The sequence below is a fragment of the Mercurialis annua genome, linkage group LG4 (assembly GCF_937616625.2).
Source record: "Mercurialis annua linkage group LG4, ddMerAnnu1.2, whole genome shotgun sequence".
NCBI lineage: Eukaryota > Viridiplantae > Streptophyta > Magnoliopsida > Malpighiales > Euphorbiaceae > Mercurialis > Mercurialis annua.
The window spans coordinates 14,177,254-14,249,342 of record NC_065573.1 but is presented as its reverse complement, the minus strand read 5'-3'; the positions used below and the strand labels follow the sequence as shown (position 1 = coordinate 14,249,342).

General features: G+C 35.8%; 2 protein-coding genes across 2 annotated transcripts in view; both read right to left on the bottom strand.

The window, feature by feature from the left end:
• Positions 1–30,524: 30,524 nt before the first annotated feature.
• Positions 30,525–34,857, bottom strand: LOC126677475 (protein MANNAN SYNTHESIS-RELATED 2-like). Its single transcript, XM_050372114.1, has 6 exons — positions 34,616–34,857; positions 34,409–34,538; positions 34,265–34,335; positions 32,941–33,026; positions 31,685–32,264; positions 30,525–31,139 (listed from the first exon to the last, which is right to left on the bottom strand). The coding sequence occupies exons 1-6, from the start codon at positions 34,715–34,717 to the stop codon at positions 30,861–30,863; spliced, it is 1,248 nt and encodes a 415-aa protein (XP_050228071.1). The 5' UTR covers positions 34,718–34,857; the 3' UTR covers positions 30,525–30,860.
• Positions 34,858–72,025: 37,168 nt separating this feature from the next.
• LOC130015405 (uncharacterized) overlaps positions 72,026–72,089 on the bottom strand; it is a 4,495-nt gene continuing 4,431 nt past the window's right edge. The window contains exon 5 of the mRNA XM_056105491.1: positions 72,026–72,089. This exon is cut by the window's right edge and continues 785 nt beyond it. Within this exon, the coding sequence (XP_055961466.1) occupies positions 72,026–72,089 (64 nt within the window).

Below are 72,089 nucleotides of genomic sequence, written 5' to 3'. Positions count from 1 at the left end.
TTGACAACCCTCTTCTTGTTCTTGTACTGAGAAGGTGTCGATTGGTAGCTGCCACCACCACTCTGCTGTCCAGGGCCAAATGACTTCTTAGTCTGAGAAGGACAAGAAATCTCCCCAAACTGTAATAACGAACTATCCATACGCCGAGCACTGTCCACTACGTCTGTAAAGTCTCTTCATGTCTCAGTCAGCAAACTCACAAAATCCCGCCCTAAGCCCTTTACGTATTTGTCGTTCACCCTTTGCGGATCTGCCTGCAAATCTGGAGCGAATCATCCCTAGCAAGCGTAAGCAACCTGTCTCTGTGACCCTCTGTCACTGATAATGGTAAGAAGAAAGCTCTGAATCTCGCCACAAACTGAGCCCAAGAGATGGTAGCCATGTCAGCATGAACAGATCTACGAAACCAGTCCCCAGCTGAACCCTTCATAGACATCTCGACTAGGACGAAGGTCTGACGCTCAGTAGCCTGTAGTCGCCGAGCATTCTACTCAACCTCCTTGAGAAAATCCAGTGCGTCTCCAGAACCGTCAAACTCAGTTGGCTTCAGCCTCATGTAAGCCAAAACCAAATCCCTATAAATGGTTACGACACCACCAATTGCTGCACCACCAGCCCGTGGTTGCTGCTGCTGAACTATCTGACCCAAAACCGCATACTAATCTTGCATAGCGACCTGACCCGCTTGCAGCTGAACCTGGTTGAGTTGTAAAGCAGCGACTCCAGCCAAAAACGTGTTGAAGTCAAAATCGTCCAACTCAGGTTGTGCCGCACCTGGTGCTTGAGCACCCCCTGCAGCACCGCGTCCTACGCCTCTGCCAGCTTGGCCTCGGCCACCACGACCTTGACCAGCTCGACCCCGACCAGCTGGGCCTATGTCTGCTAGTCCTCTACCAGCTTGAACCTCCGGTTTATTCTGGTCCACCTCCATAGAGATCGCGTCATCAGCCTCAGCATTTTGCTGAGCCGCAGCACGAGTATTTATTCCTAAAAATGAAACAAAAATTTAACCATATAATCATAACATAGTGAATTAGCCAGTAAGTAATCACCCAAATGAAAACAATCATATAATAAGCAATAAAGCAAATAAATTCACACGACTGACTTACGACATACCTATAGGAGTAGGCAGAAAGTTTTGAAAATAAAAGATGATGTTTCAAAGACAAGACTCGAATCCTAATTCCGCAGTAGTTCCTAGGACAAGTTAACCATTTAATATGCCAAAACAATTAAACACTTAACATTTAAAAGGCCCTGGTTTGAAACCAAAGCTCTGATACCAAGTTTGTCACGACCCATTTTCATGAATCGTGACCGGCGCTAGGGTATGGGTATGGTGGTACCAAAACCCGTAGCTAGCCTTGCGGATAACCAACTTAAACAGTTAAAACAATGTAGCTGCACAAAACCACATGCTCGGGGGAAACCGAGACTTCAGCCTAGTCTAGCAGTACAATAAGCAACATATATTCAAAGTATGCTTATCTCAAATTATAACTCCAACAGTGTGGCAATATAATATAAATATCATAAACACTGTAATCATGCCAAAAGCGATAAAGTAATTACCAACAAACAACAGTCTAAAAATATAGTATAAGACTAAAACATAAATAATCTGATACTACTACTGCGGTCTAAGAGTTTAAAACAGTTCGACTCTTTTATTCTGAAATAAAATAAAGAACCTTCGAGAATGAAGAGCGGAGATCGACCAATGCTCAAATCATAAACCTGGAAAATTTGGAAAAACAATGGGGTCAGATTTACTTAGTAGAGTTTATATAACCATTTACATTTATTAAGTTAAAAACCTTTAAAAACGTTTAGTAAAACATTTTCATTATGGATTTTCAATGAAACCCTAATCCACAATTCTAAATTCATTGTCATGTCGGTGAGACGTATCTCAATAACCGATCCCCGACTATCACTTAATAAATAGTGAGCCCAGGAGACGTATCTTCCACCGGTGCCCTCACTAAGGTGAGACGTATCTCAAACCTACCTCAATACCATAATCATTACCGGTGCGCACGCAGTCCCGATGATGCCCATCGAGTAGCACATTCCAAATCAAATCCACAATGCCGAAAAACAGTTCGGAAGCTGTTTATACATATACATATACAAAATGTAATGTTTTCTTAATAAAGAGGTAAATAGAGATATAAACTCACCGCTTGCTAAATCCACGTGATCCTGACAAGCACCTAACTCTGGTTCGCCTCTGAAGTACGAACAGTCGACGGGTCTAAATAAAATATTAAAATCATAAATAAAATCAGACCCTAACTCTAAAGAGTACTAGACACCACATAGGACTAGCACAGCACAATACCAAGCCACATTTAATAAACACTTATACTAAATGCATTCCAAATATAACCCAAGTTATAGAGTACAAATCATATAAACCTATTTAGAATGATTCATAAAAATTATTTAAATTAACCCAAGTTAAAATCAATATCAGTGAGTCAGCCGAGTTATTAAAAACTACCAAGCTTCTTCCCACTTGCTGGGCGACCAAAGTCTAACCCGGTCCAAAATTGTATTAAATTTATAAACCTGAGTTTATAAATTAAAATACTTGATAAACTTCAATAACTTCAAATCCAAGTAACCCAAGTTACAACTAAAACTTAACAATTTTAAGTTTGTAAAAGTTTAGGGGCTAAACTGTATTTTAGTAAATTTGATTTTCGAAATCAAATTTAATTACTCGTTTTCAATATACTAAATTATAAATCAAACAAAAGTCCAAAAGTTATCTTATTGATAAAAAATTAACTTAAATAGGTCTTTTAGAAAGTTTAGGGATCGTAAATTAGCCAAATTGGCATATTATTCAAAATGTAATATAATTACCCGAGTAATTATAGCTTAAATTTTAAAATACTTATCGATTACACTTTACTAGTTCATAAATCCATTCCTAACTAAAAAGTTTAAATATAAAACAATAATAATAGATAACACAACTTGAGGGATTCAAAAGATTTAAGGTAAAACACTTAGTGACCATATTTGCCAATTGACCATCTTCCTCATTACATTGAACCCTTACCCGCCAACCACACCATTTGAATGAACCAAAAAAAATTACAAACAATGGTCTTATAAACAATCACACTTTGACATTAGATAATGCAAACTTCAAATCATAGAACCTAATTAGAAAAAACAAACTCCAACAAGCATTCAAGACATGAACAACCATTAAACCATTATCACAGTGCCAAGAAGAACGACGAAAGATGAAGAATGAATGGAGTTCAATCTCGGACATATCGATTCAGTTTATGATTAGAACGTAACTAAGACATTTATTAATAATCAAATAACAACGGCGTTGAAAACAAAAGGGACGGCAGTAAACCTAAAACATGAACACGGTGAAATCGTAACGGCGACAAACGGAGGAAAATTAACGTACCATTATTGATTTCAAGACGTGAGATTCGAAAAGATCATTGAGTCGATGTGAACCGTCAAAGAACAATCGAATTAAAGCCTAATAATGAGATACGAAATCAAGAACCGTATTTGACGATAATGAAACGATGAACAAGCTAAACGTGAACTTACCAAAACTTGGAATGGAGGAATGATGAAGATGAAGATAGGTGAAGTTCAGATTTGATAATGAGGAATGGCGGCTCAGTTTTTTGTTATAAGTTGAATGGAATTTTAGGTTTAAAAAAAAACAAAGAAGAAACGTGAAGGCAGTAAACTATATATAAAGGAAAGAAGATGAAATTTTGTTATTTGCTGCTATTTTATAATTATGATTAGCATGGCTTATTAAATTTTAACTAAATAGGCTTATTTATTCTTACAAATAGAATAGGCCTTATCACATTGATCCAAATTATAAGGCATGCATGGGTCTTCACTTTTCATGCATTCATATTATTTTCCTTTTCTTTTTTCTTCTTTCAAATTTAATAATACACACTAAACACGAATCGGACCACGATTGAATCAACGAGCGACTAAAATAAAATTAAATAAAAATATATAATAATAATAATAATAATAATAATAAATAAATTACTTAAAACTTGACGGAATGCAAAAATTTATAATTAAAGTTAAAAAAAATAATTTAAAAATACGGGATATTACACCCGCTTGCCCAGGACTTATGGTTGACTTTTCGATCTGGAAATTGTTTGAAAAATAGAGTCGCCACTTAGTTCAACTAGGAAATGCCTTTTAACCGACTAGATAGCCTTACTCGCCTCCGGTAAGATTATCGTGCATCGGACCAAAGACTAGCGTTCGTATACCTCCCTTAGACTCTTGTGCTTGGCTTATCGGTTACCGGCTTTATTTACTGGATATATTCGTTTTATATCTCATGTCAACAGTATATGCAGTTTATGGGATATGAAAGCTGTAAATAAACAAGTATGAAAGCAGTAAACACGTTTGACGCGCATATGACTCGATCTGGACTGGCATTTGAGGCAAGTAGCAGGTACTCATAAGCATACATCTAACTTTAGAGATTTCTACAAGTAGCATAAGTCTGGCTGGTCTGGATTGATTACATGCACAAAGCCTAAAACCGGATGTATACGTGTGATTGATTGATTTTATTAGGTGAGTCTTGAAAACATATACAGCCGTTACTACTTTTCCATATTAGTCCTACGATGTCTAAGTGATGGGCTAGAATTGCATAAATGGGAAAATTTTAGGAGATTAGTCCTTTAACTGGTTATTATTTGATTTGAAATGCTTTTGGAAAGCGGTAAACAGTGCTAGCATGCTCAGGGGCAATTTGATATACATACAAGGTTAGGAATACTTTTTAACCTCGTTTATTTTGAGTGCCTGGCACTCGGCTCGATTTGACTGTCGCTCCGGTCGGATCTGGCTCTCGGTCAAAACACAACACGGAAGTTGACCGGTTTGTCGATACAAAACCAGTGGTTCAAACCGGAATTGATTCGGAGTCCGGTTGAACCTGGAAATTAGTCTGGAAGTTGCTGGTTAGATCGGATCTGGTTCAATGGGCCCTGTTGACTGGGCAGATTACAATAGCGGACTTCGAGGGCCTAAAAATATTGGGTTAAGCCCATTTACTATTACAAATAGATTCTACAACTAAAACAATATTTTTGGAATCAAACCGAGCCTAATTCGGAGTCCGGATGAGCCCGGAAATGCGTCTAGAAATTTGGATCGAAGTTTGGATGATCTGGGAGCGAATCTGGGAAAGACTAAAGAACGACGAACACGGCTCCGGTGTGACTGTCGGCACCGGACGAATGAAGTGACGGCGCTGCCACCTAGTTCTGGCGGCACCACCGGTCTGATTGGCGGTGGCGGCACTGCAGGGGCAGGAAACAGCAACAATTTCCATCAACCTTTTTTGAGCGTTTTGGCTTGTTTCAGCTCGTTTTTTAGCCCGATTTTCATGCAAAAAGAGGCCGAAAGACATCATCACAACTATCAAATTGCAGCAGTTATTGAATTAAAACATATTTTGTCAAATAGGCTTGTAATTAATCTATACATGCATTCTAAGCAATTTTAGTGTCTGGATTTCTAGATTTAAGCGTACAAAACATATCAATTCATCTATTAACATGCTTCCTAGTCAATTTTCATGGAAATCATGACAACATTGTTAAAACCAGTAATTATGGCAAGAACATAATTTAAGCAATTTACAGTAAAATAGCCTAAACATGCAGTATAAAAACATGAAATCTAGCAATTCTAAATAACCATGGCAAAAAGTGATGATTAGAGTCCTTAGAGGTACCGGTCTGAGTCCTTGGCTCGTTTTCCAAGTGGATGCAAAAATCCGGCTTCGAATCTGGTGCTTGTGATGCGTTCTTGGAGAATTAACACGTACTAGGGTGTTTCAGGACTGGAATTGATGTGATTTGGTGTGTGTGTGTGGTGAAGAATTCAGATTTGACTATTCTAGGGTGGGGCCAAATTTTACTTAATATTTTATAGGGTTTGTGTGCCACCTTTGGCTAGGCTGATTAAGGGTTCTATTTATAGTGGTTAGGGGTGACCTAGGGTTAGCCAGAGGTTAAGTTTATTTTAAGTTATCTTAGTTAGAGTTTTAAATATACAACAATAGTCAAAGAGTGTTAAGTGATAGATTATTAGGATTAGAATTAGGTTTAAATTAATTACCTTAGGTTTTTACTTTTTAAATTTGTATTAATTAATTAATTAAGTGATAACTATGTCTAAAAGTATTATTTGGTGCCCGAAAGTATTAAAAACGACTCTTGTGACCCTGTGGGTTTGGATACGGTCAATTTCAGTCCATAAAACTTGCAAACTGGCCCATAAACTTCTAAGATATGGCAACTAGTCAAATTTCTAGACTTATAATATAATTTCTTTGGATTTTTATGGGCTATTTACGCCTAATTACATTTTAATTCTCCAAGTTTGCAACTGTGCACAGATTACGTCTGCTTAGATTCCAGCAAGGAAATCGAAAGCTCGTCACCCGGACGTATTTCTCTGAAAATCATCATTGGACGCTTCAGTTTCTTATCACTTTTTACCTGTTTGAAAAATAGGTGTCTACAGTTTGCCCCTTCTTTAACGAGAATTGACGAAGTAGGTCAATTTTTGTTAAAGAAGAGACTTGCTATTAGACGAGTGACAAGGATACTGTCCACCATCGGAGGTGCTCGCTCGCCCAATGGTGTGATAATGCCCTAGCCTGAGCATTTCCCGCTGTGGTGCATGACTCTGGCCTCATGCACCTATGGTTCTGGTCTACTCCGCATCTGGCTTGGAGTAGTTCTCAGCTGCCGTTCAGCTCGTGCTTCCTGAGTGTGTGCCCCGTGGAATGGAGCTATAAACTCTCGGCCGTCCCGAGAGTGGTCTGATGGTTCGAACCCTGGTAATTTTCCTGCCTAAGACTTTTTTTATAGAAAGACAGGATCCCTTGGCCGTCCCAAAGGCCACCTTATTGCATATGTGTCTGGATTCTGTTAATAATTCCACGCTTATCGGATGATGGTGTCTTTCTACCAGGCTTTGGTGTCTTTCTACCATATGATGATGTTTTCCATCAGGCTTTGTCGTCTTTCTTCCATTTATGGTATCTCTATACCATGTTTTGGTGTTTCTCTATCGTGTTCTGACGTTTCTACGCCATATGAGGAGTCTGGATCTGTCTTGAAAATCCCATCTTTAGGGCAGCTTTCTAGTCCTCTAGGTTATTCTGATTTCTACCTGGGGTAATTTCGGTCCTGTGTCTGGGGTTATTGTATTTCTTTCTTCTGTCTGTTCTTCCTGTCTCTGACTTCCGTTCTCTAGGCTTGATTGATCCTCTGTTACTTGTTTTGAAGGCTCTGCGACTTGTCTCGAAGGCTCTGAGGCTTATTTTGAAGGCTCTGGGACTTGTCTTGGAGGCTCTGGGACTTGTTCTAATGACTCTAGGCTTGTTCAGAGGCTCTGGGGCTTGTCTGGAGGCTCTGGACTTATTCTAAAAGTTCTGGGCCGTCTGTCCAACTTTTGGTGTGTCTTTATTTTTGGTTGTCCATCCTTCATAGATGACTGTATTTTTATCGATTTTGGGCTCTGGTCTGTCTGTATTCTTTTTTGTCCATTCTCCAGGTGTTTTGATCCTTTGGGGTCGTGACTCTTGTCATTGGCTGGTTCCGTGATGGCGACTATTGTCTTTGGGAAAGGTCCTTTGGGGATTTGTACTTTGTCTGGCCGGATCTAGTGGGGAGTTTTCTAATTCTGAATTTACTATGGAACTTTTTGGTCCTAGTTTTATTGGAAGAAAAATGGCTCTAAGTAGCCTGTCCATGGATGGCTTGCGCTTATAAATGCCTTGGGGGAAAGTGGATACATCCTTATTCACTTTTATCCGTATTTTCTCATATTTGGGTGATTCGGTCTGGCATTCTTTCAGGATTTTGGCCTTTTACCTGAGATAGGTTTTTTGCTGCTGAGATTTTGGGATATGTTTGTATTCTGACTCGAAGTCTGGGAGTTTCTTGTAAAGAGTAGTTGAATGAGCTGGCATGTATTAGGGTACAGAACATACAACAAAATGGTTAGTCTTTAAACTGTATTTCACTTGTATACTTACTTGGAGTATTTCGCGGATCCCTTCTTTGCGGAACATCCCTCCGAGGGAGATTTGACCTCGCTGGCTGCAGGGAGCTACTAAGAGATTTGGCATGCGATATCTGATGCATGGCCCGAATTATTAGTTCTGGCTTCTGGATGAGCGCGTCTTTCGCTTGTGGATCTGGCCTAGTTCTTCTATGATTTCAGTAGGACCGCCATTGTCTATGCTGCGCGGGGGTACGTCGTGCCCCCTGTTCTTTGTCTGAAGTACAAAGGTTATCCTATAGCTGAGTTTGTATCTACTCCCCGACGAAGCTACTTTGACGATCTGGTGTTACCCTATCTTCTAGGTAAGTCGCCTCTGGTTGGCGTGTCAGGGCTTCAGGTTTTGTACGGTGCTGATGCGCTCCCTTCTTGTATTCGTGGAACATTCTGGACGTTTTACTACCTTGATAGTGCTCTTTTATTTCTGTTTCTGTTTGCTGAAAATCTCTTGACTTCTAGCTGGTGAAGACCTGATGTCCCCCGTTCTCTGGCTAGTGGAAACCTGATGCCCCCGGTTCTAAGCTAGTGGAGAGACCTAATGCCCCCGGTTCTATGGCTGGTGGAGACCTGATGCCCCCGATACTCTTGCTGTTGGAGACCTGGTTCCTCTGGTTCTCTGGTTGATGGAGACCTGATGCCCCCTATCTTCTGATTGGTGGAGACCCGATGTCCTTGTCTTATGGCTGGTGGAGACCCGATGTCCTTGTCTTATGGCTGGTGGAGACCCGATGTCCTTGTCTTATGGCTGGTGGAGACCCGATGTCCCTGTCTTTTGGCTGGTGGAGACCTGATGCCTCCCCGTCTTCTGCTTCTGAAGGTGACATTTGATACTTGTTCTGGTTTTGGAGTAGGGTTGGCGCCTTGTCCTTATTTCGGGGTGAGATGGAGGTTCGAAGCCCGGTATTTCTAGGGAGTACTTCTATGCACAGTGGCCCGCTGTCTGGCTTGTAGGTTGTCTGCTCTGGGTGTTTTTGGATGGCGTAGGCTTGGCGCCTGCTGTTTTTGGTGGTGGCTTTTGAAGATAAAGGGTTGGCGCCTGCTGGTTCTCGAATGGGATGGAGGGTGTGACCCGTTGTTCCTGGAGATGTCAACTATGTACTGTATCTGCACATATGAGGGTAAAAATGTCAGAATGCAATATGATCTATTCTATATTTATGCATATATGCAATTTTTTGCTCTGACTGCTCTCTGGTTTCTTGCAGTACTGCATGGACGATCTGGGCCGTAGGTTGCAGTGGGCGGAGCTGGCTCCTGCTGATAGTGGAGCTGATATTCCCTTGGGTTTCCTGGCGGTAGTTGATGTGACTTCCATTTCGGTGTTCGTGGTCTTGGAGCCTGTGGTGGTCGTAGAGACCCTACTTCTTCTTCTTCTAACGGTGTGCAGCCTGGCGCGACGGCGATGCTGACGATGAGTTCTCCGGTGCCGATGATGGAGATTCTGAGACCCTGGTGTAGGACTGGGATTCTGACAAGTAGAATTTTTTCATTTGTGGTGCCTTCTTGTATGTCAATACATCGTTTCCTATGCGCAGATACTTTGCTTGCTGAACTTCATCGTTACTTCGCGTTCTGGATGTCTTTTAAATTTGTGGTTTCCAAAAAGTGATTTGATTCTTCGTCTTCTGTTGTGTTTAGGAGCCCGTAGTCCCGTGATGATCGAATTGTGGGAAGCCTCAGTCCCGAGATGTTGCCATGATTGAGAACCCGTAGTCCCGTGATGATTGAATTGTGAGAAGTCTTGATCTAGAGATGTTTCCATGATTGGAAACCCGTATTCCTGTGACGATTGTGAGAAGTCTTAGTCTCGAGATGTTTTCATAATTAGGAGCCCGTAGTCCCGTGATGACCGAATATTGGGAAGCCTCGGTCCCGCGATATTGCCATGATTGGGAACCCGTTGTCCCTGGGTATATGAACAGTGGGAACTCGTAGTCCCATGATGTGTTGGATGGTGGGTGGCCGTACGTAGTCCCACACTATTTGACTGAGGAAATCTTCTGCCCCTTGCTATTTTCTTACTGGTGGGAAGTGGTACTCCCATGATCTTTTGGTTTGTGGGAAGTCGTAGTCCCAGAGTTCTTAAATTATGGGAACCCGTTGTCCCTGAGTACTTGAATAATGGGAATCCGTAGTCCCAAGATTTTTAACTAATGGAAAGCTATAGTATTGTGATGTTGCTGTAGTTGGGAGCTCGTAGTCCTGTAAGTGTTTGAGTCCTGGGAGGCCTTAGTCCCATGACTGATGCCCCTTGATGTATAGTAGTAGAGGTTTGTTAATTTTCATAAAGAGGGGTCTAATGCCCCCTGCTATCCGGATTTCTGTCTCAGGATAGTAGAGGCATCGCGCCTGTGTTTAGATACTCTTGTCTTGATTCTAGGGAAGAGGCCCAACGCCTGTCTCGGGTACTTTTGGAGGTAAGAGGTTGGCAACCCGTTTTGTCTCTTAGAGGAAGGCCCAACGCCTTCTCTGCATGCTTATGTGGTAAGGGGGATGAAAGCATGTCTTGATTTCTCCTGGGATAGGAGGCCCGACGCCTTTCTTGAGGTCTTTGATGCCCCATGCTATCCGGATGTTCTCTGTAGGACGGTAGAGGCATAATGCTTTTAGATGAGTAGAAGGCCTAACACTTGCGACGAGGGTTTCAATGCCCTTACCTATCCGGATTTCCACCTCGGGATAGTAATGGCATGGAGCATATTTCGAGTTGTAAAGGCTTGTAACCCGTGGTTCTTGAGGATCTTCTTGGAGTAATGGGGTGAATCCTCCTACTATCTGGGATGAGGGATTTGATGCCCCCTGTCATCTGGGATTTCATCTCAGGATAACAATGGCATGGCTATTCTGCCTCTGCAAGTGGCCTATTAAGAGGACTCTGACTTTTGTTGTCATCCGGATTTTCGTCTCCAGGTAGTAGAGGCATGTTGCATGTGGTTTTCGAGGCGTGTCTTGCTTGTGGAGTTTTTAGGCCTATGCTGATTTTGTAGGAGGTCGGAGGCTTGTGCTTGATTATGTAAGAGGCCAGAAGCCTGTTGTAAGGATTCTGATGGTCCCTTGCTATCCAGATTTTTGTCTCTAGATTGTGGCGGCATGGTGCATGTCCTGCTGTACTTGTAGAGTGGTGGGGACCTTAAGACTCTAAAATTCGGATAGAAAGGAGTTTGTCCGCCCTTTGTTGTTATCTGTCTAAGGAAGTCGTTTTGTCCCATACTGTCTGGCTGAGGAAGTATTTTACCCCCTATTGTCTGACCGAGGAAGTCTTCTGCCCCCCTGCTGTCTGACTGAGGAAGTTTTCTGCCCCCTATTGTATGGCCAAGGAAGTCTTCTGCCCCCTGCTGTCTGGTTGAGGAAGTTTTCTGCCCCTACTGTCTGGCTGAGGAAGTCTTTTGCCTCCTGCTGTCTAGCTGAGGAAGTCTTTGGCCTCTTGATTATCCTGCTGAGGAAGTCTTCTGCCCTTTGCTGTCTGTTAATGAAGGAGTTTGATGCCCCCCACTATTTAGGTTCTTTTGAAGTGGAGGCTTGTTGCCCATCAAGTTTCTGGTACACTCTGATTATGAAGATTTATGAGCCTTTTCGAGGTGTTCAATTTTGCAAAAACTGGCCCCATTTTCTATGCATGTCCATTCTGGACTCGGTATTCTGGGCCTTAACGGGCGCCCAAATTTGCGAAAATTGGCTCCATTTTTCATTTTTCCCAAGCTTATCTATTGTAGACTCGGTATTGCCCCCTCATTGAAGCATTCAGTTTTCAGGTGAGGGACTGGATGGTTCAATAAAGAGTCTTGCTCTTACTTTGCTCAATCTGGCTCTTGTAGTCCGGCCTTGAACAGATTGATATGTAATTTCCATGATAGTTTATGCGCATTCAACTATTAACAGCGCTTCTAGAAAACATATTGAAAAACCATATTGTTCCAGTGGTTTACAATTTTCAAAGTTCCGCTCGGCTGTTTCGGAAAGCAGCCTTTTCTGATTTTGAACTCTATGATGCTCAATTTGATTGCTATGGATGACTAAAAACCATATTGTTCTGTTTTTATTGTTCTAGATGTCGGGAACTCGTCGTCTCGTGAAATCCCATGGTGGTCTTGATGCCCCCAGATTCAGCGCTGTGAATTTCTAAGCTTTGCATTTTATAAAGATCGGTAATGCTTTTCATTAACCTTCCATTCCAAACTCTGATTTGCTCCCTCATTGGAGTATTTTGTTTTTCTGATGGGGGACTGGATGGTCCGACAAAGAGTCCGACTACTCTATTCATCTGCTTTGATTATGTGGTTTAGCCCTGTAGGACTCGTTTGGTTTCCGTTTTGACAGTATATGCGCATTTCAACAATTACATGGCGCTACTGAGATATGTATTTGATTATCATTTTATTATTTTCCAATTTCTCAAAGATTATGCTTTAGAATTTATGGTCGTTTGTCTATCCTTTCGAGGTACATGCGCTGGTCAATAATCATGACATGCATGCTTGACAAGATATCTATATTGCTAACTCATTGAACAACCGGTACAATTGTGATACTTTCTGTTTCAAGGGGTCATACCCTGTCGTCAATTAGTCCTTTTTGGATTTTTGTAATTGACTATTTTTTACAAGCGTCTTACGCGGCACACAGGCTTCTAGAGGAGGTCTTGTAGCGCACTCCTTCTTCCACTCTTTAGATCATCCCGCTCTCGTAGATAGGTGGGCTGCTTCTTTGTTGGTGGTGATTCATATCCAAGCTAGACGTTTGTTCTAACGTGTGTCTCTACTGCCGGATGCCTTTGAGTCGCATAAGCCTTCCGGTTTGTGGACAAATCGTTTTATGCCAAGAGACCTGTGAGAGATCTCTTGTGGGTACTACTCCGCAAGTCGCTATCCCTTTAAGATAGCTATCCGGTTTTTCTCATGATTCAGGAGTAAAGTCTCTTGCGACTAAATTATCTCTAGAAGTTATTTACTTCTTTGTACCGGTTATTGAATGAGTTAACGACATAGCTCAATCTCATCAATGCATGCATATATGGCTATTGAAAATAACATGTCCATCAGGCAAGACATCACATAAATGAGCAAAATATATTTCATCATTGACTCTGGATTTTTAATGAAAAATAAATAAAGCAGATTGTTCATAATTGTTCAAGTACTGCAAAATTGAAATAAAACTTGAAAACGGTAAAGATAGTCAAGGAGAACAGATCTCCAAGAATGCCCCAAGCACGGGCGGTGCCATTGCTTCTTGTCTATTCAATGCTCTGAGATGATCCCACCGTCAATCAGGTCTTGAATCTTATGTTGGAGTGTGATGCAATGATCTGTATGATGTCCTCTAATTTGGTGTAGCAGGCAGTACGCATTGGCGACATAGTTTGGCCTACTCGGATCAGGTACCGTCTTCGCTGTTATTGGCTCTATTAGGTTCAGAGCTCTCAGTTCTTCGAATATCACAGATAGGGGTTCCTCACACTTAGAGAACCTCCTGTTAAGAGCCCTTTCCGTGCTTAGCCCTTTTTTGATCCTTTTTTGGGCGTTGTACCATTCTTCCATGGACGGTCTTGGCACAGCAAGCTGTTTATTCACATTTTTTAACATGGCTGCGACTTCATTTCTTATCTCACGGTTGAAGGCTTCCATCTCAGTCCTTAATTCAGTAACCATGTTAGCTTTGAAACTCTCTAACTCATCTCGTTTGACTATGTTCCCTTCGGTGGCCTGTGCAGCATGCTCCAAACTTCTATACTGCTCTATATAGTATCCCGTCTCTTCGCAAAACTCTTCTGATGGCAATGGTTCTATCAGCCTTTTGAAAACAGAAGCGGTTGGTTTTCTTAATTTGAAAGAAGGTACGTATTCCTCCTCTTCGGGATCTTTCTTCTAGGTCTTGCGGAATGCATGATCGCTTTCATCTGCCCCTCCACTTGATCCTGCAGATCCTTCTTCATACTTCTTCCTTTTAGCACACTTCTCGAGCAATTCTGAAATGCAGGGTTGATTCCTCGTCTCTCGCCCCATTCGGAGTGCAAACTCATGTTCTAGTTGCTTCCATGTCCTGGTTCCGGCTAGCAATTGGCTGATGCTTGGCATCCCTGATGCTGTCTGGGTACCCAATCGAGCATTATGAGGAATGAAATTCTAATTCCTTTCCTTTTTGATCGGCTCAAACTCTGGAGCAGATTGTCTTGCCTCGGCTTGAGCGGCGGCCTGGTTCTTGATATCGTAGTGCGTCATTTTGGATATGTCAATGAGTAGCAGGCAAAGATGTATTTCCTATATGGCTGCGTCCACAAGGGGTTAGTATATGACATTTTATGTTCTGGATGCATGAGATGTGTGAGATGCATGATATGCAGATGATACACAAGGGTTAGCTTTAACACGTAGCACGTAGCAGTTTAGTACATAGAACAGTTTGATGTCACAAAGACACGTTGTTCCTTCCAACCTTATTTCTCCCACACACGTGTTCCGGGCGAGGTTTATTCCTAGAAATTTTAGTCTGGACCCTCGCATCGCAATGCAAGAGTCGGCGTTCTTGCAAAAAGCTCTATTCTAGCAATTCTAAAGCAGATAGACGGCACTTGTCGATGTAATGACTCTAAATCCCTTTCTAGAAGGAGTTGAAAACATGTAGGGTGGACGTGGAAGTCCGTTTTGAAATCTGGAATTTGATTTAGCCCTGCGGCTGTATCTAGTGAAAGGCGTTTTCACTAGACTAGTAATTAGAGGTGTGATCAAGCAAAGGAGTTTCACTTGATCAGATTTGTACTTTTAGGTCTGACCCAACATAAAGTTTTGAGAATCTTGTTTTGAAACTGGAAAACTTATTAGACCAGACCTAAGACTAAGATTGAAACAGTAGTTTTTAAAATATTGGATTTGTAATCATTACATTGACAGCATGCCTCAAATACAAATATTATATTGGGTATTTTCCTAGAGGGTAGTGTCTAGGCTGGAATGCATGTGGGCTGAGTGGGTTTTCTAGTAACCGGTTTAAGGCTCCCACAAACAGATATACCTTTGATAGGTCTCCTCAATCACGAGTACAAACGACCGAGGCACTGGGCTGTGAGTGATACTACTCCGCATAAGACGTTCTAGGCAATAGAGTGCAAAGCCAGAGCGTGAGAGCGGCTATGAGTATCGGGGCTGGATAGGGACTGCTAGAGAATAGGTGAGAAGAAGTTTCTAATGCAATACAACAGGTGCGAATATGTCTGGAAAATAAAGCAAATGATTGATAAGGCGCAAACCGTGCGGTTTAGGTCTATGAAAACCGTTTTTGAAAATGATTATGAAAACGTTTTTATGTTTATGTTTTAAAACAGTTGTTTTAATCCCCAGCAGAGTCGCCACTGTGAGCAGAGCGGGGTTTGGGGGTCTCTCGCCCAAGACTTATGGCTGACTTCTCGATCCGAAAATGGTTTGAAAAATGGAGTCGTCACCTAGTTCAACTAGGAAATGCCTTTTAACCAAGTAGATAGCCTTACTTGCCTCCGGTAAGACTATCGTGCATCGGACCAAAAACTAGAGTTTGTGGACCTCCCCGAGACTCTTGTGCAAGGCTTATCGGTTACCAGCTTTATTTACTGGACATATTCGTTTTACATCACATCTCAACAGTATATGCAGTTCACGGGATATGAAAGTTGTAAATAAACAAGTATGAAAGCAGTAAACACGTTTGACGCGCATATGACTCGATCTGGACTAGCATTTGAGGCAAGTTATAGGTACTCCTAATCATACATTTAACCTTAGAGGTTTTTAGCAAGTAGCATAAGTCTGGATGGTCTGGATTGATTACATGCACAAAGCTAAAAACCGGATGTATACGTGTGATTGATTGATTTTATTAGGTGAGTCTTGAAAACCTATACAACCGTTACTACTTTTCCAAATTAGTCCTACGATGTCTAAGTGATGGGCTGGAATTGCATAAATGGGCCAATTTTAGGTGATTAGTCCTTTAACCGGTTATTATTTGATTCGGAATGCTTTTGGAAAGCGGTAAACATTGCTAGCATGCTCAGGGGCAGTTTGATAGACATAGAAGGTTAGAAAAACTTTTTAACCTCGTTGACTTTGAGTGCCTAGCACTCAGATCGATTTCACTGTCGGTCCATTCGGATCTGGCTCTTGGTCAAAACACAAAAGTTGACCAGTTCGTCGAGACAAAACCACTGGTTTAAACTGGAGTTGATTTGGAGTCCGGTTGAACCCGGAAATTGGTCTAGAAGTTGCTGGTCAGATCGGATCTGGTTCAATAGGCCCAGTTGACTGGGCAGATTACAATGGCAGACTTCGAGGCCCTAAAAATATCGGGTTAAGCCCATTTACTATAAAAAACATATTCTACAACTAAAACAATATTTCTGGAATAAAACTGAGCCTAATTCGGAGTCCCGATGAGTTTGGAAATGCGTTTGGAAATTTAGATCGAAGTTTGGAAGATCTGGTAGCGAATCTGGGAAAGGTTGAAGAACGACGAACACGGCGCCGGTGTGACTGCCGGCGCCGACAGGATGAAGTGGCGGCGGCGTCACTGCAGGGGCAGCAGACATCACTAATTTCAAGCATCCGTTTTTTAGCGTTGTTAGCTCGTTTCAGCTCGTTTTTGAGCCCGTTTTTCATGCAAAAAGAGGTCAAAAGACATCTCACAACTACCAAATTGCATTAGTTATTAAATTAAACATATTATGTCCAATAGGCTTGTAATTAATCTAACATGCATTCTAAGCAATTTTAGTGTCTGAATTTCTGGATTTAAGCATACAAAACATATCAATTCATCTATTAACATGCTTCCTATTCAGTTTTTATGGCAATCATGACAATATTTTTAAAAGCAGCAATTATGGCAAAAACATAATTTAAACAATTTACAGTAAAATAGCCTAAACATGCAGTCTAAAAACATGAAATCTAGCAATTTTAAATAACCATGGCAAAAAGTGATGAAAAGAAAATTAGAGTCCTTAGAGGTACCGGTCTGAGTCCTTGGCTCGTTTGCCAACAAAGTGGATAAAGAATCCGGCTTTGAATCTTGTGCTTGCGCTGCGTTTTTGGAGAATTAACTTGTATTAGGGTGTTTCAGGACTGGAAATTGATGTGATTTGGTGTGTGTGGTTAAGAATTCGGATTTGACTATTGTAGGGTGGGACCGAATTTTACTTAATATTTTCTAGGGTTTGTGTGCCACCTTTGGCTAGGCTGATTAAGGATTCTATTTATAGTGGTTAGGGGTGACCTAGAGTTAGCTAGAGGTTAAGTTTATTTTAAGTTCTTTTAGTTAGAGTTTTAAATATACAACAATAGTCAAAGAGTGTTAAGTGATACTATATTATTAGGATTAGAATTAGGTTTAAATTAATTACCTTAGGTTTTTACTTTTTAAATTTATATTAATTAATTAATTAAGTGATAACTATGTCTAAAAGTATTATTTGGTGCCCGAAAGTATTAACAACGACTCTTGTGACCCTGTGGGTTTGGATACGGTCAATTTCAGTCCATAAAACTTGCAAACTGGCCCATAAATTCATAAGATATGGCAATTAGTCAAATTTCTAGACTTATAATATAATTTCTTTGGATTTTTATGGGCTATTTACGCCTAATTACATTTTAATCCTCCAGGTTTACAACTGTACATAGATTACGCCTGCTTAGATTCTAGTAAGGAAATCGAAAGCTCGTCACTCGGACGTATTTCTCTGAAAATCATCATTGGATGCTTCAGTTTTTTATCACTTTTTACCTGTCCGAAAAATAGGTGTCTACACGGTTTCTATTTGTTTTTTTGTTTTTTTTTTAAAATTTTAAAAACAAACCGAACTAAATTTTTAAAATGTGTAATATGTGAACCAACCCAACCATTATCAGTTTCGTTCGGTTTGACTTCTATATTGTTTATATTTATATATACTATAATTTTAACCTCCAAATTAAGATTAAACATATTTTGACCGCTCATTCATTCCTTCACGTTCTCATTATGTTTGAAATTATGATGTTGCAACTTTTGTATTAGCATTTGTTGGTTCCATAACAGCTATATTCAAATATACGTTTATAAATAATTCATTATTAACCTGCTTATCTCGGTATCTTCCATTTAGTTAATATTTAAAACCATATTCAACGACAAAAGAAGCCACATTATGAGGTAAATGGAAATAAAATTATGAAATGAAATATCAACCATTTCTATTTTTTATATTCATTTCCTATTTACAGTCTCAAATTGGGATTTAAGTTCCTCTGAATATGAGAACAATTGATATTTATTACCATCATTTTTCTGAACATCGATTTATTTAGAAATAGTTGAAATTTGTTGGATATAGTATACCAATATCAATATTAAATATGTATGATTAAAATTAAAATTATACAAATTAGATAAATTATAGCATAAACTGCATGCATAATATATATGCACAAGTTAATTATAACGTAAACAAACATTTCGACATATGAGGTTATTAAATTATAAACATCCTAAATTCTCGTTTCTCAAACTTATATATATATATATATATATATATATATATATATATATATATATATATATATATATATATATATATATATATAGAGAGAGAGAGAGAGAGAGAGGGAGAGAGAGAGAGAGAGAGAGAGAGAGAGAGAGAGAGAGAGAGAGAGAGAGAGAGAGAGAGAGAGCACTCTACACATATTCATAATAAAAATTGGAAAATTTATTTTGAAAAATTTCAAATAATATCATATATTTTAGGGTTAATTCCTAAATAAATTACAAACTTTACACGAAATTTCATTTTAATCATGACCTTTAAAAGTTGACATTTAAAGGCACGAACTTTCATTTTATTTCAAATCTATCACCAAAGTAAAATTCGGTGTATTTTATCTGACTAAAAATTCCTAATCCTAGATATTCTAACTAAAAGATAATAAGATTTGATGTTGATTAATAACTAAGGTCTTTCATTAATGATTTAATGAAGAATTTAGTCTATAAAAATACACCGAAATGATGAATTTGAAACAATATGAAAGTTCATGTCTTTAAATGGCAACTTTTAAAGGTCATGATTAAAATGAAACTTTATATGAATTTCGTGATTTTTTTAAGAATTAACTCTATATTTTAAAGTTAAAAAAATTTGAGAAAATAATTCACACCCGCGCAACGCGCGAACATTGATCTAGTTGTTATAATTTTTTTTTACTAGAGATGAAAGCAGAATGACTGCTTCTCACTACTTTATCTAAGATACTACTGAGTCTTTTAGCTAGCACCTTATAAATAGCTTTGTAAATTACATTATAATGGGCAATTGGTCAGTAGTCATTAAGAGAGGCGGGAGATGGAATTGGGCTTCTAAAAAATAAAGTTTTAGATCAAAATTGGATTGGGGATGATGGATTATGATTTGACATTACCAAGGCAATAAAAGATTTATGCATCAAACAAAATATATTTTTCCTACAAAATAGATATTATTAATAATTGGGTTAATTATATATAAAATCACTACCTTTACACGAATTTTCAAAAATAACACGACCTTTAAAACGTGTTAATTCAGGGCATCACCTTTCATTTCTTTTCAAAAATAACATGGACACGTTTTTTTGATAAAATTTTGCTGACTTGGACACCCATGAGAGTGCCACGTGTCACGCCACGTCAGCAAAAACGCCACCAAAAATGTGACCGTGTTATTTTTGAAAAGAAATGAAAGGTGGTGCCCTGAATTGCCACGTTTTAAAGGTCGTGTTATTTTTGCAATTTCGTGTAAAGGTGGTGATTTTATATGTAATTAACTCTTAATAATTTATGTTGATTTTCAGCTTGCAATTAATTAAAAATTGATTATTTTAATTTCTGATTTAAAAATTTACAAATAAAAACGATCTGTAAAAAAATAGTTTTTTCGTAATATTATTATAAAAGCAGTAGTGATATTATCATCTCGATATCATAATTTTTCTGTAAAAAATCATTTTTCATATAATCATACAATTATCATTAACTTTGTCATACTATTATCATAACCTATTTTTTCTAAAAAATTATCATAACATCATCATAATATACTTTATCATAACACTATCATAAAATATTATCATAATATTATCATGACGTACTTTATCATAAATATATCGTAACCTTTTAGTATAAACTTATTATACTATTATCATAACATTATCACAATATACTTTATCATAAATATATCGTAACTTTTAGTATAAACTTATTATACTATTATCATAACATTATCACAATATACTTTATCATAACAGTATCAAAAATATTATCCTAACATTATTATGACGTACTTTATCATAACTATATCATAATCTTGTCTTACTATTATTATAACCTTATCATAAACCTTATCATATTATTATCATAACTGTATAATATTATGATATTGATATGATAGTGTTATGATACAGATAATGCTAACATGAATGATACCGAAATGATAATCAAACACTTTTCTTGACATAAAATCGTTTTTCTCTGCAGTGTTATGATAATGATATGATAATGTCATAGTGATAACGATATGATAATAAGGCGCAGTTTTCTGCAGAAAATTATTTTTTCTATAGAAAATCATTTTTTTCATCATAAAATCGTTTCTAATGTAGATTTTCAGATCTTAAACAGAAAAAAATTCAAGAACAATTCTTTTAGATCTGAGAGTTAAAATAAATCGTAATAATCACTACGAGTTAAGGAAAAAATCGCTAAAATGTGGAAGAACCGTGAATCGACGGCGGAGTGTAGATGAAGCGAGGGCGAAGCAACGATAGAGTAATGGCGGATCGTTTAAAGAACGGCGACAGCTTGATAAAGAAGAAACAAATAAATGAAGAAGAAGAAAATGGAGAGGAAGAAAAAATGGAGAAGAAGAAGAAGAAAGAGAAAGAGAGTAAGAGAGAGAAAAAGAGAAAAAATATGAAAAAATAAAAGAGATACACATGTTAGAGTAAAAATAAAATACTTAGAGTAAAACATAATAAAAAATAAGTATTATTACAATAAAAAAAAACTTTAGAGTAAAAAGATAAAAGTGCTAAAAAAATGAAGTATTTTTTCTATTTTTTCCTTGTTGAGGTATAATTTATTATTATTTTTAAAAATAGAGCGGTTTCCCTTATTTTTTCTTTTTTCTTTTGCTACGATTCGATTTTCATATTATAAAAACACTTAAATCAGGTCTAGAAAATTTACATAAATATTAACTTAAATTATTTTGATTTAGGTCCAAGGATCTAGTATATGATTCTAGGTGTTTTCAGGTAGAAAGGCAAAGAACATGATAGACACTTAAATTAACAAAATAATGATTCAATTTGAGACAAATTGAAAAATAGTTAAACAAAAATACTTATGCGATTTATGATATGGTCTAAATTAAATCTTTAAAAGTATCGATTAAAAACCTTCGCTTGTTTATATTGATCTAACTAAAGAATCAAATATTTAATTGGCTGTAGCCATTCGAACTGAAGTCCGAGTCTAAGATAAAAGCCACATCACCAAACTCCTCCTCACATAAAATAAATACACTAGCCTTTAAACTGTCTTGCGCCTAGGCAAGTTGCTGTCTTGTACTATTTTTAGCGACAAGTGTCACGTTATGTGTTCTTGAGTGGTATGCTTTTACTCCTTTTCTCTTTTTTGACTATTTCAATCATTTCTCTCTGATTTGGATCAGTGATCTGCTCCCCTCTATTGTTTTGTTGCTGTGAGATTTATTTCCCACTTTGGGTTTTTTTATTGGCTATTTTTCAACCAATAACGGTGTAGTCGTTCATGCACGTTGTTTTGTAAGCTTTAGCTAGTGCAAGATTTTTTCTTTGTTTCTAAAACGGTTTTTTGGCTAGAATGGCTGGGTTTCCTGACCTGAATAATCAATCGTTTTTTGAAGAAGATGAGGAATGAGAGTTAGACTTCACGGGGTGGATCTTAGTGATGAGAATGATGATTATAAATGGTGTCTAGTAGGGAGATTCTTGACCGAAAAAGTGGTGAATTGTGTTGCAGTGAAGACGGTACTACCTCCGATATGGAAGCCAGTAAAAGGTGTGTGCATTACTAAAGCGGCTCCAAATTTATTCTTATTTCAGTTCTGCCATGAATTGGATATGAAGAGGGTCCTTGATGGGCCATGGACATTTGAACACCATTTATTCCTATGCCGGCAGTTGATTGTTGGAGAGACGGCGGCTAAAGTGAAACTTTGGGATGCAGTTTTATGGGTGCATGTCCTAGACATCCCACTAGGCATGGCAACCAAAAGGTTGGGGGAGGACGTTGGCAATTTCCTGGGGAAATTTGTTTGTCATGATAATAGGGTTGTTAAACCCACTGAAGGGAGCTCGATTCGTATAAGGGTTAGCTATGATGTCCGAAGACCTTTAAAGAAGAAAATGAGACTCGGAAGGAGTGCGAGTGCGTGGAGCTGGATTACTTTTCAATACGAAAGAGTCTCGATGTTTTGCTTTTATTGTGGACTCATGGGGCATTCTGAGAAGTTTTGTGCCACGTATTTTGATAATCCTATTACTAAAGAGCTTTTGCCTTATGATGCTAGTATGAGGTATGTCCTTAAACGAAATTCTGCAGTCATGGATGAGAGGTGGCTGAGGAAGACAATGACGGCTAGGGTTCAAGTTGAGGATGAAGATGAGGAGGTGGCACTTTTGAATTCAAAAATGAAAAATAATCTTATGATTGTTAGAGAAAATCCTGAGTTTGAATTTCAAAATGGAATTAGGAGTGATAAGGGGGTGGAAGAAGGGAAGAGTTCGAATTTTGTGGCACAAAATCAGAGGAAATCCTTTACTGTCAATTATAATTACAGTAAATCAGACTTACCTAGTGAATTATTTGATGAGGTGGCAGCGGATACGAAAAGGAAACGTTCTGGAAATGGGCTGAGTTTGAAAGAGAATACCAGTGGGCCAAGTTTTCATGTTTCGGACATGATTATTGATCAAACATGTTACAGACCGGCGGACCTCAAGGAGGTCGGCCCAAAACAATGAATTTCCTCACAGGGGATTGGTCAATCCTCGTGCACTAAGATTCCTACGTGACTTGGCTAGAAGGATGAGTCCTTTTTTTATTTTTCTTTGCGAAACGATGGTTATCGAAGCAAGAATTGTGGTGTTGAGGAATGCAATGGGCTAGGATCACTCTTTTATTGTGGATAGTGTGAGAAAAAAAGGAGGGTTGGCAGTTTTGTGGAAGTCGAACTTCAGTGTTACTGTGTTAGATTGGAGCTGCCATTTTGTGGACTTGAGTATCAGCTCGGCAGGGACTAGAAGTTGGCGTCTGACGGGTTTTTATGGTTGCCCTGAGAGGAGTCAGAGGAAGGAATCATGGGATATTTTGACTAATTTGAGTTTGGCTTGTTCGCTTTTGTGGTGTGTCATTGGCGACTTTAACGACATCTTGGCTTTTGACGAGAAGCAAGGGAGATCGGTGCAACCAAATTGGTTAGTAAACGGGTTTCGAGAAACTGTTGTGAATTGTGTATTGATTGATATCGGAGCTTCTGGTTACAAGTTTACCTGAGCGCGAGGGAGGGGCAGCGATGGCAAAGTTGAGGAACGGTTGGACAGATTGTTGTGTAATAGTGCGTGGATGGAGTTGTTTCTTAATGCTAAGGTGAGTAATCTGGAACAAACTACATCTGACCACTTACCCATTTTTCTTTCTACTCAACAGGACTTGGGTAATAGAAGAAAACGTGTTTTTCGATTTAATAATACTTGGCTAGTGAAGAAAGATTGTTCAGAGTTTATTGATGTTGCTTGGAATGGAGTCGTGGGGAATGATGTTCAAGAAAACTTTAAGGTAACCCGTGATAGCCTTAAGAATTGGAGCCGAGATAAAGGTCCCCAGTTTAAGAGTCGTCTTGAGAGGTTGAGAAGAAATCTGGACACTTTGCAAAATAAACGGGATAACAGTGGTGTGCATCAGTACATGGAAACAGCTAAGGAGTACAATTCGGTATTGGGAGAAGAAGAAATTCACTGGAAACAGCGTGCTAAATGCTTCTGGTTATCCGAAGGCGATTCCAATACGCGTTTTTTTCACAATTTTGCTAATTCCAGGAAGCGAGCAAATAGTATCGACAAGCTAAGGGATGAAGAGGGAGTTTGGCAGTCGGCGAAGCAGGATGTGGAGGGAGTTATTCTAAGGTATTTCACCAATCTTTTTTCTGATTCTAGCAGTAATCCTATTGAGCTTGGGGTTGTTTTACCGTGTGTGACTAGTGAGGATAATGATGGTCTGCTATCTCCTATTTCCGATGACGAGGTAAGGAAAGAAGTTTTTAGCATGCACAATGATAAGTCTCCCGGGCCGGATGGTTTCAACCTGGCTTTTTAAAAAAAAAATGGGGTGTGGTGGGGAAAGACGTGATTACTATGTGTAGAGATTTTTTCGCAAATGGAGTCTTCAAAGAAGGGTTAAACGATACGGCTATTGTGCTTATTCCTAAAGTTTGTAACCCGGAGACAGTTTCAGACCTTAGACCTATTGCTCTCTGTAATGTTTCTTATAAAATTATATCGAAATTTTTGGCTAATAGAATGAAGAAAATTATGCCTTATATTATTTCTGAGAACCAAAGTGCTTTTGTTGAAAATAGGTTGATTACCGATAATTTTCTTATTGCGTACGAGATAGGTCATTATTTGAGGTGTAAAAGGAGAGGCAAGGAGTAAGATAGATATGAGCAAAGCATATGATAGGGTGCGATGGGACTTCGTGGAGTTTATGCTTCGGAAATTGGGTTTTTGCAGAAAATGGATTAGTTTGGTGATGTATTGTGTGAGCTCGGTGAAGTACACGTGCATTGGGAATTGTGATATCGTTATTAATCCTAGTCGGGGTTTAAGACAAGGCGACCCTCTTTCGCCGTATCTTTTCATTATATGTGTGGAAGGCCTTAGTCGAATGTTAGCTGATGAAGAAGCGATGGGGAGAATTTATGGTGCGACGATTTGTAGAGAGGCTCCTTCAATTAGCCATTTATCTTTTACGGATGATTTATTCTTATTCTTTAGAGCTTCGGTTGAGGAGTTGAAGGTGGTTAAGGGTGTTCTTGATGTTTATGAAGTTTATTCGGGCAAAAAAGTTAATCTCCAAAAGTCCAATATTAATTTTAGCTCGAATACTCCTCTGGATGTTAGAAATAGTATCAAAAGCATTATGGGAGTGGAGGAAACGAAGGCAAGTAGTAAGTATTTGGGTCTTCTGTTACATTAAAGATAGGGTGTGGAACAAAGTTAAAGGGTGGAATTCAAAGTTTCTATATAGAGGTGGCAAGGAGATTTTGATTAAATCGGTGGCCCAAGCTATGCCTAATTACGTTATGAACGTGTTCCTTATTCCGCTTAGCCTTTGCGATGAGTTAGAGAGAATGCTTAATTCGTTTTGGTGGGGCCGAGACCAAGCAAAAAAGAAAGGCATTAATTGGGCGAGTTGGGATAGACTTTGTGTGCCGAAGAAGTTTGGCGGGATGGGATTCAAAAAGATTAGAGATTTCAATGTAGCGATGTTGGCTCGTCAAGCATGGAGGTTTATCAAATTGGAGAATAACTTGATGGTGAGAATTTTTAAAGCCAAATACTTCCCTAATTGTTCTTTTTTAGAAGCCAAGTTGGGGTCAAACCCAAGTTACGTGTGGCGTAGTATTCTTGAATCTCAATTAGTTATGGCTCAAGGTGTGCGTGTAAAGATAGGTGATGGTCAGAAAACGAGTGTGTGGGGTTGTCTGTGGGTTGATGGCAATAACCTTGGTCTCATATCTTCTCATATGCCGGTCTACTTAGCTAATTCCAAGGTCTGTAATCTTTTTGAAGAAGGGAGCAGAAGGTGGGATGTTGGGGTTTTGACAGATTTGTTTAACAGGGACGATGTGGATAATATTTTGCGGATTCCCTTGAGCAACAGAGATATTGAAGATGATTGGCGATGGAAGTTCGAACCGAGAGGCACGTTTTCAGTTAGAAGTTGTTATCGAGCGTTGCGTGGTGAGATCGATCGTCCTAATCCTGTTTGGTGTAATATCTGGAACCTTAAAACTCCACTACACATCAGAAATTTTTTATGGCGGGTTTGCAAGGGTTTTCTCCCAATGGCGGTGGCTCTTAGCGGGAAGAACGTGTTTGTTTTTTATCAATGCTCCGTTTGTGGATATGGGAAGGATTCAGCTGAGCATATCTTGTTTTCTTGCTATTTGGCGTCGAGTTGCTGGAACAGTGTGCAGGTCCCTGAGCTGGTGCATGGTATGTCGGTGACAGACTGGATTGTTGCATGGGTGTCTAGTTTATCGGGAGTATAGCTCGCTCGTTGCTTTTATATGCTGGAATCTTTGGCTAAATCGCAACAGTGTAGTTTGGAGTAAGAATCGGGGTACGACAGAGTCGGTAATGGCAGCGGCGGTAGCTCAGTTAACGGCTTGGAAAGTGTCTCAGTTACCGGCAGTAGCGCTGAGATTTGTTGACATCGGTGGTGAAGATGGAAAGGTCTCTTGGGTTCTGCCTGCAGTCGGGTTCCTAAAGGCAAATGTTGATGCAGCCACCTTCTCCAATAATCGTGGAACTGGAGTAGGCATTGTGGTTAGAGATTGGGAGGGAAAGGTGGTTCAAGCCCGTCAAGTCCGGTTCAATGGGAGAGTTAATTAAAGGGTAGCGGAAGCGACGGGTATCAGAGAAGCTCTTAGTTGGCTTAAGGGTTCCCCGAACTTGATCATCGAGTCGGACGCTTTGAAGGTGATTTTGAAGGTTCATAATCCAAATCTTATTGAGGCAGATATTGTAGTTGATGATTGCATTCATTTGGCGAAGCAGTTCAGTAACGTTATTTTTGTTTTCGTGAAACGGTCTGCGAATCAGGCAGCGCATGTTCTAGCGCAAAATGCCCGATCCATTTCAGATCATCAGGAGTGGTTTTGTCACTTTCCTAAATTTCTAACCAATGTAACTGCTTTGGAGACTTAAAAAGGTAATTTTATCCCTAAAAAAAAGTCCCAGTCTAAGATTGACTATTTAAAGTTCATTTCAAGCTTAATTATGGCTAAAATTATGGTTTTTAGAAGTTGAACCTTTTTTTGAAATTTGCAGCTCTTTTCTTGTTTTGAATTATTTTCTAAATAAATTTTAGGCGTGATAGTTTTGGTTTTTTTTGGATTATAAGTTAGAATTGCAATTCTCAACATTGAATTTTAGAAACTAAAAAACTGATATAGAGTTGGCCCTCTAACAATTAATATACATGGGAAATTAAATATTTATTAATTATTAATTATTAATTAGTAATTTATTGAATATTAAATAAAGAGTTAATTACATATAAAATCACCACCTTTATACGGAATTGCAAAAATAACACTAGCTCTAAAACATGGCAATTCAGGGCACTACCTTTTATTTTTTTTCAAAAACATAGGCACATTTTTGGGTTACTTACATAACTGTAAAAAAAAGTGAAATTATTTACAGCTGTACTTTTTTTCCGTCACTTTTCACATTTGTACCATTTTTTATCAAAATTTTACAACCAACACGTGAAAATAATGTTGACTCCTTCTTTAATTAAATGACTGACGCGCGTCAGACCCGACGAGCGTCAGTGCAGGGCTGACGCATTGGTCAGCCCTGCTAGCACATGCATCAACTGATGCATGCGCTCTTTTATTTTATTTTTTTAATTTAAAAACTAATTTATACATCCTTTTTAAATATAAATAATTTAATTTTTAAAATTATATAAATAATTTATTTACATTATATAAATTTTGGAAAATACTAAAATTAATTTTAAGTTAAATTTAAATTTAAAAATTAAATATATTAATTTTTTTTATAAAATTTTAAAATTTTAAAAATATAAAAATACACAAATGATAAAAAATATAATTCATGAGTTATTTATGTTATATAAATTTTAAAAATACTAAAATTAATTTTAATATAAATTTTAATTTTAATTTTAGAAATATAAATATATTAATTTTAAATTTTTAAAAATATAAAAATTCTTTCAAATGATACAATTCTATAAAATATAATTTATGAATTATTTATAAGATACATTATTTATACATATCAAACACGGGTCTGATGCATAAATAATATATTTATTGTATATAATTTTTATATCAGAAATATATATATTATTAAAAAAAAATATGTCATATATAAATGATGTGGTAAAAAATATATATCATGTATAAATTATGTGCAAACGATGTATCTATTTAATGTATTTACCATGTATAAATTATGTGTAAGTGATATATCTATTAATTATATTTGAAAAATGTATCCATCGTGTATAAATTTAGTAAAAATAATGTATCTATCATGTATAAATAATATATCAGAGATGTATCAAATATGTATAATATATATAAAAATTTCCCACACGTCTCGGAAATGTCTCATATATATGTATCGCATATGTATTTTATATGTATCAAAGATGTATTAAATATATATTGGAGATGTAAATAAAGAAAAAGTTATGAACAATTCAATATGTATAAAATACATATTGACAATGTATCAAATATGTATAATATATATAAAAAGTTCCCACACGTCTCAGAAATGTCTCATATATATGTATCGCAGATGTATTTTATATGTATCAAAGATATATTAAATATATATGGAAGATATAAATAAAGAAAAAGTTATGAACGATCGAATATGTATAAAATATATATTGACAATGTATCAAATTGTATTAAAGATGTATCATATATGCATCAGAGATGTATCATATATGTATCAGAGATGTATTACATATTTATCGGAAATGTATCAAGTATGACCGTAGATGTATAAATGAAATATTCTCCCCCTCTTATTTTATTTGTCCTATTTTAGTCTTCACACATATTAAAAAATAATTAAATATTAATATATTCTTCTTTTCATACCTTTCATTACATTTTTTGGATTAAAAATTGATAAGGGTAAATGTATTCAATGCACTAAATATAACATTTAATGTATTGAAAAATCATTTTTTATACTTCCTCTGTACCGCAAAAATAAGTCAAATTGTTATTTTGGACGTCTCAAAATATAGGTCAAATTTTTATTTTATTAGGTTAGTAGAGATGTCAACTTTACCATTCATCAATTCAACCATTCATATTATATTTTTTTAATCATGATTAATAATCATTTAATCCAGTATAAATATTAATAACAAATTTAGTTTTTTGAAATATATTTATAATCTCAATAAACAATTGGTGTTTTCAAAAATATTAAATTATGACTATTTAAACTATCTAAATAATTAATCTAAAAATATTTAAAAAATTAATTAACACTAACTAATTTAACTTTTATTTTTAATTTCTGTACAAATCCAATTTGGCATATGTTTGTGGGACGGAAGGAGTATGACAAAAAAAATCTAAATCTTGCACAGAAAATATAAAATAGTCAAATACACTATTATTATACACATTAATTAATAAATTCTATCTATTAATATTTTTATAATTTAAATATAATAAATAATTTTTTACACAACTTAAATAATTAATAAATAAATTATATATTATAAAAACAAAGAATTGATTAAAATTAAAATTTATATTTTTAATATTTGAACATAACAAATAATTATTTTACACAATTAAACATATAGATGAATTTTCATATTAAAATAAAAAAGGATCAGGTGCGCTACTTTTGGTGCACAGTGCACCTGAAATAGTTAGGAATGACCCGCACATCACGCGCGGGTCATTCATTGCAGAAGACGCACGCGTCAGAAGGTCTGACGCGTGCGTCAGATTACTGAGTGCTGATGTCATGATGACATCAGCACGTAAAAGAAGTAAAGATTTGATAATAAAAGGCACGCATGAAAAGATTTCCAAAAAAGAAAGTAGTGCATGAAATAAAATGGTCTTTTTAAATTATCTCTACATTTTAGTGGCGTTTTTGCTGACGTGACATGACACGTGGAACTCCCATCGGATATCCAAATCAGCAAAATTTTATCTAAAAACGTGCCCATATTGTTTTTGAAAAGAAATAAAATGTGATGCCCCAAATTGACACATTTGAAAAGTCATGTTATTTTTATTCGTGTAAAGATAATGATTTTATATGTAATTAACCCTTAAATAAAACATAATATTGAAATTGATTACCTGAAATTCTATTAATTTATTGAATATTAATTATTAGAAAGTCTACTATAATTAAATTGATCAAGAAAAAATAGATGAATTTGCAAAGAAATTATCAAATCATGATAGATTTGCAAACAATTTTAATTAGATTCTTGAAAGTCAAATTTTTTTAGCTGTTTTGAACAACTAAACCATGTTTTTTCTTATTTTCTCAATCTAGAAATCATAATATAAAATAACTTTACCAACAGGATAACAATTCAAATGTCAAAAAGTATGAAAACCTTACAAAACACTACGTACTCCTACAGACTTACAGCAAACAAATCGACTTGTATAACAATAAACATTGACAAATTCTTGAATATTATGTATCAGGCAACACCGACAGAAAGCTAAATGCAGTATCGAATGGCATTCAAAAACTCGTCTTAAATTAGAGACTTGAGTGGTTTGATTCACAATCTGAAAACTAGGCGTCGAAGAAGAGCTCAACAGGGATGAATTGTAAAAGCTGTGTTGTTTTTCCCCCTTCGGCGACGCATAGATAATACTAGCAAAAACATGAATATGCCAAGTGGTTTTTCTTGGAGATGTATGGGGAGAAATGATTGGTAACAGAGGCGGTGGAACCTGGGATTTCAGCTGGAACAAGTATTTGTGTCTTACCAGAAGCTATTCTCTTACCAGCTACATTTGCATAAAAAAGGCCAGATATCGCTGGTACAAAGACATCGCTCCGAGAACAAATGTAAAAGTCGATTACCTTTTCAAACTCTGAATCTTCAGATTCAAGGAACTTTGTCTTTTTGTCTTCAGGCATTATGCTTTCCTGCAAAGGTTTTACAGACAAAACCATCACACTATGCAAGTGCTTAGCACCAACTGTATTCCCACTCTTGCTATCCAAGGGACATAAATACTAATGCCCCTTCAACACCAAAATAATTTTTTTATCAATTAGTCCCATGAACTTATCCAATTATGTATCAATTCTGAGAATAATTATACGGAGCTAATTTACTAAAAATTAATATGTTCATGGGATTAAGTGATAAAAAAACTGTTATGTTTTTTTGTTGACTATCCATAACATGCAAATTTAGGAGGCAAATTGATGTCAAGTCAAATCCAAGGTAATACTTTGTTGACCTTGAATGAATGAACCCATACTAAAGAAGCGCAAAAGCTAGATAGAGTGAGTGATCATGGAGGATGTTCCATATCATATTTTCTGTATTATCAAGGAAGTATCCTCTTCTTTCAAGTTTTGATAATATCGCTTATTTTCAATCAAAAAAATAATAAAAAAAGCACAAAAGCTTGCAAAACCCTAAATAAACCCAAACTAAAATGGACATTATGTAATTGTCTCACCTTGGTGTAAGTTTTTGGAAAAATGTCCTTGAGAATATCAAGGCTGTCATCCCATCTTGACTGAGTTAAGTAGATATTGGTATCGGTGTCGAATCCCATCTTTCTTAGAAATAGGGCTATCTCCTGAGCATTATAACATGTTTTTGCTCCACCACTTCCACTTCCCTGGCAACTCTTCTTTTCTAACATCTCAACTCTCAAGTCCACAGCTATAAATTGTCCCTCCGACTTGCGACTCAAAGTCCTCAGCCGCTCAACCATAGAGTTAACAACTTCCCTAACCTCTGCCTGCAACTCTAAAGTTCCAAACATAGCCAAACATGCAACATAATCACTGTCACTTTTTTGTGCAGTCTTCCTCATATTTACTGAGGGGAAGTAAGTAGCCAGTCTTATATTGCCCTTAGTTCTAAACACTGGTTCTATTGATTCTGTAATGTAATCTTCTGTAACTCGATTAGGGACCTTTACAACAGCAAAATCTCGAAGTGATATATTATCAGGTAGATCATTTACTACTTTGACTACACCATCCAGACTTTGGACAAATTTCTCCACATCATATATTTCTCCAAACTTCCTGGAAATTTGGAACCGATTTAGTATTAAGCTAAAGTTTTGGCATCAAAAATTTAATATTTCAAATATCAGAATTGAGAATCTATTCAAAAAATAGTTTAGTAATGCAGTATCTCAAACCCAGGTTGGTTGTCAGAAATACTGAGGAGGATATAAATGGAGGATGTTAGAACTCGCACAGTCAACACGGAAAAAATAGACAAGCCTTAAAAAAAAGAATTACAAGCTACAATATCGAGCATAAAAATTTAGCAATAAATGTAAACCATGAATATTTTAAAGAGAAAGTATCAAGATGCAAAAGATTCCAATAGTTAGAATGATAAATCTTTCCTGCATCCAAGAAATTAATTAAATGAAATTCCAAAAATTATTCCAGCAGAGAGAAAAGCACACGTTATTCCATAGTTGCAATTCAAATATCTAGCTGCTCAAAATCAATTGAATGAAAGAGGAAAAGAATCTAGTAGAAATAAAGATTATAGAGCAAGAGAGTTAAAAAATTCCCTCCACATTAGTAAAACATCGAGCATGATATCAATTGGGTTCTGAAAATGGTTGTTTAGTAATAGAAAGACATGAACCTTACCAAGAAATAAACCAGCAATATCATAATAAACAAGAATAATTGAAAAAACAAAATTGCATCTTTTCACAATAGCGACATTAGCACTAACCTCTCGTCACCAGGCTTGTTTCCTCTAATGTCAGGGAGCACAATGGTTGCTCCAAGATATTTGGCAACCACCACTGCATCAGCAATCTGAAGAATGATAACCAATTAAGAGATATGAGTTGTAGTGTTAAAGAAAACAATGAAATCGATTGAAAATACAAGGAAAAAAATGAGGAGAATTTCCAGTAATTTACTCAATAGAAAAAGCTTAACCAACTGAAAAAGAAGAAAAATGTATTTGAAAAAGAGACTATATTAGAACCAAAACGTAAAGAAGGTACATATGAATTCCAAGACATGTTTAACCAAGGAGAATGTCCTTAACCACCAACACTTGCATATATAAACACGAGCAAGGTAGGACTTGAGATAGGAGCAGAACATGTGACATGTTTTCTAGAAAAATGCAGTCATGGGTTTTTACTTTTAATGTGCAATACGAGCAAATATATAGGCAGACTGAGTAAAGAAATAAAGGCAGGAAGAAATAAAACAATGACTCCAGAATCCTTTATAAAGGAAATGAAGTAAATTCGTAGAGACTGTACTACTTAGGAATAATATAACAAATTCAGATTATCTATAAGTGAATCAAAGGTTAGAAAATAAAATTCTGCTTAATCTACTAACTGTAAAGCTCAGCTGCAGCTAGCAAAAAGTCAAAAACAGAGGCAGATATGAAAAGATGTCACTTGAAAGAGCTAATACTGAAAGCTTTCAAAATGATGAATGATTAAATAGCATTACCAAATTTTGACGATTGGTGCAGCATTAGGTGTCATGCCAATGCTATAAAAATGTGAAGATGAGTTCAAAATAGAAATAGATATGTAGACTGAGGAAGAAAACATAGATTTTGCATTATTAATCAATCCGCTTAAAACATCGGAAGTAAATATATTACAAAGGTGAAGCTCTCATCAAGTATATCTCGAAAAGAAAATGTATAAGTAAATTATGAGAAACTTATTTATATTTTGAGCTTTTATGTAGTGTTTTAAGAATGACATATTTCCAATATAAAGGAGGATAAGTATGAATAAAGGCAATGAGAATTGTGAAGTTAAACAAAGAATCGAGAATTGGAGGACTCTCAATAATAAAACATTCATTCTTACATCTCGAAAAGAGGTTCATCCAAGAAAGGCATGAAAACTTAAAAGATTTTTCAGTACATCAACCTGTGACGAGATCCTATTCATGGGACGATAACACATATAGCACAAACAATTCATTCAATTAACATTTTTCGTGCCGGAAACTTGGCGTTTCGGACATGGATAAGTGAGTAAGACAAGTAGAAGAAAAATAAAAGAAATGAATACCTGGGAGATATGATATTCTGGGCCATTAGTTAAGGAGAAAGTGAGGTAGCCTTTGGAGTGCTGCAACGTATCTGTTAGAAGAGAAATGATAATAAGCACATAAAAAAAAGAAACAGAGAAACATAAAACAGAGAGTTAACCCACCAAAACTTGATTTGCTCCAACACGGTTTAAGCTCGGGACTGTCCTCCCTCCAAGCTCCCTTGCTGGACTTGGCAAATGTCACAAGCCCATGCTCGTCGCTATCAAAATCAGCATCTCCCGGGAATTTCTCCTTCAAAATCCAAAATAGACTCGTAAACAGACAATTAAAGAGTAGATCTTGGAATCGGAAAGCAGGCAACAACTTACTTCAACGGAATCAAAATGGTCCCTTTTGATCATATTGCCCAGCATGACGAACATGGTGAGAGTGAGTATACCAGCCACCACCTGTCTCAAATCAACACCCATTTTTATTTATGTCTATCCAAACAAATGCAGGGTTTAAAGCATTGTTGCGAGGTGAAATGGAATAAAAATGGGCAGTCTTGTAATCTCGCTATCCATCTACTCTCACCGACACTTTTCTCTCTCCTTATTTATACCATTACCCTCTTCTCTTTATGTTTTGGTTTGGTTTTCTGTCTCTGTCTTTCTTTTGTTTTCTTTTCCCTTTTTTTCATTTTTTTACTCATTATAAACAATTTTTCCGAACAAAGGATCATTTCACTCCTTCAACTTAGCATGCAATGTTTAAAAAGTTTAAATTTAAATGAACAAAACAAAAGATTTGAAGATTAAAAGATATGATAATTATATGGGTTAATATAACTTTAGTGTGTAAATTTGTTAAAAAATAATAAAATAGTGTTTAAACAAAATTTTAATTATGAATTAGTGTGTGAACTTGTTCAAAAGTTATGAACTGGTGTCATCATTAGATTGCAGGTTACCAACTACTATCAAAAAAAGACAAGTTTGGTTCCTATAGTTTTCAAACCGCAGTACTGATAAGTACAAAAAGAACAAATATTTTCAATTTAGTCTATATTTTCATCGAGGAAGAAACCAACTTCTAAAATAGTGTAATTAACATTGTTTGAATAATAATGAATTAAATTAGACTTAATTGAACTAGTTTAATGGGTAATCCAACCGAGAGTTCAGACTCTAGTAATCTATCAGGATTGACTTCGCTACGCAACGTGCAAAATGAAGTGCACCAACTCCTTGAACATTTTCATACAAAATGAAATTTAGGTGATTCATCTGAAAGATCTATTTTAGCAAATGAAGTAGGAAAACTGGTAAATAAAAGGTTAGATGCAATTGATAGGGAAAAAGGTCTAAAAAGGACAAAAGACCAATGACTTAAGAAGAAATTCTTCAATTAAAAAAAGAAAAAATTGTTACTTTTATTGCATTTACAACAAATAAAGCAGCCAACATGAATAATAATAATTTGGCACAGGACCTTAGAAAATCCTTAGATTTGGTAAAAGAAGCTCCTCTGCATATAGATGACAAAACTTTTAATGAAATGGTCTCTACGAAAAGCACAATATATAAACATAATTATCCGCATAGGACAAAAGAAGAATTTGTACTTAGGGATAACCCTTTGAGACCGGTAATTAGTCCGACGACAATTCTCAACTTAGATTGTGAAAAACATGCGTTCGAAAAAATAGATGAGTGAATTACTATGATTAGATTTACAATCAAATCAGGTGGTTACACTCCTTGAGGTGTCTACGAATTGTGCAAAGCCACCATGGTTGGCAATGCTAAAAAATACTGGGATTACTAATAGCTCATACTCTAATAAAAGAAGAAATTGATAAAGAAGTGTTTGCAGATGGAGTGCTAGCTATAGTAGTAGACGCTTTGAAAAAAAAAATTGTGGTTTTTCGTTGTCAACAGAATCATTAGAAAAAGAAAAATCTTTAATGGCTTTAATGAAACTACAAATCTGTGACATGTGCTATTTTGATAACTTTGCCTGTGAATTTCAAAAATATTATTATAATTTAAACTTGGCGGTCCAAAATTACATGTCAGAATTATTTTTTGCTAAACTCCCGGATCTTTGGCCAGAAGTAGCAAAAATTGCCTTCAACTTCTCCTAAATGAAGACAAAGTAGTTGATGGTTTAGGAGGAAGGATACAAGCAGTGAGGTATGCTATGAGAAAAGCATGCACTGAACTCCAAGTAAGATAAGACGCAAAACGTCTTTTTTATTTAAACAAGAGTTGTTGTTCTCAAATTAAGCATGTTCCAGGAAGGTATGGATGTTCTTCTGGAATAGAAGAAAAATCTAGGACGAGATATTCTTTAAAAAAAAAAGTTTCAAAGGATATAGAAAGAGAAGAATATCGAGAAGGGATAAAGAGGAAAAGAGGAAGTCTGATAGATCAAGTAGGTTTATTAAAAAAAGAAGTAACCTAGAGACAAAGATAGGATAGATGCGTTCAAGAAAAAATATGGTAGAGAACCAAAATGTCCTAAGAGAAAACTGATAAACCATAATTTTACGTATTTTGTTAAGTTTATTTTGTTTTAATTGTTATGAAATTATGTAAATTATGGTTTGATTATACCCTGATTCGTTGAGTTTATTAACTTTCTTTAGGAGCAAACAATTGTATAATGGAGAGCCGAATGAATCGAAATTGCAACAGAATTCGTCATTTCAGAGTCGACTTTACCTACAGCCTTACCTGCCAGCAGAACCGGCCAAGGAGCAATTTTGAAGACCCAGCCGGACCTACCAGCCGGACCTGCCCAGTAGAACCGGCTGGAGGTCCGGTCATCTCACTGCCGGGACAGAAACTCAACCGGACCTGTAGCCTGACCTGCCCTGTAGATCCGGTCGGCAGGTCCGGTTGGCGGCGTGTTTTAATCCGTTTTTGAAGGTTTTTTCTTTAGACTTGGAGACTATAAAAGGTAAAAAGAAAAGCTGAGCTAGGGTTCGATTTTTACACAACTCAGAGACCTTGTAAGCAACCACAAGGAGGAAAAAGACCGAATTGGCGATTGAAGCAAGGATTCTTAACGATCGAATGAAGGAATCAACTGAAGATTGATCTAACCTGGAATCTAAAGAGTTTTTCCTTATTCTCTTCTCAATGAACTCTTTTAATTCCGTTTTTGCGTTTCAATCTCAGATTATGTGTAACTAAACTTTTACATTAGAGTTAGGGATGTAGTTTAATTATGGGATTCATTGTTATTAATGGATTGAAGTTTTATATTAGCAAGAGATTGTTTAATATCGTATTTTCAGTAATTAATTCTCGTGTTCATCGTTGTTTGATTGTTTGGCCATCAATTGAACTTTATCTAGAATTTATATGAAGTATTGAGAGATGAAACATAAATTCTGATCTAGAATTAATTCGCATAACTATCGTAGGATAGAGATATACCTACGGATTTGTGTATGACATATGGGTTGTAATCCTTCATCATTCGATTAAATTAGGGTTTGGATTGAGAAATTAAACTCACTTTAATTGAATAGGCTTTCTTGATTCGAGAGAATATTAAAGCAATTTTGAATACCGTCAGTGAATCACATCCATTCCATAGATGACAATGTATCTTATAATTAAGTGAAACCCCGAAACTCTAGTGTTCTTCTCCATTAATTTATCTTTACATCTTACTTTCTGTCGTTCTATTTACTTTAGTTAATTAGTTTAAACAAATTCAATTCAAATTTATAGTAGTCTTAGCTATAATCAATACAAATAATAGTTAATCTGTTGTCTCTGTGGATACGACCTTGTTTGCTACGATTACATTTTGTATACTTGCAGGAGTTGCATTTTTAGCTATCAAAAACCTTTGAGTAACTGTTCTTGTTGCTGGGTATCCTCAAAAGAATAATCAAAGAGAAAATCTTAGGAGAGTATTCTTCGAAAATGAGAGTCTAGCATATGAGCCAATAGATGAAGAAGAATTTTCTGATATAGACTCTGAAGTAGTTTCTGAATATGAAAATGATAATGATGAATCTGATTTATGGATGGCTCAATTATTCATGATGAACACTTCAGGAGCTAACATGGATGACGAGTTAGTACCATTGGATACTACTCTGGTGCATAAGAGTCCTTTGAGTACGAGGATTCATTTAGAAAATGTCTAGAATGGAAACTACCTAAGGTAGACATCAATTCTATTTATAGTAAGTCTAGATTTAGCTTCAAATCAATAGTTGATGTCTCCCAATATGAGTCCACAACTCAGGTTTCTAACACATAATTAGAACCGTTGGATGTATCTCTGATTACACTTGCCAAAATTAGAGAAATGATGATCAAGTCTGAATGTGAATACAAATACATCCATGTTGGTTTAGTCCAAGTAGGATTAGTCCATTTTTTTAATCTCCCTAGCGGACAGTCATGTGATAGCAGCAGTCTTAGACAAAAGATGGAAGGAATTTAAAGACCAGCTAATATCAGGTGCTCAGACTAATCTAGCAAATGGTCCAGTCTGGTTTCAAGCCTATCCAAATTATTTGATGGCTTTAAGCGATAAATGTTTGGGAAATTCTTTGACTCTTAGGATAAAATCCTCTAAGATGAATATAATGAGTTCTCAGGCCAAGTATTTGGCTTATCGCGCTAGGATTGTCTTTAGACTTATTAACACGACTAATCCAAGAGTGAGGAACATTTCTAAAGTAACAGAATTATTCAAAGAAGGTTAAGATAACTATAAGCAATTGAATAGAAAAGAGATAAATCTTGTAGAACTTAGTTGGGCCAAGAGTTGGGTGCTTACAGAACCAGCTGAATCTTCAAGGCGAATAGGATCTTCTTAGATAACCCAAAGGGGAAAAGAGATCATTCTAAATCTAGAAGAGCCTATGAGAGCTTTTAGAATCTCTGGTCCTATACTCAGGAGATTATTATCCTTTAGGAACATGTTTAATGCTACAATATTAGAACAACTACCTAGAAGATCACTGTCTTGCGCAACTGAAAATAGGGTAGAAATTCCTAGAACATCAATAGAGAAGAAGATGGATAATCATACGATAATAGGAGAATTATAGGTTATAAAGAAATAAGTCTACCAATCGATGCAAATGAAGAAGAATGTCAGAATAGTGTAAGATTAATGAGACGAGCAATAATACTTCCTGAGGTTGTTAGAAAAATTCAAACAATTTCGTAACAACGTTCAATGCCTTTTGAAAGATATTTGGAATATGATATCACCTATTCCAATGACATCATAAAAGATCTTTAGTTTGGAAAAAACCAATTTGAGCACTTATATTTCACTAACGTTTAAATTTTCAGGTTATTATGATTATTGTTTAGATGCATTAATCGACACAGGAGCAACAATCAGTAATGCAAGACCTAATGCATTACGAGATGAATGGTGGAAGCCATTGGCCGAACCTATTGTTTTACGTATGGAAGGAGGTGAGGTAAATCTAGTAACAGATTATGCTAAAAAGGTTCTTGTTATCATTAGTAAAAAGTAATTCATTATTGATAAGATTTTAGCCTTTCCTGAACTAGATGCAGATATTATTTTAGGAAATGCTTTCCTAAAAGACAAAAATAAAACCGTCCTTTTGTGCAAGATGATGTATTTATCTCAATTACATGTGTCAAAATCACAACTCTTACGAGTCCACAATTAAAATTGAAATTCGGTTTTTATCCAGTAAACATTTCTGAGTGTGTGGATCTATACCTTGTGAACCATCTTATAGAGTGCGAGCACAGCGTGGTGAGCCATGGATAGATTGTGTATTTGGATCAGAAATTCCAAATGATACCAATTGGTATGAAAATTTGTGTCAAACACAAGATGTAATAGAAAAACCTATTACAAAAAACATACAACTTGCAGGTAACAAATGAGATAAGTTTCTAAACAAGTTAACTGATAACTTTTGTGAAGATTCATTAAAGTTATGGTTTCAAATGGTATAAAAGTCAAATTAGAGCTGAAAAATCCTGATACTATCATCAAATAAAAAAATATAACATATTCTGAAAAATGATAGAAGAGTTTGATAAACAAATTCCTGAATTGCTCAAAAAAGGTTTGATTAGAAATAGTGAAAGTCCACATTCTAGTCCAGCTTTTATGGTAATTAATCATGCAGAGCAGGTGCGTGGGAAAGCACAAATGATTATAGACTATCGTCAGGTAAATCAAATGACTAAAGTTGATGGCTATAAGATTCCTACGACCGGAGATGTAATTAATAGGTTAAGTCTTAAACAACCGTCCATTTATTCTAAATTAAATTAAAGAGCGGTTATTGGCAGGTAAAAATGGAGGAAGACTCTATACCATTAATAGCGTTCAATTCTCATCAAGGAATGTATGAATGGTTAGTAATGTCATTCGGTTTGAAAAATGCCCCAGACATATTTCAACGCAAAATGGATAATGCTTTTAAAGCATTAAAGAAAATTTGTATGGTATCTATAGACGATGTGTTAGTTTTTAGCAATAATGAAGCTGAACACATGAGTCACCTTGAACAAGTGGCTGATATCCTTCAGAAAGAAGGTATGATTCTATCCGAAAGAAAGGTAGAATGGTTTAAGAAAAAGATAAAATTTCTAGGGATAGAGATAGAAAAAGGAAAGATATGGCTACAAAGTCATATCTCTGAAACTTATCAATTTTCCTAATGAATTGAAAGATAGAAAGCGAGTACAAAGATTTTGTGGACTTGCTAACTATGCTAGAAAATTCATGAAAGATTTGTCCAAATACTTAGGAAGGATATCTAAGAAATATTCTGATAGAAATCCTTGGTAATGGGAAGAATAAGATACTTTAGCTGTACAACAGGTAAAAGAATAAATGAAAAATTTATCATGTCTAAATTTTCCCTATGATACAGATGAGTTAGTCTTAGAGACAGATGCTTTAGAGAAACGTTGGGGTGCATTCTTTAGAATTAAAGGAAGAAAACCTGAACCTATTTGTAGTATTGGTCTAAAACCTTTAAAGGTGCAGAATTATATTATCCAATTCATGAAAAAGAAGTATTAGCGGCTAAAAAAAGGTATGAAAGCTTTTTATCTTTTCTTAGCACCGAAAAGGTATATTCTTAGAACAAATTCTACTTATGTTAGAAGGTTTAGGAATTTGAACTTCAAAGAAGCTAGACAAACTAGACTTTTGAGGTTGCAAGAATGGTTTATTTATTACAGGTTTGCTATTGAATGTATTGCATCTGATATGTAATAGCTGATTTTCTTTCTCTTGAACTTTCTGATATGTTGGATTTGCAAGAAGGAAGGGAATACAAGAAAAAAGTGCCCTATGAAGCGAGGAAATGATGAAAACGAGAGCGTAGGCTCTGGTCCTAACAGGACGAACAAGAAAACAAAGGCTTCAAAAGATAGTCTTTGTTGGCGGTGTAAGCAATTTGGTCATTTTACTTCTGAATGCCCAAGAGGAAATGAAGCTGCGAGTTCAAAAGAACTAATAAACCCTAAAAAGGTTTATGAAAAGGTAAAAGAAAAACCTTTGGTTCCCCAAAAGAAAAGAAAGGAAAAATCCTTGGTTCAACAAAACGAGAATAAAAAGTCATTGGTATCTCAAACACCAAAGAGGGATCATCTAGCCGAAGGAGCTGTTAAATTTGGCTTGACTAAAGAAAGAGCTGAAAAACTTCGAGAAGAATGGTACATGAAAATGTAAAGAAGACTATGATAATCAACTTTCTTCTCAAAAAGATAGCTCTGAAATACTACAAGGTGACATTTTAGGTCACGAGGCTAGTGAAAGTCCAGTGAGCCTACAAAGGTTCCAAATCAATCTCACTATGAAGAAGAATTTGCTAGTAATTCTGGAGAAGAATACTCAGATAATGATGATCTTCTCGATGATGGTTCTGAATGGGATATGTTGGTAGAACCCTCTGAAAATTATGACTTGAAAGTCAAATATTCCGTGGAAAAACCATCACATTCTCAGGAAGAAAAATATTCAAAAAACGAATCTGAAGATATTGATCTTGGAGGATTTCTTGCATCATTAGAGAATCCTGAGGTTGAACGAACCTGGAATTATTATGAAGACGATAATCTTGGTGTTTCTAAAGACATATCTAATTTGTGTGCAGGTCTAACCTTGAACATATTTCTGAAAGGAAACAACTTCTTGAAAGAATGAATCAATATTTACCCCCAGATGTGAGATACACTATTAAAAGAAAATAGTTGATTCGATAGATCTTTCTGTCAAAGAAGGTTCTATGTTACAACCTTACATTCATTGGCAATCACATGGATGGCCTGGTTTGCAAATTGAATCAGACATGACGGTGGAAAGTCTAAAATTCACAAAAGCTGGTCTAACCTCAATTTTAGAACTATATTTAGAAACTCCCCGGTCAATATTTCCAAGAATTGTGCAAACAGCTTTAAGTTATGTTAAACAAACATCTAGGTTTGTTACAATTCAAATTGTAAGTACAATGATGGAATATAAAGAGGATGGCAAGGTTTGATATCCTTATCAAATTTGGGATCTTCGTCCTATTACCAATAGAGAGCTCGTGGAACCCCAAAAAGTTAATAGTCAAAATCAAAAGCTAAGCTGGAAAATGTATGAAGAATTAAAGCTAGCAAACAAAGCTCTTCATATTGAATTCCTCAAGTCTGTTCAAGAGAATATAGTTAATAATTCTAACAATATCATTCTCGGAGATGGAAGAATGTTCATAACCTTCTGATCCAAAGATCTTGAAGTCATAGATAGTGAAAGATTTATCAGTGGACGAGAAGAGACAAAAACATTACTCTTGAAGCTTATTAACAAGGATGGTAGCTTGAATTTCAAATCAGAGACCATTGAGATTTGGAAGAAAGTAGCTGAATATAGAGAACAACTCTTTGAGAGAGCAAGGCAGGAGCTAGATGAAATGTATTGGGACCTACCTGTCACACATTCAAAAGTGGCATGACAAAAACGTCATCCATGATGTCACCCTCAACATATATAATTAAGGCAGTCACTACCCTACAAAGCACTACCCATAATATGACCCATATGCCTTAATATGTGTGCCATACCTTTAGTGTTGTTGTCACGACCCAATTTCATGGATCGCGACCGGTGCTAGGGTATGGGTATAGTCGTACCAAAACCCGTAGCGAGCCTCGCGGAAAGCCTTAAATTCAATATAAACCTGCAAGAAAACCAATCCTCGGGGCAACCGAGACTTCAACCTAAATCTAACAACTTATATAGCAATTCTAAAACAATAACTTAATAGTAATTCGAAACTATGAAACATGCCTCATATATAAATAATCCAATGTAACATGCCAAAGTATAATAATATAAAAGTCGTACCACTACGACAAACCAAAGTACAATAATAGAGACAACTAGTTCTACTGCGGTCTAAGAGGTAAAACAGTTGACTAGTCTAATAACATAAAAAGACCTTCGAGGAATCAAAAGGTCGGAGATGACCAACGCTCTCAAAATAGTAAGCCTGGAAAATTTGGAAAACAACGGGGTCAGATATACTGAGATGAGTTCATAATGCTATTTACATTTATTAAGTTTAAAACCCTTAAAGCAAATCCTTTTATACTAATATATATATGTTTGATTATGGAAACAGTATTGAAATGAAATCCCAAAGTATTTAACCCAAAGTAGATGGGAATAAATCCTCATCGATTCACAAAGTAAGCCAGACATTGGTCAGCCAATCCCAAAGTACTTACCAGTGCACACAGTCTCGATACAAGCCTATCGAGTAGCCCGTTTCAATCCAGATCCATAATCCTTAAAACAGTTCACAAACATTTGATATACTAAAATAATGTGTGGTACTTAATAAAGCGGTAAATAACACTACAAACTCACTGCTTGCTTATCCACTTGAATCTTGGCAAACAGCTAACCCTGCGTAGACTCCGAAGTACGAGCAGTCGACGGGTCCAAAATATTATATAAGTTAAAATCCGAACAACCCCTAACTCTAAAAATACTAGACTCCACATAGGACTAGCATCACAACGCAACCCAAGAATCAAACAAGGTAACCAAAGTACAATCAAGTATCCATACAACCAATTAACAAATAAGGCAAGTTCAGATTAGGTGAGTTCTTATCTTTTAAAACGAACCCAAAGTACTTAAATACTTATATTGTCCTTTTAAAACAATTACAGTTCCCAAAGTAGTGTGTTAGCCTTACTGCAATATAGCTCAACACAACATGTCGGGAGACCACGTCTAACCCGACCCAACCATAAACCAAGTTTAAAACCAAAGTCTTAAATCAAACCTTAAATGAAATCAAAGTTATTTTAAATAAGAACTCACACCGTAACTTAATAATGCCATAAACAATAAGCTTGCTAACACTTAGCAAGTAGCACCCCAAGTACATTTAATTATATCACCTCAAATAGAACCAATAAGATTCAACATCTTTCAAGTATCAACTTGAAGCTAAAATAGTTCAACCAAAACCCTACATGACATATAACACCTTGTATGCCTTATATTACTTAATTCAAGTCAAACCACAACCTAAGATAAACTAACATTCTTTTAACAAGTTTTAAACCATCTTATAAACAATTTCCAGCCCTTAGTAATATGATCAAGACCATCCTAGGTAGGCATTTACAAAGCCAAAACATTGATCAAATATTTAAATCAATAAATACCAAGGTAACCTTTTTAAATACTAAAATATTTTCTTTGTAAAAATTTCCAGCAACACGATTCTTTCTAAAACAACGATATAATTCAATTAAACCACGTTTAACTTTTGTTCGGTCCTTAAATAGTTATCTCAAATCACTCAATGTGATTATTGTTAACAAACAACCTTTTGATCTTTAAAAGAAGATTTCCAGATTTTAGTTTGAAATCAAAACATAATTTTATCTCAAAAGTATCAAACAATACTTAAATCCATTCACAAGATCCCCCCAATACACCCAAAGTACGTTTGATGTCTAAACAACCTAAGATTAACTTTTATAAAATTTCCAAATTTTTAAACAACAATCAAAAACAGTTTTATAACCCAAAATCTTTAACAATTCGATAAGTCTATCAATTGTAACATCAAAACCAAACCACCCAAAGTACAAATGAAATTCAAGAGACGAATATAACATCAAATTAAGATTTCCATAATTTATAATTCATAGCAACACAGAAAATACAACCAAGCCACCCAAAGTATGGAATTAACACATCAACTAGCAAACTCTACAAGCCATAACAAGGGTTTAGAGCCACTAACCTTTTGGAAAAGATTAAGAATAACTAATTGAAGAAAACCCAGAAAATATAGATCCAAAATCAACCTAGAGATTGAGAAAGTGGAAAGGATTGAGCACAAAATATAAACTAATGGATTTAATCATGAAACCAATGTTAGAACACTTACCAAGGATTCGAAATTGAAGGGAAAGGATGGAGGAATGATCTAAGATAGAGCCTCAGCCGAATTAGGGTTTTTAGAGAAGTTAAAAGTGTTTAAAATCTGATTTAGGTCGAGTTAAGGTGAGTTTAAATAGAAATCAGCGAACTGAACAGTGCACGCGTCGCGCCCGCTACACCTCCATCCCACCATCGATACATGAATCGCGCCCGCGATTCAGTCATGTCGCGCCCGCGAAATGCTACTGCCTCCGACGGAAATTTGAGATTTTGAAATTGCAATCGAAAACGTTTCAAACTCCGAAACTACTTCTAATACATCTTAAAACACATTTTAAAAGGTTTGGAACCTTCAAAACGCAAAATCTAAGTGGTCGAACCACTCAAACAAACTCAAGGTCGTTTAGGCTTAACGGAATAAGTTAAAAAAATGTGGGGTGTTACATTCTCCCCAACTTAAAAACAAAATCGTCCTCGATTTTACAACAACGAAACTAAGCAACAACTCACATAAACACACCAAAGTAATGCACATAATACAATGCCCAAAATATCAAACGCCAAGTAACACATAAAATGAACACATAACCCAAGTACTAACATAGCATAAAAGCAACCAACAAATCCAACGTACCTCAAGGAAAGAGAAAAGGATAACGATTCCTCATGTAGGACTCCGTCTCCCAAGTGCATTCTTTTACAGAGTGATTCCACCACAGAACCTTGACCATCAGAATCTCCTTATTCCGCAACCTACGCACCTGCATATCGACAATCTCAACAGGCTGTTCCTCATAAGATAGCTCTTGGTCAACCTCAACACTCTGTGGTACAATAACTTGAGAAGGGTCAGAAACGCACTTTCACAACATCGAAAAATGGAACACTGGATGCACCAATGACATGTCTGGCGGCAACGCCAAACGATAAGCAAATGTTCCAACTCTCTCTAAGATTTCATACGGACCAACAAACCTTGGTGCTAATTTCCCTTTAACTCCAAAACGTACAACGCCTTTCATTGGCGAAACCCGAAGAAATACGTAGTCGCCAACCTAAAACTCAAAATCTTCCCTTTTAAGATCAGCATAACTCTGTGCCGACTAAAATCAGTCTCAAGCCTACGCTTGATCAAAGGTACCTTCTCAGAGGTAATCTGGATAATCTCCGCTCCAGAAAGTTTACGCTCGCCGACCTCTCCCCAACAGATAGGAGATCGACACTTGCGCCCATACAAAGCCTCATAAGGTGCCATCTCAATACTAGCGTGATAACTATTATTGTATGAAAATCAAAGGCAAATGAGTATCCCAGCTACCCTGAAAAATCCATAACACACATCCTGAGCATGTCCTCCAAAGTCTGAATCGTCCTCTCAGACTGACCGTCAGTCTGAGGATGAAATGCATTACTGAAATCCAGCTTCGAACCCAAAGATTCCTGCAATACCTTCCAAAACCGAGAGGTGAAAATCGAACCTCTGTCTGAAACTATCGACACTGGTACACCATGGAGACTAACAATCCGATAGTTGTACAACTGTGCCAATTTCGAAGCCGGATAAGTAACCTTGATCGGTAAGAAGTGAGCTGACTTTGTCAAACGGTCAACTATCACCCAAATCAAATCATACCCCTGTCGGGTACGTGGTACACCCACCACGAAATCCATAGCGATACGCTCCCATTTCCACTCTGGAATAGGTAGCGGCTGCAGATATCCAAACAGTCTCTGATGTTCCAACTTTACCTGCTGGCAAGTCAAACACTTAGACACGAACTCTGCAACGTCCTTTTTCATTCCACTCCACCAGTACGTATCCTTGAGATCATGATACATCTTGGTAGAACCCGGATGAACACTGCAAGCTGACTTGTGCGCTTCTTCCAGAATCTGGTCTCTCAAACCATCCGAATCTGGAACACACAGTCGAGAACCTTACCTGAGAACTCCATCCGCTAGAACAAACTCAGAATTCCCATCCAAATGGAACTCATCCATGATCCGTTTCAATTGTGGATCCTCAGCTTGTGAAGCTTTGATCCTATCAATCAAAATCGGCTGCACTTGCAACTGTGCCAACAAACAACCCCTCTGCAAAATCTGAAAACCGAATCCTGAAGATAACAAACTATTCCACTCACGAACCATGGGTCTCCGCCCAACCCCAGAAATATGGGCCAAATTTCCCGAAGACTTGCGACTCAAAGCATCGGCTACCACATTATCCTTACCCGGATGGTACTGAATAGAACAATCGTAGTCTTTCAGTAACTTCAACCATCTCCGGTGCCTCAGATTCAGCTCAAGCTGATCAAAAATGTACTTTGGACTCTTATGATCAGTGAAGATCTCGTAAGTCGCACCGTACAAATAGTGCCTCAAAATCTTGAGAGCAAAAACCACAACTGCTAACTCCAGATCATGAGTAGGATAATTCACCTCATGCTTCTTCAACTTCTCACACACTCCTAGACCTTTCTTTGATGGCTTGGACTATTCTAATTGGAAGTTTTGATTGGAGAACTATCTCGATATGGATGGCGTCAACTTATGGAACATCTTGCTCAAGGGATATGAAGCTTCGGTCAAGTACCTAGATAAAGAACCATATCCATGGCCAAGAGAACATTTGTCCAAGGAGCACAAAGAAGAAAATTCCCTCAACTGGGAGACTATTTGTATCATTTACACTGAGTAGAGAGGAGATGTCTAAAGTTCAATACTGTACTACCGCCAAGAATATGTGGAAGATTTTAAAGAACTACCATGAAGGCACAGTACAAGTGAAGGACAAAAAGGTTGAGCTCCTCATTGATGAGTATGAAGCACCAAGAACAAGTCTAATGAGAATGTCACCCACATCACCAACCGTCTTCTTACCATTACCACCAATCTCAAGTTGCTTGGAAAGCACTACACTCTTGGGGAAGTCGGTGGTAAAATTCTCCGTTCTCTACCTCTTATAGAATGGTAACTAAAGGTTACCGTTATTGAAGAGTTCTCACAATTTGAAGATTCTAAGAACCAATGATCTTATCAAAAATATTCTACTCCATGAGATGATATACATGAAGAGCATTTAAGAGGAGAAAAATAAGGGAATTTCCTGGAAAGCTTTAAAAGAAATTAAAGTCAAGAATGAAGATGAAGAATGTATGTACAATGAAAATGAAGGTGATGACATGGTGATGATGACCAAGAAGATGAAAGATTGGATGTATCTGAAGAAAGGGTAAGCACCAAGACATGACAATAAAGGTGAAGCTTCAAACTTCAAAAGTCCTAGAGTCACTAGAATAGATGTGACTTGCTATGCATACGCAAATCGGGTCACACTAAATTAGAATGTCCATGAGGAGCTAAACGTCCTTACAAAAAAGATAAGAAGGGATATGTAGACACATGGAATTATGAGAGTGCATTCCAATCCAATGATGATGGAAAAGGCGATGAAAGAGACAATCTTTATTTCATGGACTTTGAGAAAGAACCAACACCCAAGATAACTCCCTCACCTTCTCTACCTTGAGATGGTATTGGTGTTGAGATATATTTATGCTCAAATGATATTGTTGTCAATAATGTTGCTATGGATGATGCTATTGTTGATGATGCTATTATTTATGATATTAAGGATGAATGCCATGACATGTTGAATGAGTTAACCATTGAATGTGGCGATTATAATGCTAAAATGACTTCTTTTAAAAGGAAGCCTCAATGGCTAGAATAGAGATGCTTAGCTTGAAGAACGAATTTCAAGAGCTAAAATCTTCTTATGAAATGCTCAAATATTATTTAGAATCTATCCCAAAGCAAGATGTTGATATCTTACTTAAGGAAAATGACAAACTAAAGTGTGAAATTCTTGCTTACGTAATTATATCTCAAAGTTTCAAAAAGGAAAAGAATCTTTGGATACACTTCTTGTTTCTCAAAGAGACATGTAAAGCGTTCAATTTTGAACTAATTATAAAATTGATAATCATACGACATTTTTTTAAAATTTGGGAACTAACTTTATACTTTTACAGTTTAATTTTTTGTAGGAGAATAGATGCGAGCGGAGCGGGGGTCGGGCTCGCCCAGGCTAATGGCAACCTCGGTCTTGTTTAGTTTGAAAAATACAATCGTTGTCTGGATCTGGAAAAGTAAAGTGTTGAAAAATAAATGCGGAAATGTAAACATGTATTACATTCATGACTCGCATATAACTGGATCTCGACTAGCATAGTGGACAAGTAGCAAGTACTCCTAAACAAGCATCTAACCCTGAGGCTTTTAACATATAATAAATAGATGTGTATTTTATTCCAAATACATGCATAAATCCTAAACCAGATGTAAAAGTGAGAATGGTTATAGATTTACCATCTTGAATACATATACAAGCACTAATTATAGTTTTCATAGCAATCCTAGAATTTCTATGTGATTTGATTAGTTTAGAGAAAATCAACCTTATTATCTGGTTAGTCTCGTTAATGATGATTTGGACATACTTTCAAAACTGTAAACATTATTTACATACCCAGATGGAAATTAATATATATACAAGGTTAAATATACTTTTAAAGCTTATTCTGGAGTGTTTGGTGGTTTTTATTTCATTTGTCTATCAATACAGCTAAATTTAGGATCTGGTAAAAACACGAAAGTTGTTCCTTCGGTTAATACGAGTCTGCTAGTTTAAACTAGGGTTGATTCTAAGTTCGGATAAAGCAGGAAAGAATGTTGGAAGTTGTTGGGCCAGTGGTTGGGCTTCGAAGCCATGATAAAATGGCATGTATATCTTTTATTGATGTGGTGATAATAGGCTGACTGGGATGGCTCCGGGTAACTGCAATAAATAAATCTACAACTAAATACAAGTCCATGGGTTTAAACAGAGAGCGAAGTTTAGCCCGGATGAGCTCAAAAATGAGAAAACGGGATTTGGAAAGGAAAAGGAAGATGTGGAGAAGCTGAAGACAGAGGCACCACGTGCCGCGAAGAGTGGCGGTATGCCACAAGAAGTTGTGGCGGCAGCACTCTGTTGTGGCAGCGGCACTAAAACATCAAGATACGGCATGGGTCCGGTTTTCAGGCAAAAATGTGTCAAAACACATAAAAACACAGACATAAGTGCATAGTAATTCTTATTTACAAAAAATATCTAGCAGCAAATAAAACATCTTGAACATTGATCTAGAGCAAAAATTATGACAAATGATGACAACTATGATAGTTTATGTCAAGAACATAAAAAACGATAAGGATGCATCTTATTAATCAAAAATTCAAAAATAAATTCAAAGATTATAATAAACATGTGATAGGCACTGAAATTGGATCCTCAAATATACCATTCTGAGTCCTGGAGTCATTTTCCAGTGATCTGGACGTAAAATCCATCTTAGATCGTAGTGTAGCAATGTGTTCTTGAAGAATCAGAGCGTAAAAGCTCTGTTTGATTGACTGAATATGGATGGATTTTTAGTATGTGTGGGTGGGTGGTTCGGATATACTTTGAAAAACTAGGTTTTTTTAATTCAATTAGGGTTTGTGTATTAATTACGTACCTCGTTTGTTTGATCTAACTGTCACCCCTTTATTAGGGTTTTAAGGTTAGTATTTATAATGGTTTGGGTTAGGTTTAGGGTTTACTAGGTATCCAGGTTAGGTTCAAACTGTTAATATTATGTTAATTATTTAATTTTTGGATTAATTGATACATGATATGAAAAAAGTGGTGAAAGGTCATTTTTGGTCCTTGAAACTGTCAAAAAAGGTCTTCATGGCCATTAAGGTTAGTTTTGGGCAATTTAGTCTATCAAACCTACAAATTGGACCATAAAACTCCAAGGAATTGCAATTAGTTCAATTTCTTATGGATTATTTGCGGCAATTACGCTTCAGTCCTTTAAGTTTGCTGTTGCGCATCAATCTAGTCCATTTGAATTCTAACAAACAGATCACTAGCTCGTCACTAGGAAGGGTGTCTCTTGAAATTATCATAGGAAACTTTAGTCCCTTATCAATTTTCTACCTGTCCGAAAAAGAGATGTCTACAGTTTTTCCTCTTTTTGATGGATATTGACAAAGTAGGTAAATTCATGTCAAAGAACGAGACTCGTCGTTCGACAAGCAATAAGGATATTTTCCACCACGAGATGAAGATAGTGAATTGAACAAGTGAGTTTCAGATGTTGTCTGAAAACTAACAAGGTATAATAAAACCCTTATAACTTGTGATCGGACTGTTAAATCGGTTTGATATTGTTATATGATGATCTAATGACGGTTAACTAAGTTTTCACCGTTGCGATTGTCAAACAGAGAGGTAGACGATGGTCGATGATGGAGGCATGGTTGTGAAACTTGCATGAATTTTTGGCAGTAAGTCAAAAATGCAAGTGACAACGATAAGAAGTGTAAAGTTTAATTAACTTGGAATTATCAACATGTACTCCCTATATGTAATTGAATAAATTTGAAAAATGTGATAAGATAGTAGTTTCAAAAGATGAAATTCCGAGAACCAAGCCTTATGACAATGAGGTCTAGGCTATCTGGTAACAGAATATACATGTAATATACATGTATTTTGAATGTCGGGCCAGAAATATGTTAAGTATGACCGACTAAAATGTAATATCTCGGAAAATTTTCAAATTTTTCTAATGTGTTCTCGTAAATTATTTGAGTCTTTTTCGGTTTGACGGTTCGACTCGTAGTTTAATTTTGGTTCGGTTCAATTTTTAGGTTCGTGTCTGGTTCCTTTATTTTTGTGGTTCAACCAAAAAGGTTGAACCACCATCTTCGAACCAGGTCTCAAAAGAGACCTGACTCATTTATGTGAGTCTCGTTCGAGAATTGAAATTCTCGAACGAGACATCAGCGTTTGAGCTGAGTCTTGTTCGAGAATTCCAATTCTCGAACGAGAACTCAGTTTGTTTTGCTGGTCTCGTACGCGACCAGCCTTACCAATGCAGGGGGGGTATTTTCGTCTTCGTTTCTAACCTAACTACTCCTTACTTTTACGATATTTTCTAACCCTAAATCATTCCCCACGCTGCAAGCAATCCTTAGCCTCCATCATATTACTATTTCTCTGAGAATTCACTGATCAAAATCCCTCTCAAAGATCACAGAAAAACATCGGTAAGTTTGGTTAAGATTTTCAGTTTTAACTTTAAACGGCAACTTCGTATTTTTGATCATTCTCCTTCGTTTCTAGATTGAAATTGATTCTGTTTGATCCCGGAGATTCTAGACTCGCGTATCTTCAATTCCCTATCTCGTTTTCGTTTAACGGTATGTAATCGACCTCGTTTCAATCGCCGTACGGTTTATCGCTTTGAGTTTATATAAACTATTTCATGTCAAGTTTGATTTATGCCGATATTCTTGAGCCAAGCTTTGGTCCTTTTTATGATTGTTAATTAACATCTTGACTGTTGGGTTATCGAAATTGGTTGAATTGTGTTGTGCCGTGGTGTTAAATCGCCGTACGGTTATCATTGCTTTGATTGATTCACTGCCGCTTACTTGATCTTCATGTTGTTGCCGTCTTCTTTAAATCGTGTTGCTGCTATCTTATGAACTTGATTGATGTCTTAATTCATGAGTTAGAAGTTGGCTTAGCTTTAAGCTTTAAGATTCAGTAACATAGTAATTCATCATGGATCAATTCTTGAATGAGTTTTACGGTTTCTATTAAATTGGTTAAGTGATTAGTGTAATTTGTTGTTTATGATTAGGATTGTTATGTAAATTGAATCTTATATGGTTTGGGATTTAAGGTTGATGGTTAATGGTTTGATGAAGTTTGAATTATAATTTGGTGTTGAAGGTTCTGAAATTTGATGTTATGTTCAGGACTAGGCGGGTTTGTTTGGTTTTGAAATTAAAAGAGATGGTTAATTTCCCATGTTGGTCACCAAAATGTTTTGCTCAAATCAAATAAACCCTTAGAGTTAAACTTTACTTAAATACTTGGATTTTATTTTGATTTATAATTTAAATATTATAAACGTTGGAAATCTGGAAATTTGTTAATATAATTACTCGGGTAATTATATTTAATTTCTAATATCAATTTGGCATAAAATTGGCTAAATTACAATTTAGCCCCTGAACGTTTTTATAACGTATTTAAGTAAGTTTTTGGTTGATAACTTTATATTTTGTTTTAATTATAAACGAAAGCAATTAATTTGATTTTGAATATCAAATTGGCTAAAGTACAGTTTAGTCCCTAAAATTTTATAAACTTAAAATAATTATGTTTTGGTTGTAACTTGGATTACTTGAAATTGAAGTTATTGAGTTCTGCTTTTAAAATGGTTTATTATTTTATCGAATTATTTTATAAATATAAACTCGGGTTTATATTTGATAAACGTTTTGAGTCGAGTTAGACTTGGGTCACCCGACAAGTGAGGTTAGCTTGGTAGTTATTGGTAACTCGGCTAACCCACTATTTGGAAATTAATTATTATTTAAAGATTATTAAATAATATTTATAAATTGAATTTTAAAGCAAGAACTCAATAGACTTGTATTGATTGGGCTTTACTACCTATTGGGTATTTTTGTGTTGTTCTGGATTGTTTTATTCCGACGTGTTATTTGTGCTAGTCCTATGTGGTGTCTAGTACTCTCTAGAATTAGGGTCTGTTTTTAACAATTATTTTATTTGTCTAGACCGGACTACTGTTCGTGCTTTAGAGGCGAAACAGGATTAGTTGCTTGCCGGTTGTCACGTGGACTAGCAAGCAGTGAGTTTGTACTTGCTATTTACCGCTTTATTAAGTAAGTTGTTATTTTAATATTAAATATATATATATTGTACATATATTGCGAACTGTTTTTATATTATGACTCTTAGTTGGAACATGCTACCTAATGGGCATCATTAGGACTGCGTGCGCACCAGTAATGATCTGGGTAAGGTATTTATGGAAATGTGGTAACTCGGTGTGAACATAGCTCTCGGGACCAAATAGAGTAACTCGGTGTAGCACAGCTCTCGGGACTCTAGATATGGTAAAAGTGTGGTCAGTGGTAACTCGGTGTAGCTCAGCTCTCGGGACCAGGCCTATTGGATTATGTTTATTATTTAGAATTGTGGATTAGGGTTCCAACTATTATTCGTAATATCGTTATTAAATGTTTTGAACAGTTTTAAAGGTTTTCCACTTGATAAATGTAAATAGTGGTATAAACTCATCTTAGTATATCTGACCCCGTTGTTTTTCCAATTTTTCCCAGGGTTATGATCTGAGAGAGTCTGGTGATCTCCGTATTTACTTTCCTCAGAGGTTTTATTTATTTTAGTAAAACTATCAAATTGTTTTATTCTTAGACCGCAGTAGTTGACTAGACGTCTTTATTTTTATTATAGTTGTTTGTCGGATTGGTCCGACTGGATATATTGCTTTGGCATGTTTATATTGTTTACTCTGTTACTTTTTATGCCATATTCGAAACTCGTAGTTGAACGAGTATTTATAATATTAAATGTTGAATATTATAACTGCTAGAATTATGCTGAAGTCTCGGTTGCCCCCGAGCATTAGTTTTCTTACAGATTTATTATAATTGTATGTTAACCGAAAGGCTAGCTACAGGTTTTGGTACTATATTACCCATACCCTAGCGCCGATCACGATTCATGAAATTGGGTCGTGATAAAATTGGTATGAAAGCTTTGGTTTCAAACCAAGGTCATTTGCTTGCTATGTGTTTACTCTGTTAAGTGTTGTTGTGTCTTAGGAACTACTGCAGATATATGTTTCTTGTCATGTCTTTAAAACGTCATCTTTTGATTTTAAAACATTCTGCCTACACCAATAGGATTGCGTCAAGTCAGTCATATTATCTTGATTTGATGCTTATATGTTTTATTATTATTTCACTTGGGTGAATATGTAATATTGTTGATTTCTTGGGAAATCTTATTTGTTACTTGTTTTGTTCATACTTGGATATGGAATATCTATGTATTTAAATTGTTCTTGTTCAATCCTTAGGATATGAACAACGTTATTCGTACTCGTGCTCGTGCTGCGGCAGAGCAAGACGCAGAGGCTGATGATGCGATTTCCATGGAAGTCGATCAGAATGTGCCACAGGTTCAGGCAAATGCTGGCGTGGTCGAGGTGGAGGTGCTGGCAGAGGTAGAGGTGCTGGTAGAGGCAGAGGAACTGGTGCTGGTAGAGGTGGGGCTAGAGGATGTGGTGCAACAGGTGTTCAGGCACCGAATGTGCAGCAGGCACCGAACATGCAGACGTTCGACTTCACTACTTTCTTGGCTGGGATTGTCGAGATGCAGAACAACCAGGCTCTTCTGCAGAATCAGTGTACTGTACTGGGTCTGTTAGCGCAACAACAACAACCTCAGGCTCGTGCTGTAGCTGGTATTGGTGGACTTGCTGGCTGTTAGCTGTGAACAAGGAAGGTAGATGTATGTGAAAAAAAAGTTAAGAAGTCTAATTAACCTTGGAAATATTGAAAACTAGTGGCGAACGTATAGTTTTACGGTGACTGTGAACGAGTTGGGAAGGTGTTTCACGGGGAGATAATTAGGTAATAACCTGCACCTACACCTAGATAACCACATCATTAGTGAGAGGAACCCAGTAATTCAATATGTAACAGGAAGTTACTATAGATTGATACGGAGATAAGAGACATTCTATACAAGGTATAGAATCAAGAGGATGTAAAGGATGAATAGGCTGTTTATGGAATAAGAGTTCAAACAGATGAAGAGGGTAAGGTTAGAGATTAAAATACTTAACCAACATTACCTTAAAATTATTAAAAGATATGAGAAATTATAATAAGATTAAAAATCTTAATTATAAAATGTACAATAAAATGTACAACCAATAATTAACAGTGAACTAGAACGTTCGAGGAGTAAAAGGAAAGAATACAAGTATGGTTAATAGCCAACTTCAAGCACAAATTCGGAAACCAAAAAGAGGTCGGATTGAGTTCGAATCTTTACGGAAGTTTTGCAGTCTTTCAAAATTATATCGAAGAGGCAACTTTGAGGTCGATTTTAAAAACCTTCGAGAAAGAATTTTAAGTCGAAGTCTAAACAGAAGTTGTAGAACGCATTGCCAAATATAAGAATACCTAATTTATTTGGTAAACGGACGCTACAGAATAAGCGACCCGGGTAGCCGAAATAAGCTCGAAGAGAAGTAACATAAGGGAATAACCCGAGTTTAATGAGTACCAAGACTTCTAATAACAGAAGTCAAGGTTATAGGTTGAGAACCTATAAGTGAAAGCACTGTGAGAAGAGATAGAAAACAATTGAGAGTTATGAGACGCAGTTAGAAAAGAACTGCAAGATACTAATATAAGCATTCGTATACTGGTAAAAAAAATATACAGTCGAAAAGGATAAGTAAAGCAGAAATGGAAAAGTGAATAGAAGAAAGGTAATAAGTTGACAATAGTGCACAGTTGTGCAATTGTGCCATAGACGACATCAGTTATGCAACAGACAACATCAGTAATGTTTATGCTATGAAAGCATAGAACATGATTTAGAAAGAGTATTCCTTGGCTGTATAAGTAAAAGAAGAAGTATATGTAAATTCGAGGACGAATTTATATAAGGGGGAGAGAATGTAATAACCCGGAAAATCAAAGGATAAAATATTGCCACGTGTCTAATAGTTTATTAGACGGGGAGTATGTAAATTAAATTAAAGATAAATTTAATTTACAAATATCCCTGAAAGTATATTGTGGCAATAGGATATCAAACTCAAATTTTAGAAATTTAAATTTGGATATTTATATAGTTAATGGGGATAATATAGACTTATGAATTGAGTGCATAATAATTCATAAGTCCCATGCGAATATTTTTGGTGTCAATATTCACAGAATATTTTAAAAAGGTTATCGTGAAAATTTGATAAAATTTGAAAGTATAAATTTTATCAAGCGCAGTCAATGCCACTACTAAAATGTTTACTTTTAGCGACGGATTTTTCCGTCGCTAAAAGCATGAAATCCTTCGGGAAAACGTTTCCCGACGGATTCAATCCGTCGGCAAAATCCTCGTCGCTAAATTTTTGGCGGCGGACCAAAAAATTTGGCGACGGATTTTTCAGAAATTGCCGACGGATTTTAGCGACGTATTTAAATCCGTCGCTAATTACCGACGGATTTTAGCGACAGATTTAAATCTGTCACTAATTACCAAAAAATAAAAAAAATTAAATCGTAAAATAAATTATTATTATTTAATCGGTCATACACCTGTCACACTCCGTCAACCTCCGTCCCCCACCCGTCCCCCGTCGCCCTCGGTTAACCATCCGTTGCCTCCATCACCCACTCGCAATTTTTACAAACTTCCCAGTAGGTCACCCATCCTTCCCACTGCTCCCACTCATTGCTCTTTAACTTTGAAGTTCTCCCGCGCGTATCTCCACCTGAACCAGCTCAGCTTCTTGTTATATATATATGTATATTTATATTTAAATGTAACTAAAAATGACAAATACTTCATCCCACATTTTAATATAATTATTTTTTATAATTAATAGTTATTTTAAATAATTATTAATGAATAAATAAATAACAATATTTTCAATATATATATTTATGTTATATTTAAATAATATTATATATAATTAAAAAAATAATAATTATTTTTTCTTTAATAAATATTTTTCTAAATAATTTTTTGATAAAAAAATTATTTAATTTAATAATTTTTTTACAATTTTTTTTATTTAGTGACGGATTTAAATCCGTCGCTAAAATCCGTCGATAATTAGCGACGGATTTAAATCCGTCGCTAAAATCCGTCGCTAAAAACAGATTTTGCGACGGATTTGCTAAATACTTCAAAAATAATTGGCGGGAGTGTTCCCGCCAACTTTAGCGACGGATTTTCCGTCGCTAAAGTTGGCGGGAACACTCCCGCCAATTTAGATGACAATTTAGCGACGGATTTCAAATCCGTCGCTAAATCCGTCGGTAAAAAAAAATTAGCGACGGATTTTGAATCCGTCGCTAAAATCCGTCGGTAAAATATAAATCGAAATGATTTATTAAGAATAAAATATAAATCGGATGAGAATAAAATTATATTTTTATTCTTGTTATATTTTATTTGAGTTTTGGTTAAATTTTCACAAAATTCGAAAGTCATTTCTGTTTCGGCTACAGACAACTAGTTTAGAAGTTGGTTTAAAGTGCATGATTGAACTAGTACTGAAACGCACTTTAACCATTATTATATATATGTGTTTCAGGTTCCAATTATAACCCAAGAATTCATTTGCTTCATTTAAGCAAATGATATTGAGCTTTTTAGCTCCATTGACGACGGCGAACATTAGGGTTTCGATCTGTTTCGCCCGTTTCTCAACTCTAACTCCGTTTCTTCGAAGATTACTCAAGTAATCGAGGTATTAAACCCGTATTAAATGTTCATTTTTATACATTTCGATATGTTTCGAATATATATTCGTTTATAAACGGTTACCGTATCGAATCAAACGTTTACGTATTGTTTTTATGTTTCGAATGTGAGTTTGGACAGCTTGGATTGTGTATGCGTGTTAGGAGATGAAAAATGAGGTTGGAACACGTCGGAATGCCCCGGGAATCGAGTTTCCCCGGGGCTGTGCACGTTGGTGCACAGACGTGCACATATGGTGCACGAACATGCACCAATCTGGAGGTGCACGGTCAAGGTGCATGACCATGACAATGGTGCACGATCGTGCACTAGCCAGGGGTGCACGAATGTGCACCAGGCCGACACCGAAGGAGGGGGATTCTTTTGAGGCTTTTTGCCCTCCGTTTGACGTAGTTTCGTCGACTAAAATGCTTAAAAACGATAACTTCTTTTGAAAGAAATAGAAACGAGTCTTTAAACCTAAGCTATAGACTTTTAAAATGAGATTAAAGTCGATGTTTAACCGATTTAAAATATTTAGCAAACGATGTTGCTAAATAATTAGTATTCGACTATGAATTGTTTTGGCAATCAAGTCGATACTAGTAAATGATTTTAATTAGGTATTACTATACCTAAAAGGACTTCTGGAGCGAAGTCTAATTGTTATCTTGAGATGAAAACAGTTCAAATGGTTTCTTTTTTTAAAAAAAAGACCATACGTGCTATGTGTTATATTTTATATCTCGAGTCTAAAATATCTATAGAGTTAAATTTGTTGGGTTTTCTAGGTTCATAACGCAGCAGAATTTCAAAAATTTATCTAAAATCCAAACCAAGATCCATGTAATTCGAATAAATAGATTAATAACATAATAAATACTTACTTACATGTCGAATTCAAACAGCAATGTAGGAAGGAAGGAGGTCGTTCACTTTGGTGATACCTGACCTCGGATCAGAAACGCCTCCAAAAGAACGCGTCCTCTACGAGTATCCACACGAACCGACCTTAGCCAAAACTAGTGCTTGTGTGCTAGCACTATTGCTTCACAAAGCAATTTCGAATTTAGTGATTGTGTCTTGTGTTTATTTCGAAAAACACACGACTCAAAACCCTAGGCTTAAGAGTCTATTTATAAAAAAATAGGACATCTAGGGTTTACTCAAAAAATGATTGCAAAACACGTTTTTGATAACTCTTTTGAGTTCATGTCTATCAAAAACTCTTTTTGATAATTACACATATATATTGATTATAATTATTATTATCTTCAAAAGATAATATCTTAAGGAAAACACTTATCCTTAAATTTCGAATTTCAATTAGTATATATATATATATATTATAATCTATTAATCACTTATTTCATTGGGTTTGAACAACCCATAACTGTTTTGGGCCTGTTCTTAGTGTGCGACCCTGTAGGTTCATATAACGTTGGCAGTAGGCCCGAAATCCCTATTCCGGCCCACAAGTCATAAGTGGCCTCTAGCAAGATATTATGACTACCCAAGTTATATGAATATCGATAATCCGATTTAACCATTTAAAATAATAGTTTAATCCTTTTGTCACTCGATATCCTGATTGAATATAAGGCATTTTCCTGTCATCCTTATAATATTCAATCATTAGTTTCCTGATTCTAAGTAGATTGAAAATGATAACTCTTTATCAATTCATTTAGCATGGCCATGCATTTCCTTCAGTCTATCTTCTTCAGGGGCCCATAGATATCTTACTCAAATAAATGAGGGACAAATTCCTTCTCAGTCACTCACATTTCTCACATAGTTACTTTCATATCCAATGACAATTTATTACACTATCCTGTTAAAGATAATGTAAGACTGTATCAAAATATGAAATAGCTATGTAGAAATCCATGATGATTTTAAGGTCAAAGGATTATACTAATAGAATTGCAATGAAAATTACTTATGACATTTATCTATGTAATATTCTCAAGGTGGGTCATCTAGTGCCTTATTTCTCAAATAACACCTATGATTTGACTTTATATCTCATATACATGATTAGTAAAAAAATAATCATTAATCAACATCATACTAGTCTTAATGTACTATTAAGACTAGGGATAGATGGAATATAATTCTTTTAGAAAACTTAAGGGTTCTACTATCAAGTCACATACTTGATGACCTTAGAAAGAATTAACCATTCAAATATTTTAATCATAATATAAAATGATAAAAACTGCCAATCAATAAATAACAAAACGATAAATTCAATACATGGTCAAACATGATTGACCTAGTGCATATCACTAACAAGATTCTTACTCGAGTTATGTTTGTCTGTTTCCTAGATCCGCCGAGACAACCAGCTACCGGACAAGGAGCTTGACGGGGGTCGTGTGTTCAAAGTTTTTTTGGAATAGCAAGCATTGAGTTTATATGTTTTTACTTTTGATGTATTGAAAATGCATTGATTTCTAAATGCAAAATGATTTATATGAATTGCATAGCATGGTTTATTATCGAAATTCTTTGTATGCAATACACGCATCATTATCTTGAAACCAGTATAGATCCGATGAAACATGCTTTCATATTGGGCGGCAATAGGAACTACGTGATCACTAGTCAAGTCCAGGCTATATGCTTCTTCGTTGTTTATAAGATCGATACAAGGTCAGTTTGGTGGAATTAACACGCGACCTATATCTAATGAGTCACCTAGAATAAACTATCCCGAGACTCGTAAGGATCGTTGGATTTAAGTGATGGTACGAGTCACCTTGGTTGAATTATCCCGGGACTGTATCAGATGGTATGGTTGACTTGGTTGAACTATCCCGTAACCTACCATCAGGATTAAGTAATTGTTTGATCATAAAAGAAGTTCAGTTTAGAAGATTCAAGGAATCCAGGATTAGGGTTTCAATAGGAAGTTATATTCGGATGCATATGAATGAATGATTTATAGCATTGTTTTGTTTTATAGAATACTCACTCGTAAACTATGAACTCACTCAGTTTTGACCGACTCTATTATTTTAAACATTTTCAGGTGAATAGTCTTTTGACGCGACAGACTTCTATCCTTGTTTTAGAAGTCTGCTTAGAAGTATGTACAAAGAAAGTTTCAATCATTAGCGCTGTAGTAGTCTAGTCTTAGATGTATATGTGACTTTGTCAAATGGTTTTATGTATTAACTGTGCTCTGATATTTTGTAAACTTGAACAGTTTACCTGCGCTTTAAACTGTTTGATTTTGATATGCGAAACATGGCAATGCTTGATGTGGCATCGCATTGTAAGATCCTAATTTCTATGTATAGTTTTCAGAATGTGAATAGATGTTTGCAATTGTATCGCTTTAAAAGCTTTTCTGAAAACGTTTTGCATGATTGCTATTTGATTTGATCGCGAAAAATTTATAGTGGTTTTAGGCTTGCTACGGGTTTCAGAGCTATCACTCATATTCCCTATCGCCGGTCTCAGCTCGAGATTTCGGGTTGTGACAATTCTCGTTTATTCTTTATTAAATGAGCCTTTTTAGTTGTTTTCTACCAAAAAAAACTAAAAAAACTAAATATTTAATATGCAGCCACCTCTTGTATATTTTTAAATACTTAATATTTAATGTTTATTTTTTATATTTTAAAATTTTAAATTTTAAATTTTTTAATTAATCTCTTTCATAGTTAGATATTTATTTTTTTTATTTAAACTTTTAAAATTATTTTCATATAAAAGACTAAAGACAGTCATGAAATCATATTGTCATCCATAATTAAAATAAAAAATAATAAGTCAAAAATAGGATTAATGTGACTTGTTAAAAAAACTCTAAGTTATGATTATTGTGCTATTTTTTTATCAAAAATAAAATTTAATTTTTTTAAGTTAGTTCTAATAAGTTAAGTATAAAATTAAAGTGAGATGGAATTTGCGATTTTTGGAGTCAAATAAACTTAAAGGTTGCTTAATATGTGAAATAACAAATAAATATTTAAAACAATATTACGTTTTTTGCTTTTGAAAAAGATATTAAATTTGATTATCAAGTACTTGTAGGCAGCAAGTTAAAATAAATAATAAGGATAATAATAATAATAATCACAATCATAATAAAGTATCACTAACAGAGATTAAGATTAAAATATATAATAAATACTAATAATATAATTACGTATGTATGGATTTAATAATAAAATATTAAACTTCTATGACTGGTTTTAGTAAAAATAAATTATATACCAACTAACTTGTAAATAATCCATCTACATGTAATACCCCAAAATATTTAGTTATTTAATTGGACCACGTGTACAATTTTGACTCGCTAGAGTTGCGATATCGGAAAGATTTCCGAAAAATTAAAGTAAATAAAATTCTAGTAGGTCGACTTTAGGAAAATAATAATGAGATATAAAATATTATATTTCAGTTCTAAAATTAAAATTGGAATTTAAAGGAAAAAAATATCAAGAAAAGTCCTAAAATAAAGTTCAGGGGCTAAAGTGATAATTAGCCAATTATGTCTCAAGAATGGAAATTATAAGTTTTGACGGGAAAATGTTAATTCTTGGGTCGTATTATTATTGGATATAAATAATACGTATACGAATTGATTAAGAGATTAATTGATTTAGTTATGGACTAAATTGAACAAAAGAAAAGTTCAAAGGATAATTGGTAACAAATAAAGAAAACGAGGGCCAAAGAAGCATATTAACCATTCTATATATATATATATATATATATATATATATATATATATATATATATATATATATATATATATATATATATATATATATAGACCAAATTTAAAGAAAGGAAATTAGAGGAAGGAAATGAAGAGAAGCATCCAGAGATTTCACTTTCATCGATCAAAACTTCGTCACTTCGCCGTTTCTCCGTTCGACGTCCGTTTCAGGCGATTTTCGCGTTGATCTTTTCGGAATTCAAGCCTTTATCTTCCCCGAGCATCAAAAAAAGGTGAGTGATATTTTTTTGCCACGAAAAATGAAGAAATAGGTGCCGTTTTGACAAAAACCTACATTGGATTCGTATATGTCGGAATTGAGGCGTTTACGGTTGATTTCGAAGTGATTAAAGTGTTATTAAGTGTTTAAACGACCTGGGCATGTTTTGGTATGAATTTGGAATGATTTGGGGCCTCGGAAACGGTCCGAAATATCAAAAAATCGTCGCACCCGTCGGTGCACGACGTGCTGCACTTCAGCACATCGTACTGGTGCACGACGTGCACCAGTGAAGGGCACGATGTTCCAAACTAGCACAACGTGCCCTACTTCGACCCCGATCTCCGGGGGACTTCCGTGATTGAAAATTAGCTTCTGATAGCTTGATACGGGTATAGAACTCAGTCAAATGTCTTGAAATGGATATAAAACAATAGAGAGGTGAACGTTTATGTAATGAGTAAGAATTCGATTAAGAACGTTATACAATTCTCGAATACGAGGAACATTATTCGTTAAGTCGTCAGTACGGCTAAGGGTTATCGAATACGCGGGTAATATCAAGAACGAAACCAAAACCTAAGATTTAAAAGTATTATACATATAAACAAGAAATCCACGACTAACTATTAAACGATAATTATTATGTGTCAGACGTATCAGCGAGCAGTGAGGGGGCCATAAGTTGTCTAGCACGGGCGTATTATCATATTGACCTCATCATAAATTGGATAGCGGTCACTGTGAGTTGCACTTTACTTTCGTGTATTATATATATTAAAGTTAATTTATATATACGTATATTATTTATACGCATCGCATTATATATGATTGGTTGAAATGTTATATGTTCTATGAAGTTTTATATACGAAAGACTAGTATGCGATCCGAAGAAACAAGCTACCTATTGGGTTTCAATAGGCTGTGTGATCACCAATATTGAGTCAGTCTAGTGTGTTTGCATATGATAAATGATTTGTTATACATGATGTGATTATGAATATGAATTTTGAAGTTGGACAATGAATTCGATACGAGTGAGCACTCGGTTATGGTGTAACTTGGAGTCCCCGTATCTAGTGGGTTGGACCCACAACTTTAGGATTAAAAGATTTGGTGAATTCGATACGAGTGAGCACTCGATTAGGGTGTAACCTGGAGTCCTTGTATCTAGTGAGTTGGACTCACACTTTGGGATTATACAGTTGTTCGCGAGTATGAATTGAATATTTGCAAGTTGTGTCACATTTTAGGATATTAGTTTCGAACGGATCAAATACCTTTTATATGTATTACTTTTATATTATTGTTTCTTGAAATGTGATGTTATGCTTTTATAATAATACCGTTAGTAAATGCAAACTCACTCAGTATTTTCCCAAATACTGACCCCTCACTTTTGATGTCCTTCATGTGCTTAGTATCTGAGCCTAGCTAGAAGCCAGTTTTAGAATCTGGAAGTCAACTACGTATGTATAGTTCATTGACTTCCGTAGTGCTGCAGTAGTGGTCCTGTGTCGACAGAGTCGTAGCCTAGACAACATTACATTTTGATTATATATATTACTTGCTGTCTTGTTTGTATTTTTGTAGGCTACATGTTTTATGTTTTCTTCACGGCAACAGACGCATGTGATAAGCCTGATACACTAACTTATGTATATAGTACCGCGAGGCCAGTTCGTACAGGGTACGGTAACTAGAGCCCGCGAGGTTATCTGAACAGTTAGTGTAAATATTTAATTATATGTTATATGTATATATTAGCTTTCGTATGTGAATATATTATATTATATTTGCGAGAAAAAAATTGATAGTGGTTTTAGGCTTGCCACGGGTTCCGGAGCTATCACTCCCGTTCCCTAGCGCCAGTTGCGACTCAATAATTTGGGTCGTGACACTACATTTGTAAGAAAAAGCCAAAGACCCGAAGAAGTGATGCAGGTTCTCCAAAACTGATATACAGATGTAACCCACAATAAACCAAGATATAATTTACTTGGGTTATATCAGGCAAATAACCCATTGGTTTATGTTTAAATTAAAAAATTCAGTTTGGTTTGGGTGGGTTATAAAAAAAAATATACAGCCCTAGTTTCAATCCCGTTTTCTAGGCAACTTTCTGATCCTCTAGGGCTATTTCGATACACTGGGGATATTCTGATCCTCTTGGGCTATTCAGATATGTTAACACGAATTTCTTGTCCTGAAATTAGAAAACAAGAAAATATGCACAAATGTCAATTTTATTGAATTTAATTAAAAAAGCGAGTACAATCTATATGGGGTAATTTCTACACGTGTAGAAATTGAATCCTTTGATGTTTTCCTTCAAGATTTATGGATCAAGGGCTTTTGAAGCTTGTTCTTGAATCCGTTGTAGAATCTCCTTCGATTTGGTGAAGAAAATTGTTGAACCGTTGACGAGTGATGAACACACCGTTTGAAGATTCGAATATGGAGGCTTGATTTGATATGTAGTCACTTGGTTGAATCCTCGACGGGTGATGAACACGACGTATGAAGATTCGAATATGGAGACTTGATTTGTTGTAGTCGCTTGAAGAAATTATGCAGAGTTTCTATGTTGCTTTGTTTGCAGAATTCCGGCGGCTAGAGAATTATGTGTCTGTTGTTTCTTTTGTGTCGTGAAGACACTCCTATTTATAGGAGTGTAGAGAATATGTATTTATGCACATATCTCTATACTTGGAAAGAATAATTAATTTATTCTAATTAGTTAAATGAGAATATTCACTTAACTAATAGAAAAATTAGTATATTCTTTAATATTAGGTAAGTATGATTTATTGACTTACCCAAAATGATTCATTTAATATTATTTAGACTTTATTTAATAATGATTTTAAATTATTAAATATATTTGAAAGTCCAATAATATTAAGCGCAATTTATTTTATGTGCCCAAAATTTGTAGGTCAACAAATGCCCCCTTGAGACATGTTCGCGTTTTTTTTTAGCGATCATGTCTCAAAATCAATTAAATTATTTAAAAGTATTTTGCACTTTTAATAATTTAAAAGATATCTCACCAAGGACTTAGAAAACTTGTTCCAATTTTTTTTTGAAACAATAAAAGAAGCCTTACTTTGAAATGTGAAGCCTAATTGAATAGCTAATTCTTATTCTAGGGCTTCACGGCAAAACATTGTAAGTTGATTTAGAAGTACCTCCTTTTTAAGAAAAAAAAAAAGAACGAGAGCCACAATAGTCTTTTTATCTCATCCTTTTTAAAGAAATTTATTTCCTTTTCAATAGAATAAGAATACTCCATATTGTAGATTTCTTCTATTTTTGTGGGATCGTTGAATTCTTTTTACTCAAATGAGTAGTATGTCTCTATAAATAGAGATTTAAAGAAGTTCTTTCAACTCAATTTTTTTTTGTGCTAGCAAATTCATTGGGACGGCGATTATTCATTATCTTTCGCCTCTGCAGTTCTGGTATGTAGCTCTGGTTTGAATTTCAATCAATAAATAGAGTTTAATCAAGCATGTGAATCACCTATTTTGTCGATTAATTTTGACTTCACATGCTATGTCATCGGTCTACTGCACTTTGAAAATCATAATCCCTTTTTCTTGATGTTTGTTATGTGTATTGCCATTAATATAAACATGTTGAATTTAATTGCCTTTGAAAAGTTGCTTACCATATGAGAAATTTTGTCTACTTTCCCTTTTGTCCTTTTGTGTTTTTGTTTGTATGCTCAAGACTTCATATATCTGATTTGAAAAAGCGATTAATCTTTGTATGGACCATTTTGTTCTTTCCATGATATACATGCATCATGTACATGCAAAATCAAATAATTGACCCATAATCCATGAAGTTACAATTCAAGAAAACTAAGCACTCGTAAGTCATGTAATTGATTTCTTTTTTTATACCATTTTCCCATGTATTCAAGTGTGCTTTCTCCATCCAACAAGTATATGTTTCATTATTATGTTAATACCGACACCATCATGCACACACAATGCTTTGCTATTTTGTTAATTTGTCCAATGATTTGCTATACTGTAGTGACTTGACCATTTGAAATTTTCTTTAGTCCATAAATTTCAGGATTTATGATTCAACTTTTGGCTCTAATGTATAATTAAGTGACTACATGAATTACATAGCCATATAATTGTCTAAATATCTTCATCATTTGAGACTTGTAGATTGACTTATATTGTAGAACTCTTTCCTTGTATATTTTCTCATTCCAATTGCTCTGTAATTGTGTTCTTTACAGGTTTAGGACCTGTGTTTTTGTTTGTACGAGCTTCGTATTTTGAGGTCTTCAGTCTTTAACTCATTGAAAGAGGTAAGTCAATTCATACAGTTATCGAAATATGAATTGTTTATTTCAATCTCAAACTCAAATTTTTTTTGTTTAGCCGTTCAAGCCTCAAATTTCGAAATCTTCATATTTGGCGCACTCTTCATTTTAGGGTAAAAGCTGCATTTTGTATTTCAAAATGGCCATCTTCAAGGAGACTACATCTTCTACCTCAACAAATCTTCATATCTTGGACAATGAAGCTTCAAACGTGGAGGAGGGTACTACACTTGCGGTCTACACACCCGTCATCAGTCGTCATGCCCCCACTTGGTCTTCTTCAAATGATGGTCTTCATCTTTCTTCTTGGAGTCTAGAGACGGCACGGGACACTTATGGTTGCGACAACTCTATCACCAAATCTTCAAGGGTCACATTGCTACAATCTTCTCTTCATAAGACTTCATCTTCACATGACGTGCTACCACTTCTAAGGCATCGCATCCAAAATGGAGAGCTATCATGGGGGCCATCTTCTTCATTCTTCGTTGGCGCTACTTACACTGAATGCTATTGGGAATGGGCGGAGGATGTATTAGCAAGCAATGAGCACCATTTGACTTCTTCTCATCTATATGCACCTATCTTTGCTTCACTCTTCACTTATGATTTGAAGGAGAATGTCGTGCGTGGCTTTTGTGAGCATTGGGATTCTTCTACAAACGCACTTTGTACTGCTAAAGGAGAAGAATCTATCTCTTTGTGGGACTTGAAGATGCTTGGCGGTCTTTCGATAGATGGTCCGTTTTATGATGAAGTCATCCCATCTGCAAATGAATTAAATGGGATTGATCGTGATGGCAAGCCTTCTCTACCCATAAGCCGCAAGTTCTTATTTCTCGCTTTTCATAAAGGCTGCAAGAAAATGGGTAACCATTACGAGATGACCATCAGCGATCGGATCAAATGGTGGTTTTGTGGCCCTTCAAGATATAGAGAGCCTCCAAAAAGATATAATAAGAAAAGGGGTGCACGACCAAGGGAGACCTATAATCCTTCTGGTGTTATTGAAAAATGCCAACGTCGGGCAAAAGGATGGAACAAGCCATTCTCTAATCTTCATGTTAAAGCTAGTGACCGAGAAGAAGTTTACTTGGCCGCTTTCTTATCTTGTTGGCTTCGTAAGTTTGTGCTTCCCGGAAGAGACGTAGGCTTAATTCGCCAAAGCACGTTAAAAGTTGCAAGTATGATGGTAACTTCTCGTCGTTTTTGCTTGGCAGTTCCAGTTCTAGCAAGTATTTATCATGGTCTGCGAGGAATTTCGACTGCATCTGACTTCAAGACTTGTGCAGTTTCTTTTCCCACTCACTATGTTTATGGATGGCTTGCTCATCGATTTGAGACGCATTTTACTTCCAATCGTGAACGGGTTCCCTTGATGACCTCTTATGCTGGTGAGAGAATGGCTCGTACTTTTGAAGATTCGGCTGCCCTTGCTCTATTTAGAAATCCGTCGCAGCTAATTGTTCCTTCTTTTAATCTTTCAACAAAAAGAACGACATTAACTGATGATGAAGATCTGTCCCTTGGTTATTGGGATTACCTTACTAGTTTTAGATCAAGTTATTTGGTTGCACGCCTTGATCATGTCTACATATATGAACCATACAGTCCTCATCAATTCAGCAGACAATTTGGATTTTGCCAAGACATTCCTGGTGATCTCAAACAACACTTGGAAGGCTTGAATTTGGATCAAATAGTTTGTCTTTGGCAATCCTGCACTAGATCTTTGACTCTAGGAAGAATAAAACTTCCTATAGTTTCAAATGATGGGAAAACTTTTGTTACCAAAGATTACTTTGATTGGTGGTCTAGAAAATGGATAAAGACACCAGTAAAAGAATCAAGGCTAGTCATCAAATTGAAAACCAAGAATGCGGGAGAGAATATTTTTGAAGCCGTCACCAATGAAATTGTTGATATTGCGTCTACTTGTGCACCGATAGGAGCAACAAAGAAGCGCACAACACAAGCAAGGGCTTATGAAGTTTCTTTTGGAAGTCGAGCAGAAAAGAGGACTCCTTCGAAGAATAATGATTCTACTCATACATTTGAGGATGGTATCAAGGACATGGATCAAGACCGTTTGGATTTCGAAGGAACTGATCAAGAGGACTCTGACCGCCATTGGAATAGGCAAAAGAAGACCAAGTTGTGGATTCCTGGGGATCCTAAGGATTTTGGTAGCATCCTAAGTGGTTCATTTCCGCAATGCGACAAATTGGTAATGTTTATAATTTAACTTTGTCTTTATAAACTTTTTTTTAATTACCATTTTACTCATCACCTCTCCTTTTTCTATGTTGAAGCTCGATCTCCATGATCTAAACTTTGAAAGCAATTGTGAAGAATATGGTGACATAGAAGACACATCACTCAGCTCTGAATCTTTCAAGTTGGTGGCTAGAGCATTAGAAGATGGTCATCAAACAAACTTCATACAACCCTCACATGCGATTCTAGTTGATAACACTACTCCTTTAGAGGAGAATGCTTTAGAACAACAAAAGGAGGTCGCACCAAAGGATAAGCGTAACGCTTTTGAGAAGACTCAACTATGTGGTGCTGACATGTTTCTTTGCTTTGAACGTCAAGTAGCCACTTTATCTTGGGAAGCGCTACAAGAAAGACTCATTACTATGCCTGTATCAGAGATTCCTTCAATGGCCGAAGCTATATCTACTTTTCTTGATATGATGAAGAAGTATGAGAGTCTTGACACATCGATTCTAAAAGAACGCCTCAATAGTGTTCTTCAAAATATTAGAGAAGTAAACAAGAAGAAATCTGAACTTCATTCTAGCATGTCAGTTATTGTTCGAGATAAAGAACTTGAGAGGCTTCAAGGAAAACTGGATGCTTTTATCGAAGTTGAGAATGAAGCTGCCAATGATCGTTCCACTTTGCAAACCAGGATTGATGAAGCCAAAGAGGAACTGAAAAAGCTCGAGTCGTCTTTAGAGGTGGTCGAGAAGAAGATTCAAGATAATCAAGGAAATGCTTCGAAGACCCGTGATGAGATTTCCCATGTTGAGGTTGATTCAGTTCATGATCCAAACGATGAAGCTAAGCTACAAGAGCTTGAAAGCTTATTGGAAGCGAACTTTGATGATTTTAACCATTTTCAATGGTCACCTTAGATCTTATTCTTTTATTTTTGTCATTTGATGCATTTCCTTTATTTTGTCTTATGTTTATGTAATAAGACTCCTTTGATCATTTAATAAGACTTATAATTCCTTCTTCATATTCTCTCTTTTATATTTATCTTATCAATGCACATGTCTTCTAATATATTGGAGTATTTTGAACAATTTTTTTTGAATGAATTTTTTTTTTGTTATTGTGACTGAACTTGATATGATTCAAGTTGCCTACGTACTTTCTTGCGAAAGATCAAGTCAAACGTAGTTCAAGACTTTAGAATTTTTTGATGGATTTTTTTTTTGGTTATGACTGAACTTGGTGTGATTCAAGCTGCCTACGTACTTTCTCGCGAAAGATCAAGTCAAACGTAGTTCAAGTACAATTTTTTTTAAAGGAAGAGCCGTGCACAATTTTAGCTCATGCGGGCCAGGAGCGTCGCCGAGCTTCAAGCATAATACTTCTTCAAGAACTTTCCGTTGATTGGTCCAACACGTAGTCCATCTTGATCAACAATCTTGTATGCACC

Bases quoted from the DNA above. Each gene is read 5' to 3' on its own strand.
- LOC126677475 (XM_050372114.1), bottom strand. From the start codon at position 34,717: ATGGGTGTTGATTTGAGACAGGTGGTGGCTGGTATACTCACTCTCACC. The intron at 34,539-34,615 runs GTAAGTTGTTGC...TGGATTTTGAAG, and splicing joins ACCATTTTGATTCCGTTGAA to GAGAAATTCCCGGGAGATGC. The intron at 32,265-32,940 runs GTTAGTGCTAAT...CCAAATTTCCAG, and splicing joins AACAAGCCTGGTGACGAGAG to GAAGTTTGGAGAAATATATG.